The sequence below is a fragment of the Anomaloglossus baeobatrachus genome, chromosome 1 (assembly GCF_048569485.1).
Source record: "Anomaloglossus baeobatrachus isolate aAnoBae1 chromosome 1, aAnoBae1.hap1, whole genome shotgun sequence".
Classification (NCBI taxonomy): domain Eukaryota; kingdom Metazoa; phylum Chordata; class Amphibia; order Anura; family Aromobatidae; genus Anomaloglossus; species Anomaloglossus baeobatrachus.
The window spans coordinates 828,276,178-828,348,266 of NC_134353.1; the positions used below are offsets into that span (position 1 = coordinate 828,276,178).

The 72,089-nt window shown below is 46.9% G+C and overlaps 2 protein-coding genes across 2 annotated transcripts in view; one reads left to right on the forward strand and one right to left on the reverse strand.

Annotated features, from left to right (window-relative positions):
• Nucleotides 1–2,139: 2,139 nt before the first annotated feature.
• On the reverse strand, nt 2,140–41,299 carry POLR3G (RNA polymerase III subunit G). Its single transcript, XM_075341913.1, has 7 exons — nt 41,183–41,299; nt 38,943–39,072; nt 15,823–15,891; nt 15,381–15,431; nt 9,507–9,568; nt 4,179–4,304; nt 2,140–2,223 (listed from the first exon to the last, which is right to left on the reverse strand). Exons 1-7 carry the CDS (start codon nt 41,297–41,299, stop codon nt 2,140–2,142), a joined length of 639 nt encoding a protein of 212 aa, XP_075198028.1.
• Nucleotides 41,300–59,340: 18,041 nt separating this feature from the next.
• The window catches only part of MBLAC2 (metallo-beta-lactamase domain containing 2), an 18,144-nt gene continuing 5,395 nt past the window's right edge, over nt 59,341–72,089 (forward strand). The window contains exons 1-2 of the mRNA XM_075325108.1: nt 59,341–59,917; nt 71,031–72,089. The exon at nt 71,031–72,089 is cut by the window's right edge and continues 5,395 nt beyond it. Coding sequence (XP_075181223.1) covers nt 59,467–59,917; nt 71,031–71,416 — 837 coding nt within the window. The 5' untranslated portion in view covers nt 59,341–59,466 and the 3' untranslated portion in view covers nt 71,417–72,089. The remainder of the gene's footprint in view (nt 59,918–71,030) is intronic.

Sequence of the window (72,089 nt, forward strand, 5' to 3'; positions counted from 1 at the left end):
GTGCTCCCTCACCTGTCACCCCCGTGATCTGCTGTCCGCTCTCCCTCACCTCTCACCCCCGTGATCTGTGCTCTGCTCACCTGTCTCCTCCGTGATCTGCGCTCCCTCCCCCACCTCTCACCCTCCCCGATCTGCTGCCTCCTTCATCTCCTGTGATCCAGCTGCCTAGATCCATCCTGTAGGGTAACTATCCCCAATCTCACCTCCCACTCCCCTTCCCACCCATCCCCCCTCCCCCCATCCTCTGCCGCTCCTGCATCCACTGCGCCCTCTCCCATCCGCCCCCACCCTATCCCAGCCGCCGTCTCACAATCACAGATGCTCCCTTTATATGCCGCTGGCCCCCCATCTGCCGCCGCTCCATCTGCCGCTTTTTTTTTTTTCTATGCCATGGGGGTCTAGTTTCCAAAATGGGGTCACATGTGGGGGAGCTCCACTGTTTCGTCACCTCAGGGGGTCTCCAAACACAGCATGGAATACGCTAATTATCCCAGACAATTTTGCGTTTGAAACGTCAAATGATGCTCCTTGCCTTCCGAGCCCTGCTGTGCGCCCAAACATTTTATTTCCACCACATATGAGGTGTCTGTGTACTCAGGAGAAATTGCACAATACATTTTATGGTGCAATTTTTCCTGATACCCTTGTGAAAAAAAAGCTACCTGGTTGAAGTAACAATTTAAGGGTAAACAATTTTTTTTTTGTTTTCACGGCTCAACTCTATTAACTTTTGTGAAGCCCCCAGAGGCTCAAAGTGCTCAATAAACATCTAGATAAATTCCATGAGGGGTCTAGTTTCCAAAATGGGGTCACATGTGGGGGAGCTCCACTGTTTCGGCACCTCAGGGGCTCTCCAAATGCAACATGGTGCGGCTAACGATTCCAGCTAATTTTCTGTTCAAAAAAGTCAAATGGCGCTCCTTCCCTTCCGAGTCCTGCCGTGCGCCCAAACAGTGGTTTTTCGCCACATATGAGGTATCTGCGTGCTCAGTAGAAATTGCCCAACAAATTCTGGGGGTTCATTTTATCCTGCTACCCTTGTGAATATGCAATATTTGAGGCTAAATTAACATTTTTGTTGCAAAAAGTAAAATGTTCATTTTTTGCTTCCACATTGCTTTAGTTACTGTGAAGCACCTGAAGGGTTAATAACCTTCTTGAATGTGGTTTTGAGTAGCCTGAGGGGTGCCGCTTTTGGAATCGTGTCACTTTTGGGTGTTTTGTGTCATGTAGACCTTTCAAAATCGCTTCAAATGTGATGTGGTCCCTAAAAAAAGTGGCTTTGTGAGAAATTGCTGATAAACTTTGAACCCCTATAACTTCCTTAAATTTTTTTTTTTTTTCCCAAAATTGTTCTGATGTAAAGTAGACATGTGGGAAATGTTATTTATTAATTATTTTGTGTCATATGTCACGTTGGTTTTAGAGCATAAAAATTCAAAGTTTGAAAATTACAAAATTTTCAAAATTTTTGCGAAATTTCCGTTTTTTTCACAAAGAAACGCAAAAAATATCGGCTTACATTTACCACTAACATGAAGCCCAATATGTCACGAAAAAACAATCTCAGAATCACCGGGATCCGCTGAAGTGTTCCAGAGTTATAACCTCAAAGTGACACTGGTCAAAATTGCAAAAAATGGCCTGGTCTTTAGGGTCAAAATAGGCTTGGGGCTGAAGGGGTTAAGAACTGGGGTAGGTGAACTTTTGATCAGGGTCATTTGGATGTTTTTGGTTGTCATTATAATTTTAAAAGAAAAAAAAAAAAACAGTGGAAAAAAGATTTTGTGTTATTCATATTCTCTGAAAAAAGGCAAAAAATCTGCTAGGGTATGTAAACGTTTGAGCACAACTGTATATATTGGTCCATCCTTAGCAATTTCCACTAAATAGCCAGAACAGGAGATCCCACTTTATTGCCATTAACAGCACAATGATAAGTAACAGTTAATTATGGAGCAGCAGTCAACAGCAGTATGTAGATATGACTTTTGTGAATTCTTCTAAGATGCCTACATTTCTGCATTTGTGCAGTTTTTGTTATTAACTGCATTTTTATAATAAACAATGAAACAGAAAGTGTAATATTTTTCTGACAGCATAGAAAAGAAAATAACGGTGTATGCTTTTAAATCAGGTTTAATAAGTAGCTTCATCCATATTGTCATCACTGTTACCATAATCATCTCCATCTTCAAAATAGGAAGCAATATAATCATTTTCCTATGACAAATAAAAGTGGTGGATTAGAAGATATGTTTTTCATGTAAACAGAGTATACCAACAACATAAGGCTCGTCTGTCAAGATAACCTTTTGACAAAATCCAAAAAGTATCATAAAAAGGATTTAAAAGGATTGATTGCGAATATTTGTTTATAGCCTGTACTTAGAAAAGGCCCTTAAGACTAAGGGGGACTTTGCACGCTGCAACATCGCTAGCCGATGCTTGCGATGCCGAGCGCGATAGTCCCCGCCCCCGTCGCACATGCGATATCTTGTGATAGCTGCCGTAGCGAACATTATCGCTACGGCAGCTTCACACGCACTTACCTGCCCTGCGACGTCGCTCTGGCCGGCGACCCGCCTCCTTCCTAAGGGGGCGGGTCGTGCGGCGTCACAGCGACATCACACGGCAGGCGGCCAATAGAAGCGGAGGGGCGGAGATGAGCGGGACGTAAACATCTCGCCCACCTTCTTCCTTCCGCATAGCCAGTGGAGGCAGGTAAGGAGATGTTCCTCGCTCCTGCGGCTTCACACACAGCGATGTGTGCTGCCACAGGAACGAGGAACAACATCGTATCTCCTATTGGTGCGACATTATGAAAATGTCCGACGCTACACAGATCACCGATTTACGACGCTTTTGCGATCGTTTATCGGCGCATCTAGGCTTTACACGTTACAACGTCATTACTGGTGCTGGATGTGCATCACTTTCAATTTGACCCCGACAATATCGCAGTAGCGATGTCGCAGCGTGCAAAGTACCCCTAAGTGCACACATTACAGATTTTGTTGCAACCAAATCTGCATGTTCTGGCAGGGAAAACACTGCAAGGAAAAAATCCTGAATGTGCGCACAACAATTCTGTATTCTCATATCAACTTTGCTAGCATAAGGATTTCCTTGCAGATTTGTGAAAATCTGCAACTAAAAACGCAACGTGTGCACACTGCCTAATACCGCCTTTGATTTTATATTAAACTTGCCTGGTACTGCAAGCAAACTACATCCATATGGATAGGGTAGAGCTGCAGTATCAGGCATGGGGATATGTAAGGATGAGCTGCTTTGTCGGGGGGCTTTGATTACCACGAATCCTACATTGATAATTCATGGCAATTAATGCATATACAGTGACATTCCTTGATGCTTGTAGGCCCCAATGCACAATCTCTAAGGGTACTTTCATACTTGTGTTTTTTTCCTTCAGTTGCAATCCGCCGTTTTGGAAAACAGCGCAATCCGTTAACGGATTCCGCTGCTTTCCATAGACTTGTATGGACGACGCATTGCGACTGATGGTCCTGCGTTGCATCCACCGGCCGACGCGGTGTTGCATCCGCCGGACGGAAAGAACGCAGCATGTAGAGTTTTTCTGCGCTTCCCAGAGCGTCAAAAAAACGCAATGTGCTGGATTCCGTCGGTGTCCGTCATTTTTATAATGGAAGCCTATGGTGGCGGAATCCGTCAGAATCAGTCATTTGATGCATTCCTATGACGGATCCGTCTTTAACTGCGCATGCTCAGTTGAGTAAATTGCTGAAAAAAAGCTACAACGGATTCCATTGTTTTGCAGGATCCGTGTCATCAGTTGTGCCACTATATGCAACGCATCCGTTACATCCGTCACACAACGCAATGCGATGGATGTCGCACAACACAAGTGTGAAACTAGCCTAACAGGGCCCCATCTATCGTGGGTCTAGAATAGTTTTGCACTTCTTATATACTTATTGTATAGGTGAAAGGGACCTTTTTGGCTTCCCTTGGCTGAGGGGCCCAGGTGCAACTACAACCCATTGATCCACGATTGGTACGCCCCAGTATAATCCTAATAACCTCCATTAGGCAAAGTTATCTAAAATATCACAGGAAGGAATTAAAGTAAAAAGTATTGAAAGGTGAACAGAAGGGCATCATTATATATAATACAATACACAGAAAAAAGCTACCTCCTCATTTTCTTCCTCATCAACCTCTACTTCAGCCTCCTCTTCTTCATCATTCTCTCCTTTCTCTTTCTTTTTCTCTTCATTTTCTTCATCAGATTTTTCATCATCCCCCTTTTTCTCCAGTTCCTGTTATCAGTGAGATCACATACCATGACCATTAGGGGTTGTAATGTAAGAAAACAGGTCCATAACGCCCTCTAGTAGTGACTGGTGTATACACGCTCCAGTCATTGTGCCTGACAGTGTTTTGTGTGATGATATATTAGATGTATTCGTGGCAAAGATCTTCGGTACTTGTGAGAAGCAGAATAGGGGTGTAATGTGGGGTCATCAGCATGAGTGCGCACCCCTGAGCATTACCTAAGATATAAAGGATTATGTGTGCCTCTCAGTCTGGGTCCTATGCACAGGAACAATAAGGAACCACCAAGCTGCTTATAATTGGCTTGGGCTGTAGAAAAGTGGGGTATAGCCCTGAATTTTTAACTGATGTCCCACAATTGGGCAAAAAGGAACAAGCAATTGCCAAAAGGTCATAGAAAAAAAAATAGTCTCTGAGACGAACCAGTCAGTACATGAATGGATATTAGGCTGGAGTCACACTTGCGATTAACTCTCACGAGTGCAATGCGAGAAAATCTCGCATTTCACTCGGACCAATGTTAAGCAATGATGCAGCTCCCATCTGCTATATTTTTCTCAGTCCAAAATCGCAGCATGCTGCGTTTTGTAGAGTTTCACGTGCGAGTCACTCCAATGCAAGTCTATGGGTGCATGGAAAAAAACGGATGTCACATGGACGGCACACACACCATCCTAGTGACATGCGTTTTTCTAAATACATTTATCGCATGTTGCAGAAAACACTAGAAATGAGTGAGGTCTGTCGATGTTGGTCAATCTCTATCTCTGTCTGTCGGTCTCTCTCTGTCGGTCTATCCCCCCCCTCTCATACTCACCGATCACCAGCGTGGCGCTGCACAGCTGTCACAAAGCTCCGGCGGCTTTTCCTCTTTTGAAAAAGTCGGCCGCTCATTATTCCATCTAGTATTCACTGCTTTCCCCACCCACCGGCGCCTATGATTGGTTGCAGTCAGACACGGCCCCACATTGAGTGACAGCTGTCTCATTGCAACCAATCACAGATGCCGGTGGGCGGGTCTATATCGTGCAGTACAGTAAATAAATATTGAAAGAAAAAAAAAAAACTGCATGCTGTCCCCCCCAATTTTCATACCAGCCAGGGTAAAGCCATACGTCTGGAGGCTGGTATTGTCAGGATGGGAAGCGCCATGTTATGGGGAGCCCCCCATCCTAAAAATATCATCCAGCAGCCGCCCGGAATGGCCGCATCCATTAGATGTGACATTCCCGAGACTGTACCTGGCTCATCCCGAATTGCCCTGGTGTGGTGGCAATTGAGGTAATAAAGGAGTTAACGGCAGCAGCCCATAGCTGCCACTAAGTCCTAGGTTAATCATGGCAGGCGTCTCCCCGAGATACCTTCCATGATTAACCTGTAAGTTAAAGAAAATAAAGACATACACCCAAAAATCCTTTATTTGAAATAAATGACAAAAACCCCCCACCCTCTTTCACCACTTTATTAATCCCCAAATATCCCTCCAGGTCCGACGTAATCCACAGAGGTCCCACGACGCTTACAGCTCTGCTACATCAGAAGCTGACAGAGAGTGGTCACAGACTACGAGCGCTCTCTGTGAGCTCCCCGCAGCAACTGAAGTGAGTCGCGCTATCAGTGATGACGTCACTCAGGTTACCCGCGGCCACAGATCTCAGCTGGAGGACTTCAGCTGTGGCCGCAGGTAACCTCAGTGATAGCGCAGATCACTTAAGTCACTCATGGGATTTGCTGTCACCGGTGAGACCTTCACCGGTGACCGAAAATCAGGCCATGACACACAGACAGGGCCGCGGGATGACAATGAAGTTGGGTGAAGTTCATCTGACTTCATTCTGATCCCGTGGCTCTGTTTGTGTCTGCTGTCAGCGGCCATGTAGCAGAGCTGAATGGCAGATGACATAGCTGCCGAGCATAAAAACGGATCCCACACACGGATTGCACATTGACTACAATCATGAGAAAAATCACAGAATCGCATTGCAGTTGCATTGCACACGGATCAACACTCGGACAGAGCTCATGCTACTTTCTAGCATGAGAATCGGTCCGATTTTCCAATCGCAAGTGTGACTCCAGCCTTAGTGAGGATTTTGCAGAGGGAAATGACAAGGCGAGGCCAACTTTATTTTTTCTGGACAGCATCTCAAAAAAAAAAAAAAAATTAGGCTGCCCTGCATAATTACCATGTGAGCAAAAACACCTTGTTGAGACCATCAAAATTTACATTAAGCAAAAAGGCTAAGTTCTCTAAAAAATGTTGGATTTTTAAAAAAAATAAAAATTGCAATACTGGAAGGTGCAGCAGGAATAAAATGAGGACACACTAGTCACTTTTTACTTGGCAACAGGTCCTCTAATTTTGAGGCAACATATTGACACATTAAATCGACAGTTATTGTACACTCGTTCTATTCATTCAAATAGGACAAGTGCATATTTCCTAAAAGGTCTGTTAAGATGCAATGTCATTGGCGCTTCAGGTCTCCTGGTGTAGTTGTGCCAGTCAATCCCTTATAAAGAGCAATTGTCAACAATTTTTTTATGTTTAAGTTGACACACTAAATAACAGTAGCTGCAGTGTGGAATAAAATGTTTTTGTTTATTTTTTCTTTTAATTTAAATTTTGCCGCTTTGTAGTGGGGATATAAGCAATGATAGTTTTTGGCACCTAAGGAGTTAAATTTTGTCAAGTTCAAGTGGGTGTTATCAGATAGTTTTCATTGGGGGCATGTACTTCTTGCCCCTGTAGTTCAATGACCAATCATATTGGGGCAGCAACACACTGGAGGAAGAACACGCCCACACCATAGTTTAGAGCAGGTTTCTCAGGTGTGAGATGTAATCACACTTATGTCAAATGTGCTCAACTTGTAATTGCTCTACAGGGAGATCAGAATTGTACTTACATCTCAGATAGGAGTAACCTGATAGTTCTGGAGTTCTGGACTTCTCCTGCATGAGATTTAATGAAACCCTGATTAAATCTCACTCCAAAATGAGTACAAGATGAGCACAACAGAACGAAAGTGTGATTACTAACTCATTTCTAGACAGTGTGGGGGAAGGGGCAGTACAGCAGAGGTGACTGTGCTAGGAGAGGAGTAGTGCTGATATATGGCTATGATACCCCTCCCCCCAAAGTAACTCATGCAGGAGATTTGATGAGGAAATCAGGACTGTGTCATTATACATCTGACACCCTGAGAAACCTGCTCTAAGCTATGGTGAGGCGTCTTCTTTCTTTTGAGTGTGGCTGCCTGCTTAGGATTGGTCAACATAATATAGAAAAAGTGCACGCCCCCAGTGAAAGCCATCTGTTAACACCCACTTGGACTTAAATTAACTCACTTGGTGCCAAATACTTTCATTGTTAATATGTGCGCTACGGAGAGGCAAACTAAAAAAAAATTCAAGCAAGATTGCCTTGAATATTTACTATGCTTGTTAGTAAAAGATGCATATAAATGTCCTTTTTTTGCAATAAATAATCACGCAATAATGCTGTTCATCATGTCTGTACCATTTGAGATTTTGTGCTATTATTCTTTATTTCTTGTTATCTGTGTTAGTATTACAGTGTAAATCTGAAGAAGGTCTAATGACCGAAACGTCATTTACAAACAGTACTTTGCTTGTTAAATATTTTAAGGTTATTTCACTGTCTGTGAACTACAGTAAGACACATTATTGCACAAAAGTGATTCTATGACTTTGCATAAAACTCCACATTAACACACTATAAAAAAAAATATAAATTAATAAATTTAACAAATTATGTGGCATCTGATATTTTCCCCATATGTTTATGTGATGCCCCTGAACTAGTTAGGGTGTCACAGGGTACTGCACTCGTTTATCTGTTGGTGCAGGACTCAACCCCCCATGGTTCTGGGATCCTGACCTTTGGTGTTGCTCCATCAGCATACAAATCCTAGTCACCTTACACCACACCCTGTCAGGCACACCAGTGGGTGGTCTAGCTGGAATAGGGCCACCTGCCTAGGGGTCAGACAGACTGGTGGGAGGGACTTAGTCAGTTGAGTGGTAGACCTCAGAGAGTGAGGAGCTAGGGGGGAGTTGGAGCTCCCTGGGAGACATTGGCTAGGTCACAGACGGTGGTCTGGGACCGGAGGAGTCGGAGACCCGGTCGCAGGGTATTGGAGAAAGGTGCCAGACTTAGTTTTGGAGAACTGTCGGCACCAGAGTATCTAGTAACCGAACCGGTATAGAGCACGGCGGGGTACTGGACCCTAGATCAGGGAGTAGCTTCACGCAACCTGATAATTAACCTGTGGAGGATAGTATCTCCATGAACTGTCCCCAAGGGCTCAGAGATCGAAGGCACCAAAACAACAAGGGGGATAGGGCTTTCCAACCCATGCAGCCCACTGAAATCTCGAGTGTCAGCCATCGAGAGCACAGCTCCTCTACGTAAGTGTAGGGAGCGAGACCCTGAAAGCTTCAAGCCGAGGGGGTCACTGGAAAACATCTAACAATAGTGCAAGGAGGCAGGTCAAAACCACCAGCAACATCAAAGGGAGCGGATTCCCGGACGAGCTCCCCCAGAGAGGCAGCGGCCACCAGAGACTTTGTTTACCTTTGTGTCAGAGTCTGCTTTGCTTTCGCGTCACTACCAGCACTGCCTGAGTGAGTATGCTGTCCTCCCCTGCTTCCAATCTGCACCACACTCCCCTACACTCCCTTCATCCAGAGTCCTGGGGCCTACCCTACCCGTGGAGCGAACTTCATCTAGCTAGCTGCCCCACTCCATGTTCCCCGGATACTCCCACTGGCAGTGGCCGTACTCCCCTTACCGCGAACCACGACCACGGGTGGTGTCACGAACTCTTATACCCTGTAAATATCCCCTTTTCATTTGAAGTGACCGTAAGCCTCCGAGTCTGGAGACCCTCGAGCCACAGCAGACCCCAGATCCGAGCGGTTCGACCGCTGCAGGGGCGGCATATTTACACTGAAATCTAAAGTGATGGCTATGTTGTGTGATATTACAATACAAGTCTTTCTCCATGTCATTCGATGTTCTTCCTTTAATACAATCCATGTGATAAATAAGTTATGGAACCATATGATAAATGTATGCAGTCATCAATACACCGGACAAGGCATTATAACATGACATTACATAAATGCATTGTTCACATGTACAAACATATATAGCTCACCTCAATTTTCTTCAGAACATCTACATTGGTGCCAGGTTTAGCTGCTTTGGCTTTTTTTTCACCTGGCAATAAGTGATTTATCAACAATTAGTTAAACAGCGTCAGAAAGTGAGGAGTCTTTCTGCCACCACTATGGTGGAAGCATAGCTGAAAGGTCAGAGCAAGTTTTGATTCTCCTTAAAGGAGTTGTCCACTACTAGAACAACAATTTTCCAATCAATCACATGATCCCTGCTGCCAGTCAGTGGCCTATTCACTCTTCCCACCTTTGGACGTAACGCATACATCTGGAGAAAGAGAGAGAGCAGCAGAAATCACTTCCTCCAGATTTAAGAGATTTGTCTAGAGGCGGGGAGAGTGAATCGGCTGATGATTGGCCCCAGGGCTCACGTGTCCTCACACTGGTGCGTGATCATGGAAGAATAAGTGCCAACACCACTGGAACGGCACCAGCATCGGAGGGGAGTGTAATGTTTACCATTTTAAAAAAAGGAAACATACGAATTGTGAAAGGGTTGTCAGAGTAGTGGCCCCTTTAACCTCAAGTGAGTGGTGGCTTCCTATTGCTGACCTTTGATGTATTCTTTGGATCTGGAAAAGATAGGGAAAGGTTTAGTGACTTTTTCCTCTAGGACAGGGGTGGGGAACCTGCGGCTCGCGATGACCTTTTCTGCGGCCCCTGGGCAGATGTCCAGGGACCGCAGGCCTCGAGCGGCAGTCGCATCTTGCTGGCTGCTGGCCCTTTAAACCCTCCTGCAATACACGGTCTCCAACCTGGATGGAGCCCATACATTATAGGCTTAACCATGCATACACTGGCGGATTATGCCTCATGCAGACCAATGCCAGTGTGAGAACTTACTTTGTGGGCGGCGTAAGCCTGCAATGTGCTCTCGTCCCACCGAAGAATGGCGGCTGCACCAGCACCCCCAGGTTTGTTTGTGCCACCAGGCCCGCGTGTGCTCCTCCAGTCTCCCCCCCTGGGCTGTGTGCCCCCCCCCAGTACTGTATATAAACACCAGCGATGTTTCTGCCCCTCAATTACATCTGTGCCTTCCAGTGATTTATATACCCCCAGTGATGTCTGTGTCCCCTAGTGATGTTAAGCGCCCCAGCGATGTATATGCCCTCAATGTCTACTGTGATGTTTATGAACCCCAGCCTTCCCAGTCATGTCTATGCTCCCCAGCGATGTATATTCCTCCCAGGCCTCCCCGTGATGTATATGTGACGCCCCTGAACTAGTCAGGGTGTCACGGTACTGCACCCCCTTTATCTTTGGGTGCAGGACTCAACCCTCATGGTTCTGGGATCCTAACTTTTGGTATTGCCCCATCAGCATTCAAATTCTAGTCACAGCTCACACCAAACCCTGTCAGGCACACCAGTGGGTGGTCTAGCTGGAAAAGGACCACTCACCTAGGGGTCAGGAAAACTGGTGGGAGGGAGGAAGTCAGAGAGAGGAAGTGGAGAGCAAAGCTTAGAGAGAATAGCAGTAGCTCCGAAAGAGTGAGGTGCTGGGAGTTGGAGCTCCCTGGGGACTTTTGTCTAGATCGCAAACGGTGGTCTGGGACCAGAGGAGTCGGAGACCCGGTCGCAGGGTATTGGAGAAAGGTGCCAGGCTTAGTTTTGGGGAACAGCGGGCGCCGGAGTACCTAGTAACCGAACCGGACCAAACATGGCGAGGTACTGAACCCTAGATCAGGGAGTAGCTTCACGCAACCTGATAATTAACCTGTGGAGTATAGTTTCTTTATGGACTTTCCCCAAGAGCTCAGGGATCGAAGGCATCAACACAACGAAGGGGATAGGACTTTCCAGCTTATGCGGCCTACTGAAATCCCAAGTGCCAGCCATCGAGAGCACAGCTTCACTACTTAACCGTGGGGAGCGGGACCCCGACAGCTTCAAGCATAGGGGTCACAACGGACACTAAAATACAGTGCATGGAGGCAAGGTACAGACTATCAGCAATACCAAAGGGAGCGGACTCCCGGACGAGCTCCCCTGAAGTGGCAGCGGCACCCAGAGACTTGGTTTACCTTTGTGTCAGAGTCAGCTTTGCGGTCGCAGCACTGCCAACACTGCCTGAGTGAGTACGCTGTCCTCCCCTGCTTCCAATCTGCACCACGCTCCCCACCATCTCCATCATCCAAAGTCCTGGGGCCTCCCCTACCCGTGAAGGGAATGTCATCTTGATGCCCCACTCCATCTCCCCCGGGTACTCGCAGCAGCGGTACTCCGCTTACCGCGAACCACGGGTGGCGCCACAAACTCTTATCCCCTGTAAATACCCCCTTTTCATTTGAAGTGGCCGTGAGCCCCCGGGTCTGGAGACCCTCGAGCCACAACAGCAACCCCAGGATCTGAGTGGGTCGACCGCTGTAGGGGCGGCACATATATGCCCTCAGTGTCGCCTGTGATGTATATGCCCTCAGCGTCTCATTTGTAATGTATATACAGCAGTCCCAGCTGACACAAAAATGAAAAAGTAGTTGTGAGAAGCAGCGAGATAAATATCACCTAATATCACAGCTGCACCAAGGGGCAAGTGGCCCCTGGCAGAAAAAAAAAGGTTCCCCACCCCTGTTCTAGGAGAGGGCTTGTTATAGAAGGCATCCTTATGTACTTTTTTGTCTCACACGATGACTTTTTTTTGCGATTGGATGTAAAAAGCACAAATTTTGGCTTAAATAAAAAAATTTCAACTCCACACAAATTAAAGCAGGCCAACAACTTTAAACTTAATGCTGGTTTCAGACAACTGTTACGTGGTCTTGTATTAGTGGCACTGTTTTCTAAAAGTGTAATGCCCTGAACAAAACCTTATCAATATAAAAATATTGCTTCTATTTTGAGGCCATCAATGTTACTAGAAGAGATTTATGAAAAATGTATGCAAAACTCATTATTGCTTGATCTGATTTTTTTCATACTAGGATTTTTTCTGCATTCATTGAAAGGAAGGTCTGAAAATTTAATAAAAATGTCTTCAAATAATTTGCTACCATAGAAAACATTGTAAAATGAACACACACACACACACACACACACACACACTTTCCATAATACAGAAAACTCTTGTTGTATGTAATATTGGACTAAAATTTGCAACTTTTGTATTCCTTTATATAGACAACTAGCTGTACTACCCGGCTTCGCCCGGGTTAATAACTGCTGTTAACAAAATAGAATGTATTAACAAAAATGTAGTCTGCACACAAAAAACACAAAACAAATAGATAGAAATGTAGTTATAATGTCTGTCTCTTTCCCTGTCTGCATTGTGACACGCCAACATTCCATATAAGGGCGTGGCTGCGCATTCTTCTGAAGTTCTGGCTGCACTGTGGCTCCCAGCTCCATTCGCTTTAATGGAGGCAGGTTTTTTGGCGAATAACTAAAGTGCGGGGTTAAAATTTCCCCTCAAAACATAGCCTATGATGCTTTCGGGGTCCACACGTGTGAGTGTGCAAAATTTTGTGGCTGTAGCTGCGACGGTGCAGATGCCAATCCCGGACACACACACACACACACACACACACACACACACACACACACACACACCTTTATATTTTAGATTTTCAAACTTGCCGTCATAAGATTTTATCAGGAGGGCAACAATCTCAAATATTTTAATTTTAAAAATGTGCACAAACATGGTCTTCTGCTAATTGCTCACATGCTAGTGGAGCACATCCATGTTTTTTTTTTCTGTATGCTTTGAAAGATTTAATAAAAATTCAGTTAAAAAAAAAAAAAAAAATGTGCACAAAATATAGGACACATCTATATTTGCTCATAGACTAGATGAGAAATTATTTAGCAGGTGAAATAAGTATTGAACACATCATCAATGCTATAAATAAAAACATTTCTAGAGGTGTTATTGACATGAATTTCTCTAGAGATGTGGGTAACAATCCAACAAATCAAACCATAGGTGTCCATAAATTAACGTTGTTATGTGTAGTAATGAGAAATGACACATGAAAAAAGTTTTATACACATGAATAATGACAGGAAAAAAGAGCCATGGAAAGTTTTGATACAAGCAGCAATCAGTAATTAGAAAGCAATCCTGCTAATTAATGAAAAATATCAGCTGGCTTGCATGAAAAAATAAAAAAAAAAAAAAAAAAAGTGTCATAACCAAGGTGCAACACAAGAAACATCTCATGATAGGTGAAATCAATGAGCTGTCTCAAGACCTTCACAACCTTATTGTTGCAAAACATACTGATTGTATTGGTACAGAAAAATGTCTAAACTACTAAAGGTTCCTGTAATCACTGTTGGGGCCATAATCCAGAAGTGGAAAGGACATAATTTTACCGTAAACCGAACACGACCAAGTGCTCCATGCAAGATTTTAGACAGAGGTGTAAAAAGAATTATCAGAAGAGTTGTCCAAGAGCCAAGGATGACCTGTGATGAGCACCAGAAAGTCCTGGAAACAGCAGGTACAATTGTTTCAAAGAAAACAATAAGTAATGCACTCAGCATCTATGGCCTGTATGCACACTCACTACACAAGACTCCACTGCATATTCAAGCGCATTTACAATTTGCTCAACAACATTTGGACAAGCCTGTGAAATACTGGAAGGATATAACCTGGTCACATTAGACCAAAATATAAGTCTTTGGATGCCATAATACATACCATGTTTAGAGGCCAAAAGACATTGCATATCACCCCAAAACACCATACCAACAGTGAAGTTTGGGAACATCATGGTGTGGGACTGTTTTTCAGCATGTGGCACTGGAAAAATTAAATTTAACTGATGGAAGGATGAAAGGACATATGTACAGGGACAGGGACTCCAGGGCACTCCAGGTTAAGAGGCACTTTTGAAAAAATGTGAAGATTTTTTAGCTTGTGCCAAAATTTGAACTCTATGGGGCCAATTCATCAAAGTTTAGAAAAGTGGCAACATTTTGGTAAAACAAGTATTTGTGCAAAATTGTTGCGATTTGTGACATTTTCACGCCAGTTTGATTCAGCACCTCCAAATGGGCATAGCTGTGAGGAGCTGGGGTGTGCCGGGGCATGGCCATATCTGCCCACCAAATTCTTCAAGAGTGACAGCCATTCGTATCCCAGAAATACCTAGACTGGATAAACACTTCTGGCATGATGAAATCCACTCAGAGAAGGTGCCAAATTCACAAAGTGGTGTATTCGTCTTCATGAATTCAGCACCTTCTACTCCAACAAAACTGGTGTAGCCCGAGCGTGCGCTATATCAGCAATCTTATTTAGGAGTCAGATGCTCCTGATTCACTAAGACACACAAGCCTCTTAATGTAGCATATGACGAGTGGTGTGTGCCTCGTCACAAACCTTACTTCTGTCCCTGCCTGGAGTAATGCCACGGCTTGTCATGAATTAGATCATTGGCTCCCAAACTCCAGTCCTCACGACCCCCAACAGTTCATGTTTTCAGGATTTCCTTAATATACCACATGTGATGCCTTGATGACTCCATCACCTGTGCAGTAGTAAGGAAATCCTGAAAACATGACTTGTTGGGGGCCATGAGGACTGGAGTTTGGGAAACACTGAATTAAATGATCTGTGACTTCGCACCCCTATCCTGTCTCAGTTTCGCTTATTTTGGAAGAAAAGGAAAATTTTCTAAATTTTCAAAGAATTCTGGCCAAACTGCTTTGATGAATAGGGGCTAAATAAACGTTTTCACAAAAGCTTTGATGAATGCTCCCTCACGTTCATTCCGATTGACTGCCAAAGATGTACCAAAGTGATCAGGCATGCATCACTTAAAAAAGGGGAACAAAAAAACAAACAAAAAAAAAAAAACGCCCCAGATTTTTTTTCTTTTTAAAACCAGACCATAGTTTTTATACCTTTCTTTTTTTTCTTGACAGCTTTCATTTCTACTGGGATTAGTCGCCAATCTGTGTTTGGAAAAAAGTAAGAAAATAAAGAAAGTCAGACTCTTTGGAAACATTGGATTTGCAATAGTCACACTGGCCCGGATTATATTAAGTTTACTAATATACGGTCTATAATAAGTATTGGGTGTCTCGGTCCCAGACTGAGGGTTTCATGTAGAGGTTTGTTTTTTTTTAAACCCATTCACACGCTGTATAAAGAAAATCCATGTGTTTTATGCAGTGTACACAACAAATATCTAAATTTTCATTATAATTTCTGTATAGAAGCCACACCATCAATGTCTTGTGGATTATATCTGCACAATGGGAATCGGGCTCCGGCAAAATAATGGTTCTTGCTACATCTTCTCTAGAAAAAGCGATTGTATGTGTCATGTATACGCATTATTACCTGGTGTCCACCCAGCACTACGTTTCTTCTCGGCTTCGCGCAGATATTTTGCGCTGTATTTTTCAATGCCTGAAACATATGTCAAAAGGGTTAGTAAAAAGTCTTAGATAATATTCAGAAGATTCCAGCGATTTTGGGAAAGAAAGATCAGAAACAATATTTTGTTCAGATGCTCCCGCTTTTGTATTCAATCCTACAATATCACACACACGATGCAAGCACAGTCTATCACAAAAGTGAGTACACCCCTCACATTTTTGTAATATTTTATTATTTCTTTTCATGGGACAACGTTGAAGATCTGACACTTTGATACAATTCAAAGTAGTCAGTGTACGGCTTGTAGAACAGTGTAAATTTGGTGCCCTCTAAAAAACTCAACACAGTCATTAATGTCAAAACCGCTGGCAACAAAAGTGAGTACACCTCTTAGTGAAAATGACCAAATTGTGCCCAAAAAAAGTGTCAATATTTTGTGTGGCCACCATTATTTTCAAAAACTGCCTTAACTTTCTAAGGTATGGAGTTGACTAGAGCTTTACAGGAGCCACTAGAATCCTCTGACGTCCTCCATGATGACATCATGGAGCTGGTGGATGTTAGAGATCTTGCGCTCCTCCAACGTCTGTCTGAGGAGGCCCCATAGATGCTCAATAGGGTTTATATCTGGAGATATGATTGGCAGTCTAGCACCTTTATCCTTATTTTCTTTAGCAAGGCATTGGTTGACTTGGAGGTTTAGGATCGTTATGTTGGAATACCGGCCCGCGGCCCAGTTTCTGAGAGGATCATGCTGTGCTTCAGTATGTCACAGTACATGTTGGCATTCATGGTTCCCTCAATGATCTGTAGTTCCTCACAGCCAACAGCACTCATGAAGCCCTAAATTATGACACTCCCATCACCATGCTGGACTGTAGACAAGACACATTTTTCTGTCCTCCTCACCTGGTTGCCACCACACACTCATGACACCATCTGAACCAAATAAGTTTCTTTTTCTCATTAGACCACAGGACAGGGTTCCAGTAAGCCATTTCCTTAGTCTGCTTGTCTTCAGCAAACTCTTTGTTGGCTTACTTTCCTAGCGCATCATTTTTAGAAGAGGCTTCCTTCTGAGGGGACAGCCATGCAGACCAATTTGATGCAGTGTGGGCCCTATGGCCTGAGCACTGACAGGTTGAACCCTACCTGTATAACCTCTCCAGCAATGCTGGTAGCACTCATATCTCTCTAGAAAACATAACCTCTGGATATGACATGAGCAAGTACGCTTAACTTCTTTGGTCAACCATGGCGACGCCTACTCTGAGTGGAACCTGTCTTTTTAAACCACTGTATGGTCTTGGCCACCGTGCTGCAGCTCAGTTTCAGAGTGATGGGAATCTTCTTCTAGCCCAGGCCATCTTTATGTAGTGCAACAATTGTTTTGTCAGATTCTCAGAGTGATAACACCAAATGTAACACACCTGCTCCTGCACATGACACTGGGGAGGGAAAATGGATAATTGGGCACAATTTGGCCATTTTCATTTAGGGGTGTACTCATTTTTGTTGCCATCGGCTTTGACAGTAATGGTTGTTTGTTTAGTTAATTAGAGGGCACCTAATTTACACTAATAATACAAGCTGTACACTGACTACTTACATTTTCATCTCATGAAAAGACATAACATTTACAAAAATGTAAGGCGTGTACTTACTTTTGTGATATTTTGTAGAACCTGGCATCACTCAAGGGCTTATTTTGACCAGTAATATGCTACATACAATGTACTCTAAACAGGCTTTTCTAAAATTCTTATAGTGTATCATCTTCTATTAATCTTGAATGCCCATAGCAATCCTTAGAACTGAAGTGTGCTCCCCATCCTTTATTTGTCCTTTTGTATGTAACTAAAGAATGTATGTCTGGAACACCAATGGTGTGAACATGGTGCAAGACTCAAAAACAACTATAAAATAGGATAAAAAGAGTTGCACACAAGTCACAATGTATATGGGAATGATGAAAAGCAAAACTGCTATGGGAATACTAGACTGAAAAGTACAATGAACTATTTAAAAAAGTGAAAAACATGAAAATGGATTATGCATAACTGCTATGAATAATTATTATAATAGGAATATAAGAGATGTTTAGCCATTGTATTGATCAATGCAAAAGAGCCCCAAAACCAACGTTTCACTTCACATATATAGCTTGGTCCTTTGCTTCCCATACAGAGCAAGTATTTTAACTGCAGGTGAGGTTACATGTAGGCTAGGGACCCCAAAAATAGAGATTACCTTGGCGTTGGTTTTGGAGCTCTTTTGCATTGATCAATACAATGGCTAAACATCTCTTATATTCCTATTATTCATAGCAGTAATGCACATTCCATTTTCATGTTTTTCACTTTTTTAAATAGTTCATTGTACTTTTCAGTCTAGTATTCCCATAGCAGTTTTGCTTTTCATCATTCCCATATACATTGTAACTTGTGTGCAACTCTATCCTATTATATAGATTGGTCATGTGACCGCTCTTGCCGTGATTTTGCTGCTTCCTGTGATGATACGTCAACAGGGGCTGGACCTTGTAGACGGGCATCACAGCTGACGTCATGTTGCCACCCTGCAGCCGACCAGGTACAGTTCGTTGAGCCCCCGTCCCCTCTCATCCTTCCTTGCACCCTCCCCACATTCCGTATTCTCCCTCGCTCCCTGTGCAATGCTATCTGTGCCCTGTATGTGTCCGGGTCCTGGACAAACAAGGTTGCCCTCTCTGTCTAGGATACAGTCAGCGCTGTTTGTCACAGCTCATTGTGATTATGGGGCCCGGGTAACTGTGTCCCCATCCCCCTCGTGCGCTCTCTCTCCTCACACTGTGATGAATACAGCCTCCAGTGCTCCTGGTTTTTGAATACAGCCAAGAGCAGAGAGCAGGGCCGTCACGTGACACCAGCAAAAAACAGCACTGAGCTCTACATCACCTAGCTGTAAGCAGGCTACACTCATCCCAGCATGGAGGAGAAGATAAAGCATGGGTGAGAGAGGGGGGGGCAGAGATGAGAGTGCAGGGGGAGAGAAGACAGTACACAGGTGAGAGACAGAGTGGGTGGGATGGCAGAAAAGAGTGCAGGGGGTGAAAGAGTGCACGGGTGAGAGAGCGGGAGAGGGGGCGTCAAAGAAGAGAGTGCATGGGGAGAGAACAGAGTGCACAGGTGAGATACAGAGTGGGGGGAGGTGGGTCCTGGGGGGCAGAGGAGACACAGAGTTCATGAGTGGGGATTATCTATATTATATAACTCTAGGTGTGTGTGGGTGAGTATATGTGTATATATCCTATAGACTCACATTGGGGGCTATAATATCTTTCCAGGGATCTCTTTTGCCCGGTCTGTCTCTTTGCCCGGTCTGTCTCTTACTGTTTGTCTGTCTCTTTCGGTCCCTCTCTATCCGTCTCACCACCGACATCTTATTACCTCACACATAAGCTTCTTATACTAACAGTTGATTTTGTTCCTATAGCAACCACTAACAGTTGCTATTAATACCTTGTAGCTCCCACATATATTATATTTTCCTGTGCCAAACTTCAGTCAGAGCTGGCATCACCCAGCCTCACTGTCCAGACCCGCCTTCTGCACACATTCCCTGTCAGCATTCTGCCCCAGCACCTGACAGATTACATGCTATATTATATTATATTATATTAATATTATATATATATATATATATATATATATATATATATATATAATATTCACTAATATTATATATATAATATTAGTGAATAGCATGTAATCTGTCAGGTGCTGGGGCAGAATGCTGACAGGGAATGTGTGCAGAAGGCGGGTCTGGACAGTGAGGCTGGGTGGTGCCAGCTCTGACTGAAGTTTGGCACAGGAAAAGGTCTTATTTGGTTGAGCTGCAGGTAAGCAAAGAGCTGCAGAGAATAAAGTGAAAATTCAAGAGGAACAAAAGTTAGAAAACATAAAACATCCCTACATTATTATTTTTTTATGACAATACAGAACAGATTAGCGTACATTTTTTTTTAGAGTTTGTCGGACAACTCCTTTAAACAAATTTGCTTCCTTCTCTACTGGAATTGATCAGTCATTATCAAAATTCTCAATTCTGGGGTAAAATCTGTATTCAGTGATGACTTTCCCATTACTGAGATAGGAGATGGCGGCTGATACTGAGAAGATTCTACAAGGATATGAGGAACTAGAGGCAGAGGGAGGAGCTAGAGAGAGGAGAGAGAGGCAGAGCTCCACCCCTCCTCTTCTATCTACATAGTATCTCATCAGACAGAAAAAGAACAAATCTGTACAACGACTTAGATGCAAAACACTTGAATTTTATTGATATAAAAAGATGATAACAGGTAGACAATATGTAAAAAGTAGAGACAGATGGTATATGCCAACAGGTGGCGCTCTCACCACATACAAGGTAGATAGGAGCACATATTGAATAGATAGATATAAATGTGCACAGCCAGGGCCCACTCATATATCATGTAGCCCAAAGCTGAACATATTACAAACAAACCAGCAGTGCTCTTTGCAGCCGATCCAGAACATAATAAAGACAGTGTATATAATAAATAGAAGTATATTCCTGAATCAACTGCTGTACTCAAATCATACCTGTGAGTGTGGTGGGAGCCCAGAACCCCGACCTATAGGTTTCGATGTCAATCCTTCTTCCGGGGGTGGTCTCTGAATAAAACAATGGCCCTTTTAAATGGAGACTGCCCAATCACATCCATTAAAATCTCCACCACTCCTATCCTAGGATGCATGGAAATTCCCCCTGATGAAATGCAACAGGCATCCTAATTGGAGAATATTAGCCAAGTGCCGTTCCCATCCACGCGTCATATCAAAAAACCGCTATACCGGAAGTGGAAGTGACGCACCCATCACGTCACTCCCACCAGGACGTTCCTATCCACGCGTCATCTCAAAGACGCTACACCGGAAGTGGAAGTGACGCAATCAATCACGTCACTCCCACCAGGACGTCCCCATCAGATGACTCATAGGGGGGTGTGTGTATACACGTAAGAAGACGAGGTATGTGTTTGCTATTGTCACGTGCCCTGCTCAATTACATCATACCGGAAGTGAAGTAGTGTAGGTATCATGTCGCCACCATGGAAACGCACATCACTGTAACCATACTTTATTGCGGATACGAGGGATTGATCAGATTACAAACAGACGTCCGGGGTGGTAACATCGGTCGACTCCTCGCACAACGTGAAATGGAGTGGATATGGACCTTGAAAACTCTACAGCCCAATGGGCTGAATGAGTGTTTAAGTTTTGTGTCCTTCCTATAAAAATATTCTTGACTATGGCCGTCCTCTTTGACCCCCATTAGCGGGAGTGTGGTACATCCTGTATTTATGTAATATATTTTTTTGTCCCATGAAGTTTGCTATGCACCATATTGGTCTTGATTTTAATTGCTTTTATTTTTTCTTTAGTCCTATCACCCATGTCGCATCCTGATCCCGTTGCTACTCCTGTATGGCACTGGAGAGGTCTACTTCCCCCTTTTGGAGCCTGTTGGAAGACTACATGGAGCCTATTTACTACACATGAATATAATCTGTTATGTATTAGGTGGAATATCATGTACACTTTTTATACATTGGTCGGACAGAAAGTGTGTATTACTACATGTGGGATGTCCTTTATGGGCCTTTCTATATGAGATATAGGGCTGTTGGATATACCCCTCCTTTCCCTGTGACAACCTCCTTGGTACCGGTGCGCGCGGGTGTTCGCCCTGTTCGGCCGCTGGCGCGTCCCTTTGGGCTACTCTCGTGGCAACGTTGTTCCCATGATTGTGGCCTGGACGTGCCCGCTGCGGCTTGGCGCCTTCTGGGCGTTCACTGGCGCGCCGTAGTGGTAAACCATGAGTGGATTGCTTTGTATATTATGTTCCTTGAGGTATTGTTCCTCTCTAGTGTTCCCCCTGGTGGAAATATATTTATCCCTACTCACGTGTTTTGAGCGATAACATTGAATATATACTGGGTATATTGGGACGTTTATATGGCAGCCGTGGCGGATTTGCATATGCTGGCACTGATGCCACGGCTCCTGGAGATATTGGTTTATATGTGTTTGATAGCCGCTCCACCTGGAGTGATGTGTTTATACGCTTCCATGGTAGCTACACGATATTCACTACATTCTATTTCTGATGCGGCGTCAGTGAATGGGGCGTGCTAGTAAAGTAATTATATATATCGCGCCTCTTAGAGGCATGGCGGTAATGCTAACATTGCGGCTACATAGGGGATGCTTACCCGGTTGCTATGATATGTTTGTAAACACAGGCATCTATGCCAAGGCTGCTGTAGATACCGCCCCATTCGGGTCTGATAGCCGCACCCCCTTGAATGACGTGATGTGCGTTTCCATGGTGGCGACATGATACCTACACTACTTCACTTCCGGTATGATGTAATTGAGCAGGGCACGTGACAATAGCAAACACATACCTCGTCTTCTTACGTGTATACACACACCCCCCTATGAGTCATCTGATGGGGACGTCCTGGTGGGAGTGACGTGATGGTTGCGTCACTTCCACTTCCGGTGTAGCGTCTTTGAGATGACGCGTGGATAGGAACGTCCTGGTGGGAGTGACGTGATGGGTGCGTCACTTCCACTTCCGGTATAGCGTTTTTTGATATGACGCGTGGATGGGAACGGCACTTGGCTAATATTCTCCAATTAGGATGCCTGTTGCATTTCATCAGGGGGAATTTCCATGCATCCTAGGATAGGAGTGGTGGAGATTTTAATGGATGTGATTGGGCAGTCTCCATTTAAAAGGGCCATTGTTTTATTCAGAGACCACCCCCGGAAGAAGGATGGACATCGAAACCTATAGGTCGGGGTTCTGGGCTCCCACCACACTCACAGGTATGATTTGAGTACAGCAGTTGATTCAGGAATATACTTCTATTTATTATATACACTGTCTTTATTATGTTCTGGATCGGATGCAAAGAGCACTGCTGGTTTGTTTGTAATATGTTCAGCTTTGGGCTACATGATATATGAGTGGGCCCTGGCTGTGCACATTTATATCTATCTATTCAATATGTGTTCCTATCTACCTTGTATGTGGTGAGAGCGCCACCTGTTGGCATATACCATCTGTCTCTACTTTTTACATATTGTCTACCTGTTATCTTTTTATATCAATAAAATTCAAGTGTTTTGCATCTAAGTCGTTGTACAGATTTGTTCTTTTTCTGTCTATTAAATATTCTGTATATGGCTGTATCCATATTTGAAACATGGCACCGGATTGGCCGTGTCCTTTGGTATTGTGTATTTATAGTATCTCATCAGTAACAGCTCTCATCTCCTATTTCAGTAATGGGAAAGTCTTCACTGAATACAGATTTTACCTCAGAATTGAGAATTTTTACAATGGCTGATCAATTCTGGCAGAGAAAGAAGCAGATGTGTCTGATAAGATATATTACAAAGTTGCTTATTTTCATGTGTACTACTTATTTATGAAATAAAAATTAAAATGGTGGTTATACTTGAAGTTCAAATGAGCATTACTACATTAACCAGCCAGCCACAAAACTAGGGAAAAAAACCCAAAACACTCCCATAATAGCTTAGGCTTTCCACTGTGTGAGACATATAATGACAGACAGTCCTGCTCTCCTCACTGATCTCACTGCTGAGCTTTGTGATTGTAAAAAGGGAGTAGAGCTGAGATGAGTGAGATGGGAAATTATATATGCAAATAGCCACTTCAAAGAGAAAGTGAGTAGTGACTCTAGTGCAACCTTTTGAGGTAGCAATAACGACCCTTTAACGAGCTTTGCCACATGACTTAAGATCAGAAACTAAAATAGAAGCTCCACTTCCAGACTTTATTCAAAGTTTTTGCCTCTCATTAGTGCAAAGCAGGAGAACTGGTTGGCTGGATAACAGGCCTTTCCGAGGTGGTTTACAGGATTTTTTCCTTGTAGAGTCTACTTACACCACATGGACGTTGTGACATGGGCAATTTAGTGGCTTCTCATTTAGCAGTATCAAAAAAGTAAAGCCCAACTGGAATAGGCAAGATAATTATATGAAAAGTATGCCTAGCGCAGAAAGCAAGTGGATCAACACCTTAATCCCAAATGGCTTGAATTGTAAAATCAAACTTTTGACATTTGGATAAAGTGGTTTTGCATATGAAGCATCTGTGCGGAACATTTTTATGGTCACTATATATTTATACTATTCAGCACAGATTATATATTATGCAATATAGAACATGCAATGGTCGGAACAGTGACACGGTTTTAATTTACAATTGTAGAACTGATGGAACTACAAGTTACAGATCAGTGTTTTATAACCCCCCAATACAGGCTTCTACTTAAACAGCAACTCTGTGGACGCCCCTCATTCTGGACACAAGAAGACTGCTCTTCCGAAACGCGTTTGAAAGAAATATGTCCACATATATATCTGTACTTCGCTTGACCTCAGAAAAGATTCTGCACTTTCAATTTTGCAGCAATGCTACAGGAGCCAGACTTTCTCAGAGCACAGGACAAATAGAGTCAGTGGGAAAAATTGGAGCAGAATCAGCTATAGGTAGACCATGAATCAGGACATTGGAAAGAAGAAAGATGAGAATTTATATCAGTATTTATATGAGTGAGGATTGTGACGCCCTGGACTAGCCAGGTAGCCACAAACATAACACCACACACACCCCCTCCCCTGGATAGTTCACAGCAGTCAAACAAAAACCCTTGTTGCCTCCCTCCAGGGTCTGATGTCCACACCAGGTGGGGCGGAGTCAGGCGGTTGGCCCCACCCACCGAGGAGTTCACAGGCCTGGAGGCGGGAAAAGTGACAGAGTTTGGAGGTGAAAGTGAGAGGACAGAAACTGTCGGTGTCTGGGTAGGGGCCCAGACACAAACAGCAAGGTTGGCAGATGGTGGTGGCCATCAGCAGGAGTTAGTGGACCTCTGCAGAACCGTAGGACCGGGGTCGGGCGGTGGCTCGCCAGTACCGAATCGGGGAGTGGAGTGAAGCTAAGCACACAGGCAGGGCCATCGGACCCCGACCAGGCTTGGAGCCGCCGACAACGGTCAAATCAAGAGTGTGACCGGAACCCCAGGGGTTTCCCAACAACCAAGACCCGACAGAAGGCAACAGTCCACACTGTGAGGATATACAGCCACCGCCATAGGCTAGAGATCCAAGGGCCAGCGCCTGCAGGCAAAACGTCTCCTTCGGTACCTATACGCCGGGGAGTGGACTACCGGTGGGCAACCACAGGAGTCAGAACATTCTAACAGGTGCAGGGAAAGACAGCCACCATCAGCCGTCTGGGGAGAGCACAAAAAAAAAACAAACAAAAAAAACAAAAACACTACAGCCGGGTGCGGGACCCTTCCATCCAGCCATTTGGTTTACCAGAGACTCTGTCATTGACTGCCTGAGTGAGTACACCAGTGCCATCCGGCACCGCGCCGCGCTGCCCCTGCAACCTTGCACCCCAGCCATCCAGCCTCCCCGTTACACCACCGGGCCTCGGGATCACCAACCCCTACCCACGGAGGGGACAACATCCTAGCTGCTCCCTACCATCGCTCCCGGGATCCCCGTCACCAGCAGCGGTGGTGCCCTTTATCACCACGACCCGTGGGTGGCGTCACAAACTATCTCCCAAAACAAACCACTCCCTTTTCACTCGTGGACGAGGAGCGCTGCTCGAGTCCCCGGGTCCGGCCCACCGCTCGAGCCACCGAGCAGCAGCAGAAGCTCCGGACCCAAGCGTGGCGAGCGCGTCCCCCTCCGCCCGCGACAGGATTAGTTGACTATTCCTGGATTAGAGTAGAAAACGTTTTGCTAGATATCAGTGTGACAGAGGTCGGCTATAATGAAGGGTGTATTATGTCCAACTTGAACTCTTAGTGCAAATGCAGATTTATGTGCCCTTTCTATAGTCGGCCTTCCTAGTGCCCTTCTTTTTACAATCTAGCCAATATTTTTGCTTAGAAAAAAAAAGTCACAAAAAGTGTGTTGTCTATTAGTTATGAGCAGGGGCGTAACGATCGCGGTCGCCACTGCGACCGAGCCCGGGGCTTCAAAGGACCCGTCCTGGACCTCAGCACTTTGTTTAGTTGGATGTCAAACCGAGTACCACATCCAGCTGAAATGTATTGCAGCACTGAGCCCGCTCTGGACCCTGTGCTGCAAACTGCGGCCGAACATAGTCACTGCAGTCAACTCTGGGGTAACACATGTCCTGGCTACTTAAAAAAATGCATATTCACTTCTCTCTCTGCCCATAATCCCGCCCACCTCTTTCCACTAAAGCTGATGCTGAGAAGTGGGCGGGATTATGGACGTGGAGAGCTGTCAGCCGGCATGTAGCAGAGCTGAATTGCCAGGGGAACGCACTGTCAAAAAGGCATCCAAAACGCATGCAAAATGCATGGAAAAAGCATCCAAAATGCATGCATTTTATTTTATAAATGCAGTGTCCAGTCTGCCAGAGGGTGTGTTCTTTTCCGCACTGCAGAGAACGCAACGTGCGCACATAGCCTAATAGCAGCACAGTGATCACCCGGCCCCCGGCTTTGTGTATCTGCTGGGCGATTGTCTGCTGCTATTAAAGAGAGTGAATTCACTACTCTCCTGCCTACCTGGAAGTCAGTGGATCCCTGACTGACAGTCTCTCCTCCAGCATACAGCATAGATGCTGTATGTTCCATGTAAATTCCGCCCTCCCCGTCCATCAGAAGAGGGGACAAAGCTGATCATTGCCTCTTCAGCAAATCCAGCCCCGCACACACGAGTAAGCCAATCCACCAGCAAAAAGCTGACTGTGTGCTGTCTGTGCTGTAGAAATATGAGAGACTTCTGAAGAAATTGTATCCCTCTCCCCTGCACTGTCATTGCTCAGTAGTAGGAGGGGGAGGCTCCAGAGGACACAATGTGAGCTGAAGTGAGTACTTGAGCTCCCTGAATGATGTCTCTTGCCTCACTACCCTCTTCTATCCTCTATTTGCCCATCACAGCTGCACTCACTTGCCCCCTCCCTCACAGTTGCACTCTTGCCCCAATCCCCACTCCCCTCTTCTCTCCTTCACCTATCCTATTTGCCCCTCACAGATGCACTCTCCTGCCCCTCCCCCACTGCCCTGTAGCTGAACATGCCTCATTGGTGTCCTGTGATGGGGGCACAGCCTCTTCATCTTCAAGGTTTGCTGTCAGACATCCAACTTTCTTATTTCTTTGTATATACATAGTATGTTTAAAAATGCAGACATATACAGTATATAACAAATATACAACAAATATAGTGTGTATGTCTGCATTTGTGTGAAGAAGTGACTGTGTACATGCAACATTTTAGTAATAAAATTAAGACATTAAAAAGCATAAATAATACTAAAAGCACCAAAAAAAAAAAAAAAAAAAAAAAAACCCATTTAAAAATGGAAAAACTTGTGTACCATTAAAAAAACTACCATTTTTATATGCAAAATGAATAAATCTATAATGTTAATTTTAGCACAAATACTTACTGAAAAAAGGTGACTGGGGCAATATACAAGGATGGGAACATAAATGAGGATGGGGGACAAAGATATAAGCATGAGATGGGAAAACTGGATGCTGAGGGAATAAGGCTCTTCCCCTCGGGACCCAGCTTCTGCATGCTTTGCTATACATTTGTCCCTGAACCCCACTTTCCCATGCTCTACTAAACATCTTTCCCTCAACACCCAGCTTCCCCATGTTCTGATACCAAGGGCAAGCAGAGTGCTGAGGTAAAGATGTACAGCAGAGCATCAGAAAGCTGGATGCAGAGGTAAAGATTCATAGCAGAACATCGGAAAGCTGGGTGCTGAGGGAAAAAGGGATATCAGAGCATGGGAAAACTGAGTGCTGAGGAAAATATGTATAGAAGACCATGGGAGGGCAGAGTGCTGAGGGAAAGATCTGAGTGTCAGCATAATTATCCTCTACTCCGAGCTGGGGGGAGGTGAGAGGAGACGGGTGGTGGTGGGGGGGGGGGGGGGGTAGTGGGCGCAGGTCCTAATTTTGCACCTGGGCCCATTGAACTCTAGTTACGCCACTAGTTATGAGCAAGCATGTAAATGCTCGATACTCGAATTGACCAGGTCGGATGCTTGGACAGACTATTCGAGTAACGAGTACGATGACGTCAATGGGAACGTTAGAGTATTATGCCATTTTTAAAAGGACAAAAAACTGAAGATAAATTGAATTTTTTTGAAAATAAAAAAAGTGTGAAAGAAACAATTCTTTCCTGTATAATAACAACATGTAATACAAAATAGAAATGAGAGAGAGAAAAAAAAACAAAAACACCTCCACCCCTTAAGCTATGTTCATACGTAGCGTCTTTGCACTTTGTTGCTTTCAATGTTGAAAAAATGCTTCAAAATAGCTGAGAAAAATGTTAGAGTTGACACGCTGCTTCTTCAAAAAAAGCAGCAGTTTTCCATTTCAGTCAGTCAAAAAAAAAAAAAAAAAATTAATTGTGTGCATTACATTTATGGAATCTCTTAGCTTTTGCTGCTACAGTAAACATTTTAATTTGCTTCAAAATCATAAAAAAAACAAAAAAAAAAACAAAAAACGCAGCACAAAAAAAACCCAACATATGAACATAGCCTTAATAGCTGGGCCACCGCTCACTGCAGTAGATGACATAGTAGAGGGGGAAATAAAGCTACAATGGCTGGTAGTGACTGGTGAATGTAATTTTAAAATTTTTACCACCTCATCTGTGCACATTGTGTGTGGCATGGTCATACACATAGTGATTAACTTATGAAGAAGGGACTTTGAACCCCACAAAGTCTATGCGGACAATGCAAGAACAGCTAAAAATTAGAAGGAGGGGGGACTCCGATGCACCTTGTATTAGAAATGAAGAAGGGCTTCATACACATTTTGTTAAAATTGTTAAGTAGCGGTACTCCTAGACTAGTAAAGCCTATGCACTATGTCCAAAGGCTGCCAAAAATTAGAATGAGGCACTCCAATACACTCTAAGACATGTAAAGAAAGGCGTCTGAAAACTATTTTTCCCATTATTAAGAAATGGGACTCCTAGACTAGTAATGCCTATGCACTATGTGCAACAGATGCTAATGATTAGAAGGAAGGATTGCATTATATCCTGGAAGAGACGTAGAGGAGGGCCTCAAAATATAATTTTTATAATCCCTGCCTACATGCCTTTAATCCAAAGCTATCCCTCCTCCACCAGATATCTCTACAGTGAATGCAGTTAACAGCAGTATTAATAGAGAATAGAATAGATGTAACCATGACAAGGGACTTTTGGTTTTAGATTGCAGCAACAAGGACTGAAAGGCAATATTCCCTGTCTATATGCCTCTATTACAAACAAATCCCTCCTCTAGCAGCTCTGCACTATTTCTGGGGTAGAGAAAGCAAAGACTCGTATCACCAGGTCTTAAGCCTCTTTCACACATCCGTGTTTCAGGTACGTGTGACATCAGTTTTTTTTCACGGATGGTACACGTACCCATGTTATTCGATGGGCTAACAAACATTTCCGTGTTTTCACATGGACTGTGTGGCCCTGCACAGACACATGAAGACACGTCCTTTTTTTCTCCGGCAGCACGAGTGTCATACAGATGTGATCTGTAAACAAGTGTCTGAAATAAAAATATTATTCATACTCACATGTCTCCGGCGCTGCTGTCACTTGTTCATTGGGAACTCCGATGAACCCGTGAGGTCACTGCCACGGCCACACACACACTGCTGAGGACACCCCTGTGGTGACCTGGGCTGACCTTATGAGGTCCAGGTCTCTGCAGGGAAGCACACACAGCAGTGTGTGTATGCCTGCAGGGGCTGCTCAATGGTGAAAGTTCGGTTCTCTATTGAATGTGCCAGCGAGTACGAGATCAACAAGGACGTCCTGATTGGATTACACCGCAGCAGGATTAGGGCTTTGGCAGGGAAATAAATTGGAAAAGAGGGTGTCTTTTGTCTTTATTTTTATTTTAATAATTTTCTTTTATTATGTCTTTTCAGGTTTGCTTTTTGGGAACGTCGTGGGACCTCGCTATGGATTACGGCGGACCTTTTGTATTTTTTTTTTTTTAAAACAAATAAATTGGTAAACGAGGGCTGTAGTCGGTGGAGATTTGTTCAAATAAACTTTTTTTTATTCTCCTTTTAACTAGTGGATTAGTAATGGCAGTGTCTGCTAGACACCACCCATTACTAATTCCAGGGCTTGATGCCAGCTGGAGCTGGTATCAACCCCACAAATATTACCCCATTTGCAACCACTTCAGGGCAACGGGAAAAGCCGAGTCTAGCACCATAACTGGCACATCTAATGGATGCGCCACTTCTGGGGCGGCTGTGGGCTGCTATTGTTAGGCTGGAAAGGGCCAAATAACCATGGCCCTTCCCATCCTAATAATATCAGCCCAATCCAAATCCACAAGCATTTACTCTCCCCAGGATGACACAGGGGTAGAAAAGTCCCTGCTAATCAATGACTTGTTCATCTTGGAACATTTAAAAAAAAGGGGGACTCCAACACCAGAGTCTCCCTTTTTTCCAAAAATTGGGCCACAGACACCACTAAGTGGCATCAGTTGTCCCCCAGTTGCAAACTTGACATGTTGATTTGCATGAAGCACAATCCAAATCCACAAGCATTTACTCTCCCGAGGATGACACAGGGGTTGAAATGTCCTTGCGGATTCATGACTTGTTCATCTTGATTAACGTTAGTCTGTCCACATTGTCACTGGACAGACGCATGCGCTTATCTGTCAGCACACACCCAGCAGCACTGAAGACACGTTCAGAGACAATGCTGGCTGCGGGACACGACAGGATCTCAAAGGGCGTAAGTGGCAAGCTCAGGCCATTTTTCAAGATTTGAAGCCCAAAATGAGCAAGGCTCCAGTTGCACAGTCATAGCATAGTTACAACTGGGAGATTCACTTTGTGCACCACTGGTGTTTGGTGAATAAGCCGAGCTAAGATTGCATAACAACTTCTTTTGATACTCCTGCATATGTGCATCCCTTTCTACGGCTGGAATTATTTCGCCAAATTTGGACTTGTACCGGGGATCTAATAGTATGGTGGTCATCACTTCTACTTTTGACAATTCGAGGGTCATGTTGTAGGTAGTGCAGCAAGAAGGCGCTCATGTGTCTTGCACACCCATGCGGACCAAGTCCTTCCTGTGTTTGTGGCGGCGAGGTGATAACCGTGCTTCCTTCCTCTGAGATCTCCCCCCAACCTCGAACAACAGATATTTGACCAAGGTCTCCCTCATCTGCTGAGTATTCCATGCCCATCGCCAGTTCGTCCTCAATTTCTTCCTGGGCTCCTACACCTTCCTCACCAGTTTGGCTGCTACCATGCGCCCTTATTAATCCCTCTCCCCCACCGTCCCATGCGTGCCGCCTTGGTGATGCTGAAATCTGGACCATGTAGATCTTGGTATCCCTTCTGCATATGAATCCTCCTGTACTTCCTCCCCTTGCTCCAGCATGTAAATGACTGGAATTGTCATGCTGATAATGGCATTGTCAGCGCTAAACATATTCGTCGCCATGTCGAAACTGTGCAGAAGGGTGCATAGGTCCTTGATCTGAGACCACTCAAGCAGCGTGATCTGCCCCACCTCTGCATCTCGTTGGTCCAGGCTATACGTCATAAACGTATTGCACCAGGGCTCGGCGGTGCTGCCACAGCCGCTGCAACATGTGGAGAGTCGAATTCCAGCATGTCACCACATCGCATTTCAGGCGGTGAACCAGCAGGCCGAATGACTTCTGGAGCGATGCAAGTGGCTCAGCTGCGGCGGTTGAACGTCGGAAGTGAGCAGAGAGTAACCGTGCCCTGTGCAGAAGCCCATCTAGGCCGGGATAGTCGGTTAAAAATTGCTGGACAACAAGGTTCAACACGTGAGCCATACGAGGCACGTGTGTCACCTTGCCCCGGCGAAGGACCGCACCCAGGTTTGCAGCATTGTCGCACACGGCCTTCCCTGGCTGCAGGATAAGTGGAGACAACCATTTACTAAACTCGGTCTCCAAAGCTGACCACAACTCCTCAGCTGTGTGACTCTTATTTCCCAGACATTTAAATGTAAAGACCGCCTGATGCCGTTGAGCTCTACTGCCATCATAGTAAGGAGGTGTGCGGGATTCCTTGTGCGCAGTTACAAAGCGGGTGGCCTTACCAGACAGGCTTTGGGCGGAGGTGGAGGACCCAGATGAGGTGGAGGAGGCAAAAGCAGTGGAGGGACTTCGACATACAGAGGATTGACGCACAACTTGTGGGGACGGCAAGACTTGTACAGCAGACCCTTCTCCATCTCTCACCATAGTTACCCAGTGCCCAGTCAGCGACATGTAACGCCCCTGTCCATGCTTACTGGTTCAAGTATCGGTGGTGAAATGCACCCGTTCACACACAGAGTTTCTCAAGGAAGCGGTGATGTTGTGTGCGACATGCTGGTGTAGCGCAGGCATGCCTTTCTTGGAGAAATAGTGGCCACTGGGCATCTGGTACTGGGGCACAGCGACGGACATAAGGTCTCGAAAATCCTCTGTCCACCAGGCGGAAAGGCAGCATTTCTGTAGCCAACAGCTTGCAGAGGGTAAAAGTCAACCTCTTAGCTTTGTCATGGCTAGGAGGAAATGGTCTTTTATTTGTCCACATCTGAGGGACAGAGATCTGGCTACTGTGCGGACACGGCATTGAGTAGGGTGTCCCTGGAAAACTGCTGGTCTGTGAGGAAAGTGCAGGCGGAGACATGATGTTGCCTTCATCCAAAGTTGGTGCTCTTGATGTGTGAGAGCTTTACACCAGCACCTGTTTCTCCTTCCAAAATAACTGACGAGCTGCCAATCAAACTGCCTGTTGCGGTTAAAGAGGTGGAAGGTCTGCATCGCAAAGCATGTGTGACAGCAGTCCCCACAGTCATAGAGGATGAAGAGCGCGCGGATGCACTTGAAGGGGCAGATGGTGGTTTGCCCGCTCCACTAGGCCGCATTGTAGCACAGTGAGCTTCCCACTGGGACTTAGGCTGGTTATTCATGTGACGTTTCATGGACGAAGTAGTCAAACTAGTGAGTTTTTGGCCTCTACTTACAGATTTGCGACAAATCTCACAGATCACAGGGGTTGGGTGATCCTTTGTGATGTCAAAAAAGGACCAGGCTAGGTAACTATTAGAGCCCATGCGACCTGCAGTGCCACCCCGACTTGTGCTCAGAGGCAGAGTTGTGGCTGAGGATGCAGTTGTTGACATGCTTCCAATACTCGGTCTTTGTCCAGGAAGGCGCAAGGTAACATCGTCGTCAGTCGCATCCTCCTCCACCGCCTCTGCTGACCTCCTCAAGTGCCTGACTGTGGGTTGACAGTAAATGGGATCTACAACCTCATCATCAACCTGTGTGTTTGCACTCCCCTCGCCCTCAGACCTAACCTCTTCCTGCCCTGACTGAATAGTTAAGTTGTCATTCCAATCAGGTATCTGAGTCTCATCATCATCATCAGTATGTTCCTCATTATCTCCACCAAGAGGTGTTACAGTTTGGGAATGAGGATCTACATTATGCTCAGAAACTTGGTTATCAGGGCCTGAATCTGACTCACAAAGCTTCTGGGCATCACTGCAGATCATTTGCTGGTCTGTACTCACTGTAGCTTGGGAGCAGACCTCTGATTCCCAGGCTATAGTGTGACTGAACAGCTCTGCAGACCCATCACCCATCTCTGTTACAACATACTCTGCAGGGAGGGTGGAGACTTGAGTGCTGGTAGAAAGCAAGTGTGATTGGGGTGACAACTCAGAGGACTGTTTTTTGCATGTTGAAGTTGAGGTGGAGGAGAGGCAACCTGTTGGAGCACTTGAGATCCATTCAAGCATGTTCTTTTTTTGTGCATCATCTACCTTTGTTAGAGTTGTTCGGTTCCGTAAAAAAGGGATCATATCAGATTGTCCACGGAAAGTAGTAGACATGTTACTTTTGCTTGAAGATGGCCTTTCTTCAGCAGATGTTACTGTAGCTCTACCACCTACCCCACGGACACAAACATTTTTTCCCTTTCCAACACGCCTTTCCCCTTTCCACCAGCATCTGTCCTTTTGCCACTCATTTTGTTTGTAATCAGATTGGACACTTAAAATGTCGTAGCAAAAATGGAGAGGTGGTGTACAATGCAGAGGTAGTCTAGCTTTATTGACAGCTGAAGAACCAACACTGAATATCCCTGACAATGAAACTATGGCCCTAAAACTGGCAGCACTTTTGGCAATTAAAATTGCATAGCAAAAATGGGCAGGTGTGTAGAATGCACAGGTGCTGTAGGTAGCTGGACAGCAAAGGAAGCCTCACTTTCTATCCCTCTTAATGAAACAATGCACCAAGGAATTGCCTGAGCTGATGTAGCCAGATGCTGTTGTATAAACCCCTGCACAGCGTTGGCACAGACCTTCAGACCTGCCTTGCAACAATGGCTATGAACGGCTGTAATGCAGCCCTGATAAGTCACCCACCCGCAGCAGAGAGATAATGGCGGCAATGGGGAAAATGGCCGTGTCTTATAAGGCAAGGACATGTAACATGCACAGCCTATGACACATGCCCTTGCTTGTCTGGCAAAAATCCGTGTGTGTGTGTGTCTGATTTGCTGACAGCCTGGCCCGCCCCGCTGTACGCGCGGTGGGGGAATTAGTGATCGGCATTCTTTCAGCATTCAGCAGCAGCACTGATCTAAACCCCGTGTCCCCCCCGCACACTATACGATGAATTTTGATACTATCATGATTCACAGTGACTCACACTATTACAGTGAGAAGCCAGCTAGTAACTAGCCACGCTTTTTGGTGATCGAACCGTACTCGAACTGCCGAACTTTTAGCAAATGGTTCGAGTTCATCGAACGACTCGAACATGAAATTGGCGAACCGTTCGACTCGAACATCGCTCATCTCTACTCTTCACTATCCCAAGGACAAGGAAGGAAGAAAACGACCAAATGTCCAGCAATGATTAATATGATGAATATGAAGTAGGATATTAATGGGTTAATGGTTTAGAAAAACGTGATCAAAGACACATAATTAAGTTATTCAAGGAATTATTCCCATAAATCAAAATGCTGCTGACTGCTCATTATTAGGCATGTGTTAACTGTATTAGCTATATAACAGCCAATCATACAGAAATGGCAGTTAATAAAGCGCCACATCAAAAACAACCTTTTCAAGGATAATATCCAATTGCCTAAGTAGAAATTATTATACAAGTGCCGGTATAGTCAAATATAGGGCCACGTGGGAAGATAAGCACGATCTGTTGCATGAAACATATAGACGAAATCATCATAAGACATAAGAAGCAAGGAACAAGGAGGGTGTGAAATGTACCAGGGGGGTACCAAACAATGGCACAAATGACCCACTCCATAGGTTACCAGATATAAGCCAATACTATATAGCACTCAGACAATGCTTACACTTACCACGTGTATGTCAAGGATTACAACCAGCCGGAATTTCCGCCTACCCGACGGCAACCGCCTTCGTCAGGGGGGGGTGGAGTTATGCTATGTAACAGGCTCTAGAAAAGAGGCGCGTGCCAATCGCAATCCGGTATCACCGCGCGTGACGCACGCGTCAAGGGCGGGTGACATCAGACCACAGCACGCGATCCGGCAACACACGCCCATGGAGACACAGCTACCCGGAGGACGCCGCGTGCAAGGAGGCATGCATGTGTACCGGTGATCCGCATAGAGATAATGGCTGAATAGGTAAATTCAATATGGAATTAATGTACATAGGAGGACTCTGCAGAAATATATGAGCAATTGTGCACATATAAAAACCGATCCAGTTTTGAATAAAATTCTTCCTGACTCAAAATTACCTTTTGCGAGCAAAGAACCTTTATGACACTTTAGTTCATAGTCACCATCAACGTGACACTCAACGTACTCTTACCAGTTCCAATGGGATGGCCTCCAAACGGAGATGTGTGCCATATGGCAAATGTGTTGCCTGCCCCAATATCGATGAGTGATACATTCACGGACTCGACAGGACTTAAGAGCTATCGTATAAAAAAAAAATTATAACTTGTAGTACGAAAGCTGTTATATACCATGCTATGTGACCATGTTCCAAAATTTACATCGGTCTTACTACATGCCAACTTAAAGTTCGAGTCCGTGAACATGTATTGGGCATTGTGGCAGCATCTGGACAAGTAGACACATCCTCTCTGAAGACACTCCCTAAACACTTTCGTGAACACCATAACTGTGATGCTTCTTTGCTCAGAGTGAAAGGTATCGATGCCATTAATGTTTCTATTAGGGGTGGACCTGTCAGCAAGCGACTGGCACAAATGGAAACGCGATGGATTTGGACACTTTCTACCCTACATCCATCAGGCCTGAATGAAAATATTAGTTTTGTTCCATTTTTATAATTATTTCCTCTGCATCATATGATCTCCATTGTATGTGTTTTATTCTTGTCTCACGTCTATTGTATTGATTTTAATTTCACTCCCCTTTTCATTGCTATGTATAGGCTCGTTGACCATTTTCTTCCACCATGGGCGCGTTTTGGAAATTGTTGCCTGGATATCAGGATTCCTTTGGGCCAAGATTAACCATTCTTGTTAAGATTATGCACTTACCATTCTGGACTTCTCCAACCTGTACAATTTTTCTCCCACAACCCCCCCCCCTTTTTCTCCCCCCCTCCCACCTCCCTCCCTTGACACGCGATTGATGTACCATTGCCACATATCATAAATTATGTTTTTTGATTGCAGTTGCTTTATATGTTGACCCTTATTTGTATGGTTACCTCTCCCATGGCTCCCTTGTGTGTGGTGACTGTAGTGGTGACCACAGTGTAGTGAATCTTAAACCAATATATATGTCTTTATAGGTAGATTCTGCCATAGGTTTGTGGTCACCGCTTCAGTCATGCCACAAACGTTGATATGGGCGTATCCCCTCCCTTTTTATTCTTGTTATATTATGTTGGCTATATACATGTATCCCTCTCTACCTTTCCTGCCCCTTTCTTCTCCCCCCCCCCCTTTCCCCCCACCTTCCCCTCCCCCTTCATATGTATTATATATTTTGATCACTATAAGCTGGCTGTATGTGGTGACTGCTATTATTAACCTATGACATTGTTATGTATTTTCCTGTAAATTTGATATACTTTCATATACGTGAATAGATTTTATTATGGTCATGGATGCCTTTGTCCAAATGACTATATATAGGTATATATTCATGTATTTTTGCCATACATACATGTCAGTGATTATGATATACTGAGGCTTTATCACAACTATTTGCAGTTTTGGAATTACAACTATATGTATATGATCATAGATATTTCATTCATCTTCTCTCATTTGATTGCTATATCCAGCTGCATTCAAGTCTTTTAGTATAATCATATCTGTGACCCATTACATATATGACCAGTATGACCAGTATGTTGATAATAAAAATGTTTATATGTGGTTTTTATATGTGCACAATTGCTCATATATTTCTGCAGAGTCCTCCTATGTACATTAATTCCATATTGAATTTACCTATTCAGCCATTATCTCCATGCGGATCACCGGTACGCATGCATGCCTCCTTGCGCGCGGCGTCCTCCGGGTAACTGTCTCCAAGGGCGTGTGTTGCCAGATCACGTGCTGTGGTCTGACGTCACCCGCCCTTGACGCGGAGTCCGGCAGGCGTCGCGGGTTGCCGTGGCGATGCATGCGTCACGCGCGGTGATACCGGATTGCGATTGGCACGCGCCTCCTTTATTAGAGCCTGTTACATAGCATAACTCCCCCCCCCCCCCCCCCCGATGAAGGCGGTTGCCGAAACGGCCGTCGGGTAGGCAGAAATTCCGGCTGGTTATAATCCTTGACATAAACGTGGTAAGTGTAAGCATTGTCTGAGTGCTATATAGTATTGGCTTATATCTGGTAACATATGGAGTGGGTCATTTGTGCCATTGTTTGGTACCCCCTGGTACATTTCACACCCTCCTTGTTCCTTCTTATGTCTTATGATGATTTCGTCTATATGTTTCACGCAACAGATCCTGCTTATCTTCCCACGTCGCCCTATATTTGACTATACCGGCACCTGTATAATAATTTTTACTTAGGCAATTGGATATTATCCTTGAAAAGGTTGTTTTTGATGTGGCGCTTTATTAACTACCATTTCTGTATGATTGGCTGTTATATAGCTAATACAGTTAACACATGCCTAATAATGAGCAGTCAGCAGCGTTTTGATTTATGGGAATAATTCCTTGAATAACTTAATTATGTGTCTTTGATCACATTTTTCTATACAATTAACCCATTAATATCCTATTTCATATTCATCATATTAATCATTGCTGATTGCCATTATACATATGGTGCCTGTATTAGTCTGAGGATCTATATGGGTAATTGTCACACTGCTCGTCTTTCCTGGTTGTTGTGCTTCTTTTAAAATAATTTTTATCTGTATATCCACCTTTTGCACTGATCAATAATAAAAAAAATCTGTTTTCACATCAATTGGACGTTTGGTTGTTTTCTTCCTTCCTTGTCCTTCACGCTACTCTTCTGCGACTTGTCCACTATTAATATGTAGTCATGGTTGCTGTCAGTTATAAACTTAGACGTTTGATATAATCTATCATTTGGCCGACATGCAACCTTTTGTCCTGTATATTTCCTTTGTTTGTAACCTATCTTCACTATCCCAGACAATGCCCTGATGTAAGGGCTACAGCCAAGACATTGTCTGTAGCGGTGCTGAGAGTAGACTGGGGTTCATTCTTTCCTGTAAGATTCCGAAGGAGATGGCAGCTTTACAGTACCTCTGTGGAAGCTTTTATGAAGAGCATATATTTATTTATTTTAAAAAAAAAGGGCAGGAAAACCCCCCACAAATTATATAATATATATTACCCCAAGTTTATGTTGGGGTGTAACGCATTGATTTCTGTACAATGTACCATACCTTGCATATCATTGTCTTTTCCCATATAGTATGGCAAATATCTCATGTTTCCTCGTATTTCTTGTTTTAATGCCAATAAGTAGGTCTGTTCTTCCCCTTCTAGTAAAGAAGACGGTTTGAAATCTATATGCTAGAAATGACACAAACATCAGTATAACAGAGCACTCATAAATACGGTATACAGAGCGTACTATACCTCGTAATTCATTTTATTTATTAAAGCGCCAACATATTCTGCAGCACTTTACAATTAAAGGGAACTAGCAGTTCTGGGTGCATATCCAGAACCCTACAGTAACTTTCCCAGGCTATAGTAGCATATATAAACAGTACTTTAGAAAAGGTATTTCTAAAGATAGTTTATAAGATGCTAATTAGGGAATTGACTAGTCGCAGAGGCATTAGTTCCTTAGCTCGTTGACCCACTTAACATGGTATCAAGCACCTGTGGGTGTGATAACATGCTTTACAACAGCCAGTGTCATGACAGCGCAATACAAAGCCGCGCATGCGTGCTGCTTTGTACCCATCAGCGGTTGTATGTGTCCTGGCTTCAAAGATGCTCACTGCCCATGATCAGAGCTAGCAACAAAAGTGAGTACACCCCTAAGTGAAAATGGTAAAATTGTGCTCAATCAGCCATTTCCCCTCCACAGTGTCATGTGACTCATCAGCGTTACAAGTTCTCCGGTGTGAATGGGGAGCAGGTATGTTACATTTGGTGTTATCACTCACACACTCTCATACTGGTCACTGCAAGTTCAACATGGCTCCTTCATGGCAAAGAGGATCTGAGGATCTGAAGAAAAGAATTGTTGCTCTACATAAAGATGGCCTAGTCTATAAGAAGATTACCAACACCCTGAAACTGAGCTGCAGCACGATGGCCAAAAACATATAGTGGTTTAACAATACAGGTTCCACACAGAACAGGCCTCGCCACGGTCAACCAAAGCAGATGAGTGCACGTGCTCAGCATCATATCAGAGGTCATCTAGTGCTGACAGTATGGCTGCAGAGGTTAGTGGGATGGGGCGTCAGCCTGTTAGTGATCAGCCCATATGCCGCATACTGCAACACTATGTTCTACATGGCTGTCATCCCAGAAGGAAACCTCCTCTAAAGATGATCTAGACGAAAGGCTGCAAACAGTTTGCTGAAGACAAGCAGACTAAGGACATGTATTACTAGAACTATGTCCTGTGGTCTGATGAGATCAAGATAAATGTTTTTGGTTCAGAAAGTATCAAGCGTGTGTAGTGATAACCAGGTAAGGATTACAAAGATTATTGTGTCTTGCATACAGTCAAGCATAGTGGTGGGAGTGTCGTGGTTTGGGGCTTCATGAGTGCCGCCGGCTGGGAGGAGCTACAGTTCATTGAGGGAACCATGAATACCAACATGTACTGTGACATACTGAAGAAAAGCATGATCCCCTCCTTTCTGGCCACTGGGCAGTACTCCAACATGATAATGACCCAAACACACCTCCAAGACACCAACTGCCTTGCTAAAAAAAAACTGAGGGCAAATGTACTCGACTAACCAAGCATTTCCAGACCTAAACCTTATTGAGCATTCTCAAATGGAAGGTGAAGGTCCATACAGTCTCTAACATCCACCATCTCTGTGATGTTGTCATGGAGGATGGAAGAGGATTCCAGTGGCTCCTGTGAAGCTCTAGTGATCTCCAAGCCCTAAAGAGTTAAGGCACTGCTTGAAAATAATCGAGGCCACAGAAAATATTGACACTGGGCACATTTTGGCCATTTTAACTTACGGGTGGACTCACTTTAGTTGCCAGTGGTTTAGACATTAATGGCTGTGTGTTGAGTTAGAGGGCATACCAAATTTACACCGTTATACAAGCTGTACTACTTTACATTGTATCAAAGTGTCATATCTGCAGTGTTGTCCCATGAAAAGATATAAAATATTACAAAAATGTTAGGGGTGTACTCACTTTTGTGATCTACTGTGTATAGTATAGTATGTGTTTATGGTACATATTGCGATAACTCAGAAATCAATATTATTAGAATCATGAAGAACCGTGTGATGAACAAGTGTAGATTCATAAGGACGCATCATTTCCTACCATTCACCCATCATTATAGGCAACAACAACGACTCTTCCAATATAGAAATGGGCAGAACTCTACCCTCATCCGTCATTGGATTGTATTCCTTTCCTTCAGATTTGACTGGCAGATGAGAATGTCCATAGCATCATCACTTACGGGGTACAGGGGCAAGGGCTGTGCTTGAGTCTCTGGAAGAGCGTCACCCCTGGAAAAGCCAATTGCCTGTAGGTCAAATGTAAAGTTTGCCCCTCGGCCTCTTCCTTTACCAGCCATGCCTGAGTATATGTATTAAAAAAAAAAAAAAAAAAATCACAAGTACAATCAATGTTGATGATAATTATCGGACAACATTTACAAAATACTGTCATTATTCTATTATTACTACATTAGACGTGTATAAACAAACAAAAAATAATGATAGAGCCGGAAGAATCACATCCAGCTGTGGTATCTTTACTAACATCACGTCTAGAGACCCAATGGCTGGAGCTCACAGTCCCCAGTCCGTATTTGTGTAGACCATCCTCGCATCTATATACATGCTCTAATGTCATTTTTATTGAAATCTGCCACACAGTTTTGACAAAACTACAACAAAAACAAATGCATATTTACACTTTTTATTGTTCATTTTATTTATTTTAATATATCCTCAGTCAGGATGTATTATGTAATCTGGATTATTGATGTAATTTTCAAAAAAATAATAATAAAAAAAAAAAAATATATATATATATATATATATATATATATATATATATATATATATATATATATATATATATATATATATATATATATATATATATATATATATATATATATATATATATATATATATATATATATATATATATATATATATATATATATATATATATATATATATATATATATATATATATATATATTCATTTGCATAACAGTGTTTTGTTTTTTTTGGGAGGGGTTTGTCGTAATTTGGCACCAAACAAAAATTCCACCTGAGGCCAGAATCACACTTGCTAGTGCCTCGCGCGAGTCTCTCATGGTAGAACCCGGCTTGGCCGCACACTCCCCTTACAGGAGCGGGTCGATTGCATGTATCTCTATGCAGCTCAGACGCTCCTGTATGCATAGTGTGCGGCCATGCCGGGTTATACCATGAGAGACTCGCGCAAGTTACACGCAAGGCACTAGCAAGTGTGATTCTGGCCTAACTTGGATAAGGATCGGCTGGACCAAATGGTTGTTCAACCAACAGACATTTAGGCCGATTTCAGACGTTCGTGATTAATCAGGTACAAGTCACACACATGGTTATGGTCATACGTGTGAAATCTATATTTGCATATGTGTCACACATACCGGAGAAAACACGGGTCTTTTACATAACAATATTTTCTATATTTACCTGTATCCAGTGCTGTTTTCTTCGGATCTGCTGCCTCCCGCTCCTGACCCCCGTTCATTATATTCATTCACCGCACTGAGGAGCTGGAAGCCGGAGCATTTTAGGGACAGCATTGGTGAGAGTGCCGCCGAGGACAGCATCACGGGGACAGGTGAGTATTCACAAAGCAGTGTGTGTGTGCAGTGACGTCCAGGAGGTCATTGAAGTTTCCAGTGAACTCTGATGACACCTCCGCGCTACAGCGTGTGTCAGGACAGTGACTTCACAGGTTCATTAGAGTTCATTGGGAACTGTGATGAGTCCTCGATGCTGTCCCCGCAATGCTTCGGCTTCCAGGTACACACACACACACACACACACACACACACGTGGAACCCCGCTACCTTCAGGTCGTCTCCGGGACTTCACGTGATGGCAATCTTCTGGCCGCCGGTAGGTCAGGTTAACTTCAATGGGAATCGTGATGCCACTCTCGGTAATTGCGGTCAGGAGGTGACCGCCACTGCAGTTCAGGGATCGCCTGGGGCTGATGGTAGATGCAGTCAGTTGTTGTGGCCTCCCGAGAGTGAGGCTGGCCCCAGGGCCCAGTGTAAGGCTGGAAACACATCTATGCAAGTAAAATCGGTCCGAGTTGGCTGAAAAAAAACTCTGCTGATTTTAGTTCACGTTACGTCAGAGTGCAATGCAACTGCACTCCGATCCTGGGATTTTTCTCATGATGGCAGTGCAATGCGTGTGTGATCCTTTTTTTTTCTCAGCAGCTGTCATCTGCCATTCAGCTCTGCTACATGGCCGCTGACAGCAGCCACAAACAGCCATGTAGCAGAGCTAAATGGCAGATGACAGCAGACACAGACAGAACCGCACGATCAGAATGAACTTCACCCTACTTCATTGGCATGCCGCGGCTCTGTTTGTGTCATGTCCTGATTAGCGGTCACCCGTGAAGGACTCACCGGTGACCGCTAATCTCCTGAGTGACTGAATTGAGCAGCGTGATTAGCGCTGCTGTCACTCAGGTTACCCGCGTCCAGCTGGATCCTCCCCCCGTGACCGCAACTCACCTGTGACTTCATCGCTGTCACTCGGGTGACTTGCTGTCACTGTTGGAGGATCCAGCGGTGGCTGCGAGTTACCTGACTGACATCAGCTGATCGTGCTTCTCACCTCAGTTGCTGCGTGGAGCTGACAGGAGCGGCAGGTGTTCTTCTGCCGCTCCTGTCACCTTCATGTAGCAGAGCTGGAAGCGACGCGGGACCTCCGTGGATTACATCGGACAAGGATGGGTTTTTTGCGTACTTAATAAAGTGGTGAACGAGGGTCTTTGTTATTGTTTATTATTTCAAAAATAGGATTTTTTTACGGTGTGTGTTTATTAACTTTAATTTACAGGTTAATCATTGGGGGTGTCTCATAGACGACTGTGTGACGCCCTGGGCAAGCCAGGGGTCACAGGTCATTGCACCAACACACCCTACACCCCAGTTAGGAACACCAAAGCTAAACCAAAATCCTTGTTGCCTTCCTCCAGAGGCTGATGTTCACACCAGGGGGTAGGCCGGGCGGTTGGCTCCGCCCACCGAGGAGTTCACGGCTCTGGAGGCGGGAAGAACCAAGTAGTTCAGTTTAGGAGGAGGAAGTGAAAGGAGTAAACAGCTAAGATGAGCTAAGGAAGTGAAAGTGGAGTGAAGTAGAAGGAGGAGTAAGGGAAGGTGAAAGGTGACTGAAAGAAAGCCTGAAGTGAGTCCAGCTGTGTGCAGGACAGGGTCAGCAAGGTCAGCAACGGCGGTGACTGTCCAGAGGAGTGACTGTTCGGGAGTTCCTGGAAGGACCGCGGACGGGTGGTGACCCGGCGGTCTGGAGCAGCGTGCAAAGGACAGTCAGCACCAGGGCAGGGGCCTCAGCAAGGCTAGGAGTCGCCATAATTTGCCGAATCCGTCAGTGAAGGGGACGTAGCTCCCTCAACAACCAAGTCCCGATTGAAGGCAACAGTCCAACCATTAAGGAGGAACACCGCCACCGCCAGGGCACCAGTTCCTCAGGGCCAGCGTCTGCGGGCAAAGGAGAGCTCCTCCGGTCCAGCTTGAAGCCGGGGAGCGGGTTACCGGTGGGGACCCATCGCTACCAAACACAGAAACACTAGGTGCAGGTCAAAGGGACATCACCGTTACCTACTGGGAGAGCAAGTGCAGCCGTCCGTGGGAACCGTCTTTCCAGCCGTGTGGTTTACCGTAAAACTGTGTCAACGTCTCAGGCTGAGTGAGTACCACAGTGCCGCAAGGCACAGCGCTGCCCCCGCGTCCCTGCGCCCACCAGGCCCTGCATCCCCCATCTCATCACCGGGCCCCGGGATCACCAACCCCTACCCATGGAGGGGCAACACAACACCTGGCTGCTCCGCATCACCATCCCTGGGATCCCCATATTGAGCAGCGGTGGTGAAATCACCACAACCGTGGGTGGCGTCACGGACAATAAACAATCCCCACACCCAACAAACCCCTTTCACTCACGGGCGAGGAGTGCCGCTCGAGAACCCCCGGGATCCGGCCTACAGCTCGAGCCACCACTGAGCAGCAGCCGCCGGACCCGAGCAGAAGGGGGTGAGCGTAGTGTGCTGACACCCTCCTCCCCGCCCGCGACAACTGCAATGATTAATCTAGGATTTAGTGGCAGCTATGGGCTGCCATTAACTCCTTATTACCCCGATTGCCAATGCCCAATGCACCAGGGCAAATCGGGAAGAGCTGGGTACAGTCCCAGAACAGTTGCATCTAATAGAAGCGGCCATTCTGGACGGCTCCCCATAACGTGGAGTTCCCCATCCTGAGAGTACCAGCCTTCAGCCGTATGGCTTTATCTGGCTGGTATTAGAATTGGGGGGGACCGCACGCCGTTTTTTTAAATTATTTATTTATTTTACTGCACAGTATAGACACGCCCACCGGCAGCTGTGATTGGTTGCAGTGAGACATCTGTCACTCAGCGTGGGGGCGTGTCTGACTGCAACCAATCATAGGTGCCGTGGGCGGGGAAAGCAGGGAATACGAGATTGAATAATGAGCGGCCGGCTTTTTCAAAAGAGGAGAAGCCGCCGGAGCAGTGTGAATGCCGTGCAGCGCCGCGCTGGTGATCGGTGAGTATGAGAGAGGTGGGGGGGGCGGAGAGGGATATTTCGACATGGACAGAGAGAGAGGGACAGAGAGAGAATAGAGACCGAGAGGGAGAGACCAACTGACAGAGAATAGAGATTGACAGACATTGTGAGACATCACTCAATTCCAGTGTTTTAGGAAACATGCAAGAAATTTACAAAATCGGATGTCACTAGGATGGTGTGAGTGCCGTCCCGTGACATGCGATTTTTTACACGCTCCCATAGACTTGCATTGGAGAGACTCGCAGTAGAAACTCGCAAAAAAGCAGCATGCTGCGATTTTTTTTCTCAGTCCGATCTGGACTGAGGGGAAAAAAAAAAAAGAAAAAAAAAAAAAAAAAAAAATCGCAAATGCGAGCTGAATCATTCACTAACATGTGTCCAATTCCAATGCGAGATTTTCTCGCATTGCTCTACTGCGAGAAACTTGCAAGTGCGAAGCCGGCCTAAGTGTGTAGTACCACGGGTCGCAGAAGAACTCACACACAGGCAGCAATGTCTTTCAGGGTTTTTACTCACTTTCAGATGGTAGCTGTGAGTCAACCCGGGCGATGCTATGATGAACCAGGTGGAACCAGGTATCCCTTCGGCTGATATAGGGGTGACTGCTGACTCGCCTTCCTAGCCCTTCTTGTTTTGAGGTGACCCCAACTTGGAGTTCTTCGGGACCACCCAGGGAAGTCGCTGCTGCCTTTCTCCCCTTTCTGACCCGTTTGCTGACAGCGTGGACAAAGGATAAGATGACTCCAGGCTCGATCCTCCTTATGGGCCCCCTCGTTGCTGTTGATGCTGCGGGTTCTGTGTGGTTTGGTGAGGTACATGCACCACCCTCACCAGCAGGTTTAGCAGGCCAAGTAGATGGGTTCCTGCTCTGGGGACCTATTTCCCCGTGCGGGCTTGGTCTACCGGTGTAGTCCCCTTACTCAGCCACCTCTTGCTACTGCCTAGGTGGTTTTCAGGCGGCACCCTGGGTAGCCACTCTCCCCCGCCAGCAGCCACTACAGGTGCAGGGTCTGACAGGGTCCTGCTCCTCCGCTCTACCCTCCAGACGCGGCTCCTCCGCTCCTTCTCCTTTGGCTGCCACTGCACAACTCCCTGTCTCCAGTCCCACCACCCACCACTAGCTGGGATGCGAGGGCTCCACCCCCTCCCTGAGTCTGCCCAGGGGTCCCCTCTAAGCTGTGTGTGTGTTCCTGGTTACTTCGTGTCTGTGTGTCCACACCCTAGTCAGCCTTCGGGATTACCTGTTTTGTACTTACCCAGCCTGAGTGCAGTACTCAGTGGTGCCTGACCAGGTCAGGGGCGCCACATATACACTGAGCACATATACACTCATATGTATACACACATAGCAGACATACATGGATACACCGATCACATACATGTATACATTAAACACAGACACACACACACACACACTGTACATATGTACAGTATATATATATATATATATATATACACACACACACACACACACACACACACACACACACACACACGTGACGCTCTGGACTAGCCAGGTAGTCACAGATAGCGCCCTGCACAACACCAGTCCCACATTAGGTAACATCAGCCAAACACAAACCCTAGTCACCTCCCTCAGTGCTTAACAGACACACCAGGGAGCGGAGCCAGGCGGTTGGCATATCCACCGAGGCGTTCAGAGGGTCTGAGGCAGGAAACCGTTAGTCAGTCAGGAATGAGATTACTGACAGGTGTGAGGGTTGTAGCCCGCACACCTTGGCTAGGAGGCATATGTGGTGCCCTGGACTAGCCAGGTCGTCACAGGTACTACAACCCAACACCCCCACACCGAGATAGGCACATCAGTCAGACACAAATCCTTGTTGCCTCCCTCCAGGGGCTGATGTCCACACCAGGTGGGGTGGAGCCAGGCGGTAGGCCCCACCCACTGAGGAGTTCACAGTCCTGTAGGCGGGAAAAGGAAGTCAGTCAGAAGTGAGTAGGAGTCAGGAAAGGAGTGAAGTAGTAGTGGAGGAGCAAACTGACTGTGTCCGGGTACGTGGCCCGGGCACCGAGAGCAAGGTTGGCAGACAGTGGTGGCCGTCTGCAGGAGATGCCGATCAACGCGGAAGCGCAGGACCGGGGACGAGCGGTGGCCCGCCGGTACCGAACCGGGGAGCGAAGTGAAGCCAGCAGAAACCGGCAGGGCCTGCAGACCCCGACCAGGCTTGGAGTTGCCGTTAAACAGGTCAAATCCATTAGTGACCGGAACCCCAGGGGTTTCCAAACAGCCAAGACCCGATTGAAGGCAACCGTCCAACCAGCACAAGGAAAATACAGCTACCGCCACAGCTAGAGTTCCCAGGGCCAGAGCCTGTGGGCAAAAGGGCTCCTCCGGCGCATATCCACGCTGGGGAGCGGGTTACTGGTGGGAAGCCATCGGGACTGAAGATACACAAAGGTGCAGGGAAAGGCAGCCACCACCAACCGTCCGGGAGAAACCACAGCAGCCGGCTGCGGGACCCGTCCATCCAGCCGTTTGTTTTACCAGAGACTTGCATCCGTTGTGGCTGAGTGAGTACTACCATGCCGTCCGGCACCGCGCTGCGCAGTTCAAGCGCCCCCTGCACTTTGCCCAGCCCTGCTTCCCCGTCACCTCAACCGGGCCCCGGGACCACCAACCCCCCTACCCACGGAGGGGGAAAACATCTCAGCTGCTCCCTAAAAACGCTCCCGGGATCCCCGTTGTGAAGATGTAATTTACCCTCTTCACTGTATATGCTGTACAGATTCCTATTTCAAGCTGGGTTCATTGTCTTATTTGAACTACTTCTGTGTACATTTCTATTGTTGTAGGTAATCACCCCCCTAAAATGCAAGGTTATATCCTCTTGAGGCACTTCCATCCCTGGGAGTAGGGGGAGGTGGGCCTAGAGTCCAACTAGTGTAAACTCTGCTTACCTGGGAGATTCAGGCAGAGTGAGCTGAAACTTGAAGGGAGCAGGAGCTCCAGCCTGTGTGGCTGTGGACACGGACGGAGCTAGGCCTGTGTGGCGGCCCGTGGGATTGTGTGGAACTCTTTGGACTACTGGAAGGACGATTGCTTTGTAATCCGGTCCGAGGATTGTCGGGAAGGGCCCCCGAATCTGTTTTACGTGGACTTATCGTGTGCTGTTCTTGCATTCCTGTTAATAAACCTGTTGGATCGTCCCTCGGCCTTGTCCATCCTTTGCTCTGTTGTACACCCCCGTCACAAACTGGTTGGCAGCGGCGGGTTCAGAGCAGAAGAAATGGAGGACAACAGCCAATCGACGTCTGAAACCAGAACCTCAGGATACAGGAACTGGACTGTGGCGAGTCTACAAACAAAGGCCCGTGAATTAGGTGTCGGCTACAAAGGACTCTCTAAGGAGCAACTAATTGAGGCATTGGAACACGCTTGCCTGCAAGATGGCACCGAGGAACAATTTCCACAGCAAGGGGAGCAAAGACGGGAGCCGGAGGTGAATACCCAAAAAAGTCAATGGGTTGTGTGGTACAAGGAAAAGATGGCACTGCTTGGAGATGAGGCCACCATAGAAGATAAGAGGGAGGCCATGCGTGGAGCTGAAGAGAAGGAGCGCAGGATGGAGGAGATGGCATTGCTGGATAAGCAGCTCGCTGTGGAAGCCGCGAGAGGTTCCATACAGACTGTAACCCCAGCACCCATCATGAGGGAACTTCCTAGAGTGTCCCGCAAAGACTTCAAGCAGTTTAATGAGGCTGCTGGTGACATTGAGGGCTTCTTCCAGGACTTTGAGCATCAGTGTCGATTAATGGAAGTCCCAGAAAGGGAGCGCGTCCGGCATCTGGTTGGGCTCTTAGAGGGTGGAGCTGCTGCAGCCTATAGAGCTATGGACCATCGGTGGAACTGTGAGTATGCGGATATTAAACAGACTATTCTAGAACATTATGCTGTAACGCCAGACACTTACAGGACTCAGTTCCGTACTCTAGCATGTGATGAGGAAGTGTCCTTCAAGATGTATGCCCACAAACTCAAACATCTGTTGCATCGTTGGTTGGAGGCAGAGGAGGCCTTAACCTTGGAGACCGTCCTCCAGGTCCTCCTAAAAGAGCAGTTTTACTTCAAGTGCCCCGCTGAGATCCGGGAATGGGTGCGTGAGAGAAAACCAGCGACAGTGGAGGAAGCTGCTGCTCTAGCTGATGAGGTGCTCACCATCAAGCCTCAGTGGAGGGTTCTGTTGGAGGATGGAGAGACGCCTAACAGCTCCACAACACCGGATGCCCCCAGTTATTCTGTCCCCATTGTTCCCCGTTCCTCTAAGCCACCACATGTTGATACCCGTGTTAATGTGCCTCCAGTTGCTTCTACTGCACTTTCTGGAATACGCCGGGGAGAGGAAGTAACAGAGCGCAGGTGTTATGTTTGTAGGCATCCCGGGCATTTGCAGGCCTCATGCCCAGCCAGGCCATGGAGGAATCATCCTCAAACCCCTACAGCACCTTCAGGTGGGAGCCGGCCTCCAAGTTCCCCTACCCCTTACCCAAGAGGACGCCTTGGATGGAGGGAGACCCAGCTCAGATGCTATCAATGTGGACAGCCAGGGCATCGGCAAGTCTCCTGCCCAGCTGTTCAAATGAGGACTGATCCTGCGCCCAATCGGATTGTTAATTATTTACAGCCCAGCGCCATGGAGGAAGATGTGGCACCGCTATGTGAGGACTGGCCTAGTGACTCAGCCCATGTTGCACCACCAGGAGTTTACGGGGTGCGACCTGCAGTTATGACGACTTCTGCTCATCGAGGTAAGCACTTGCAGGAGGTTGTGCTGGATGGACAGAGACTTGTTGGATTTTGTGACTCGGGTGCTTTCCTCACACTGGCTGATCCCCGAGTGGTTCGGCCTGAGGCAATCCATAGAGGACCTGGGATTGTCATTGAACTGGCTGGTGGACAATGGAGGACTATTCCCACAGCCACTGTGGATCTGAGCTTTGGTTTTGGGGTCAGGCGATGTGTGGTTGGGGTGATGGGTGGTCTGCCTGCAGCTGTTCTCCTGGGCAATGATGTGGGAGAGCTACGATGCCAATTCATGGCTGCATGAAGCCACATGTAAGTAACGCTCTGCCTGTGTGTACTTAACCAGTGACCTGTAGAGGTCCCTAGTACGTACACAAGTTGGGAGGGGGAGGGATTGTGAAGATGTAATTTACCCTCTCACTGTATATGCTGTACAGATTCCTATTTCAAGCTGGGTTCATTGTCTTATTTGAACTACTTCTGTGTACATTTCTATTGTTGTAGGTAATCACCCCCCTAAAATGCAAGGTTATATCCTCTTGAGGCACTTCCATCCCTGGGAGTAGGGGGAGGTGGGCCTAGAGTCCAACTAGTGTAAACTCTGCTTACCTGGGAGATTCAGGCAGAGTGAGCTGAAACTTGAAGGGAGCAGGAGCTCCAGCCTGTGTGGCTGTGGACACGGACGGAGCTAGGCCTGTGTGGCGGCCCGTGGGATTGTGTGGAACTCTTTGGACTACTGGAAGGACGATTGCTTTGTAATCCGGTCCGAGGATTGTCGGGAAGGGCCCCCGAATCTGTTTTACGTGGACTTATCGTGTGCTGTTCTTGCATTCCTATTAATAAACCTGTTGGATCGTCCCTCGGCCTTGTCCATCCTTTGCTCTGTTGTACACCCCCGTCACACCCGTCAACAGCAGCGGTGGTGCCAAACCTCACCACAACCTGTGGGTGGCGTCACGGACCAAATCCCCAAACCAAACTACTCCCCTTTCACTCACGGGCGAGGAGCGCCCCTCGAGTCCCAGGATCCGGCCCAACGCTCGAGCCACCAAGCAGCAGCAGCACCGGACCCGAGCGTGGTGAGCGCAGTGCCCTCCCCGCCCGCGACACATACGGTGGCCTAGCCTGCAGTAGTCAGAAAGACGGCTCGGTGGAACCGTGGTGGAGCGGGACAGGGTAGTGGCCCGCCGGGAAACCGACTGGAAACCGGAGAACACAGGGGGGTACTCAGACTCTGAAATGAGGTCCAGAAGCCACTGAACTGAGTTAATTCACTGATTGAGGTCTGGACTATAGGTCCTTTCCCACCCAATTCCCGACTGAAGACAACAGCCCACTGAGGGGGATAGAAAGCCACCGCACGGGCAAAGAGATCCCACGGGCCAGCGTCTGCGGGCAAACGGGCTTTCCCGACATACCTACAGCTGAGGAGCGGACTCCCGTCGCTGAAGCGCAGTCAGTCTACACATACACTACATGGTGCAGGTGAAAGGCAAAGACCACCAACCAGGTGGGTGACCAGACGCAGCCGGCTGCGGGCACCGACCACCATCAACTTTGTTTTCCAGAGACTTGTGTGTCAATAACAGTGACTACCACAGTGCCATCCAGCCGCGCACCGCCCTGCAACGCCCAGCTACTGCCATCATCCCTGCCCACGGAGGGGTTAACATCTTGCTGCATAACCATCTCCCCCGGGTGCTCCGTAACTGCAGCGGTGGTGTCTACACCTTCACCACATCCCCTGGGTGGCGTCACGAACTCAAACACGGCTCCGACTATACACCTACCTACCACTTCCCCCCTATGTAGTGCCAGCATCCGTTTAGAGCGAAGTGACCCCGGGTCCGGAGGCGCTCGCGCCACCCCCCAACGAGTCCGGATCCGAGCGGCTCGGCTGCAGCCGAGAGCGGGGCGGTACACACACACACACACACACACACACACACATATACACACACATGTATATACACACAGCTGGATACTCCTCTGTCCCCGCGATGCTCCGGTTTCCAGCTCCTTGGTGGAGTGAATATTTCAGTGAATATAATGAGCTGCGGTGAGGAGCGGGAGACAGTAGAGCTGAAGAAAAAAAGCGCTGGATACAGGTAAATATAGAATATCTTTTTATTATAAAAGACCTGTGCATTCTCCGGTACGTGTGACACGGATCACATCAGTGTGCGATCCGTGTGACACTCGTGCTGCCGGAGAAAAAAACTGACATGTCTGCGTGCGGGGTCATGAGAGGTCACTCAGTCTGTGTGAAAACACGGACATGTGTGTAACTTTATAGATCAACATGGGTACGTGTGGCATCCGTGTTAAAAACGGATGTCACACATACCTGAAACACGGACGTCTGAAACCAGCCTTAAAACAGATTCCCCCAAGCATGCATGTGTTTTCAATGGGGAGAAAGCCACTGCCAAAAACCTCAAGAGACAGATCATCTCATAGAAAAAAAAACAAGTGTTAAAAGTTACGCTCCAGCAATGAGTTTTTGACTGTGCAAAAAACATCCTAGGCTATGTCCGCACGCTGTGTATTTGATTGCCGAAATGTCTGCATCAAATCTGTATCTCCTGGCAGAAAAAAAAGGTTTTGATGCGTTTTTTTCCATGTGTTTTCTATGCATTCTGCAGTGGGAAAACACGGAAAGAATTGACGTGCTGCAGATTTATTTCTGCACCAAATCTGCAAGGGAAAACGCAACATGTGCACAAAACGTCAGGATTCTCATGGACTTTGCTGGTGTAAGGATTTGCTTGCAGTTTTGTAACAAAACAGCATAAAAAAAAAAAAATAAATAAACCCAAAAAACAGAACACACTGTGCACGTGGTCTAAGGCTATGTGCGCACTTTGTGTCGTCCTAAAACGCATCCTATGGCAGAAATTGCTTTTGACCACAAAATAGTGGTAAAAACACAAGCGCTTTTTACATGCTTTTCCATTGCATTTAGACAGATGCGTTTTGAACATTTAGACACTGCAAAATAAAGTTTAAACAGTCAAAACACAATTAAAAAAAAAAAAAAGGAAAAAAAAAAAAGGAACACAATTATTGAAATCATAACGAAAACAGTTATATTTAATATAATTATAGCGGTTTTATACTATTTATCACTAAAATAGCAATAAAGTAATATTTTTCATTAATTTAATTGTCGGACTATGTGTGTGTAAAGAGACATATCATTTCAGTATTTTGATGTCAGAAACGTAGGTATTCCAAAACGCATGTTTTCTGCACCTAAAACGCATGTAAAATGCTGGAATTTTTATGTTTGTTGCTTTTTACAACTTCTCATTGACTTCAATGTTATCAAAACGCAGCCCAAATGGCAAAAACAATTGACATGCTGCTTCTTTAAACGCAGAGTTTTTGCCCAAAATTATGCAAATTAAACCCTGCGTTTGGAAATGCAAAAGTGCGGACACCCATTTTCCATAGACTTTGCAGGAAAATCAAAGCATCATGCATTTTTGAAAACGCTGCAGTTCAAAACGGACCTAAAAAGCAGCTGAAACGCAGGTGAAAATGGAAAGTGCGGACACAGCCTTACAGTTTCAAACTGGATGGGATTTACAGAAACCACCTGCCCACTTTGCTTTCTCTGCACAAAAAAATGCAACGTGGACACATAGACTTATATTATCAGCAGATCCTTATACACAAATCGCAAAGTGAACATTGCTTGTGCCATATAAGATCGTACAGGTATACACACTGGTATATACATGGATTATATAAAAAAAAAAAACAAAGTCCAGCTGTGCTTATGTATCATTATCTTTCACCATATGTCACATCTGGCCTACATCTACAACTCATCCTCTATGCTTCATATGAAATATTAGTATATGACTGTTTACCAGCAGACTCCGATGATTCTTAGATCACTCCACAATCAGGTCTTCAGCCGCCCAGCTCCCTGAGCAGAGTGTACCACAGGACATCACCTGTTCAATTGCAGGTGAGTTAATCAAGAAATACCTTCTTAAAGGAACAAGACAGCAGATTAAGGGTATGTTCATGTAGCACCCACGGGGCAAGGGGTTAGGCTGCTTTCACACATCCGGTTTTTGCTGAGCAGGACAATACGGCGCTTTGCAGAAAAAACACAACCATTTTTTTTTTGCCGCCACTTGCGTTTTTTTCCGCATAGACTTGCATTAGCGCCGTATTGTGCCGCATGGCCTTGCGTTGCGTCCATTTTTTGCCAGATGCGGCATACCTAGCCCATGCAGCGGCCGGATGGAACGTTGCCTGGCATGTTTTTTTGTGCGGCGAAAAAAACGCATCGCGCCGGATCCGGCGTGAAGCAGCGCGATTCACAATGCAAGCCTATGGACGCTGGATGCGGCGTCCTGCGGCAAAAACCACATCCGGCCGCCGGATGCGGTTTTTTGCACGGCACATGCTCAGTATCAAGCCGCATCCGTCAAAAAACGAACGGGCTGCATTGAAAAACGTATGCAACGGATCCGTTTTTTTTGCCGCATCCGTTGCATACGTTTTTGAGCTGGATTGAGCCGCACTGCAAAAAACGGATGTGTGAAAGCAGCCTTACTCGTTGCAGGGCCTGGTGATGTCGGGTGTGGGGATGTCATGGGTGGCCTTGCCCGGCTTCGTGGCCCCAAGGTGTACAATAAAAGAAAGGGAGGATGATGGTGGTTGAAATGATGATGGGGATAGTTTGTCTCGTGACGCCACCTGCGGCTGTTGGCGCCGAAGCGTGGGGCGCCGGCAAGGACAGGCGGACACAGTCTCTGCGGTTTCAGGTTTCTTTTACTCACAGTTCTAGATTGCCCGGGAGATACCAGTCACCGCCATGATGGGCCACTGTAGATCCATTGGAGGTCAGAACCAGTACAGTTGACGGTGGGCCCTTCCTCCTTGCGCCTTTAGAGATGGATCCCCATGGCATGAAGCTACTTGGGGACCCTGGTTCTTGAAAAGTTAACTCCTGTCCCGTATGCAGGTGCCGTGGGTCCGTGGTGGGGTCTGACTTAGATCACAACTCAGGAGTCTATGTAGCACTATGCTCCAAGAGCTGCGGTGGCCAGAGGGACCTACAATCCCCCTGTCCTGCAGATTCTGGTGAATCAAGTTGAAGTTGAAGTCTGTTCTACTCTAGGATTCTGCACCCTGCACCGTGCCGGTCCCGAGGGAGCAATTAATCTCTACCCTCAGCGACTGTATTGACATCTACGTCCCACCAGATCCACCGGTAAACCCGTCTGCTCTTCTCCTCTCCTGCTGGAGAACCTCTAACTGTTGTGTTGCTCCTAATTCCCCCTGGTGACTGCTCCTCCCCGAGTTACCTGTCACTAGTGGGTGGCAGCCCCCCACGTTTGGTGACTACCTTAAGACCCAATCCTAACCCGGTCCCCATTGGGGAGGGCAACCTATTGATGTGTATTAGTTTCTGTTTAGTGGAACCGTTACCGACCTCGTCCTGGAGCCAGGATGAGTACCGCACCTTAAGTGAGGTGCAGTACCCTGTGGCGACTGAAGCTGAGAGGCGTCACATTCACATGTAGCAGATTTGTTGCGTGTTTTTCTCCAGCAAAATCCATAAGCGTTGTTAGTAGAGTTTGTCGCAGATTTCACTTTCTGTGTTGAATCTGACACGCCCAGCTCCAGAGCCGGGGGTACTCGTTACCGGGCCGGACTAGTCCGGTGATGTCGCAGTGGCGTGGCCTGGTTCCGTGACCCTGGCGGTGTCTTTCAATAATTAAGGGATGATGATTATAATGATGAGAGTTGTAGTTAAAAGTAAAGGTTCGTGACGCCACCTGTGGTACTGCAGCTATGTGGTCCGCCGCTGTGCTGTGTATTCCCCGGGGCAGATGATGATGGCGCAGCTGAGGTGATACCGCTCCCCACAGGTGGAGCAGGACTGCGGGGCAACCATTGTAGAGTCTATTTTTGGGCCAGTGGTGGGCTTCAGGGTGCAGGGCAGGATCATGAAGAAACAGTAATTCAGAATTTTTTTCTCCATTCACCGTGTCATACAAGTGATGACAGTTTTATTCTTCGAGTCAGTAAGATTACAGCGATACCTCATTTATATAGTTTTTTTTTATTTTTGCCGCTTTTACAATGTAAAAACAATTTTTTAGAGAAAAAATAGTTTTTGCATTACTGTGTTCTGAGAGCTATAGCTTTTTTATTTTTTCGCTGATGGAGCTATGTTGCAGCTTAATTTTTATGGGATAAGATGATGTTTTCAGTGGTATAATTTTTATTTATATAGGAGTCTTTTATCGCACTTTTTTTGCCAGCTGTTTGATGAAAATGTATAGTAATTCCTATGTTTTTTATTAATTATTTTTTACCGTGTACACTAAAATGGGTAAACTACTATAACAGTTTAATAGATCGAGTTGTTATGGCAATACCAAATATGTGTACTTTTTTTGTTTATTTTTTTACATAAATATACATATTTATTGGAATTTTCATTGGAATGTTGTGGGACCTCGCTATGGATTATATCAGACATTCTTTTTAATAAAAATTTGTGATAAAGTGGTGAACAAGCATTGTATTCGGGGGTGTTTGCCCAAATAAAATGTATTTTTATTAATAATAATAATAATAATAATAATATAATATTTATCCTTTTAAACTACGGGATTAGTAATGGGAGTGACTGCTAGAGACACCCATCCATTACTAATACCAGGGCTTGATTCCAGCTGGCACCAACCCTATATATTACCCAGTTTGCCACCATTGCAGGGTAATGGGATGAGCCGATGCGAAGCGCCATGATAGGCGTATCTAATGCATACATTTGTCATGAAGAAGAGGCCGGTGGGCTTTGAAACATGTAGACAATAAAGTCATTTTTCATCTCTATCCGGACTCATCATCCTTACGGCAGCACAGGAGAAGTTAACCCTTTCTGTTTTGAGCCACATGTAAATGAAAAAAACCCAAACATATTAGGTATCTTCTTGTATAAAAAAGTTTGATCTATGAAAATATAACATTATTTATATTATACGCTAAATGCAGAAAAGTAAATAAAACATTGAAATGGCAGAAATGAAATTTTTTGGTTGCAGCTCTTCGTCCCAAAAATATTATATAAAACAATCAAAATGTCATATATGCCCCAAAATGGAATCAATAAAAATGTCAGCTCTGAGCGCAAGAAAAAAGCTCTCCCTCGACTGCGGATGTGAAAATCAAATTAAGTGTCTCAGAAAATGACTATTTTTAACCATGAGAATATAAAATAACAGTATGTTTGATATGGCCCTAATCGTACTCGGCTGTCAGCTCATTTTTGCTGCAGAATAAACGCTGCAAAAAAAAGAAACCGAATAAACAAATAATGGAATTACGTTTTTTTTCACTGTTTTACCCCATCTGGAATTGTTGGTCTATTTTTCAGTCTATTAAATGGTAAAAAGATTGGAAGAGAACATAAAACAGCAGAATTGCTTTATTCTTCCATTGATCAATAACAGTTGGTGAATGACTCATCTGTTCTCCGAGATGATTCTATCCAATATATGACTGGTCCTGTAATAAACGAACCTCAGACAGCTACAGCAGGGAAAAGAAAGAACGCAAATATGAAAGACCAGAACTGGGGCCTGTACTGGAGGGGTTAATAAGGATCGGATTCAGCAGTGTGACCAGTATCAGCAGTGTAACTAGTCAATATGACCAGAATCAGCAGTGTGACCAGTATCAGCAGTGTGACTAGTCAGTATGACAATAATCAGCAGTGTGACCAGAATCAGCACTATGACTAGTCAGTATTAGCAGTGTGACTAATCAGTATGACCAGAATCAGAAGTGTGGCCAGTAGCAGCAGTGACCAGTATCAGCAGTGACCAGTATCAGCAGTGTGACGAGTATCAGCAGTGCTCAGTATCAGCAGTGTGACCAGTATCAGCAGTGACCTGTATCAGCAGTGACCTGTATTAGCAGTGACCTGTATCAGCAGTGACCAGTATCAGCAGTGACCAGTATCAGCAGTGTGACCAGTATCAGCAGTGACCTGTATCAGCAGTGACCTGTATTAGCAGGGACCTGTATCAGCAGTGACCTGTATCAGCAGTGACCAGTATCAGCAGTGTGACCAGTATCAGCAGTGTGACCAGTATCAGCAGTGACCAGTATCAGCAGTGACCAGTATCAGCAGTGACCAGTATCAGCAGTGTGACCTGTATCAGCAGTGACCTGTATCAGCAGTGACCTGTATCAGCAGTGACCAGTATCAGCAGTGTGACCAGTATCAGCAGTGTGACCAGTATCAGCAGTGTGACCAGTATCAGCAGTGGCCAGTATCAGCAGTGACCAGTATCAGCAGTGACCAGTATCAGCAGTGTGACCAGTATCAGCAGTGGCCAGTATCAGCAGTGACCAGTATCAGCAGTGACCAGTATCAGCAGTGTGACCAGTATCAGCAGTGACCTGTATCAGCAGTGACCAGAATCAGCAGTGTGACCAGTATCAGCAGTGCTCAGTATCAGCAGTGTGACCAGTATCAGCAGTGACCTGTATCAGCAGTGACCAGAATCAGCAGTGTGACCAGTATCAGCAGTGCTCAGTATCAGCAGTGTGACCAGTATCAGCAGTGACCAGTAGCAGCAGTGACCAGTAGCAGCAGTGACCTGTATCAGCAGTGACCTGTATCAGCAGTGTCCAGTATCAGCAGTGACCTGTATCAGCAGTGACCTGTATCAGCAGTGACCTGTATCAGCAGTGACCTGTATCAGCAGTGACCAGTATCAGCAGTGACCTGTATCAGCAGTGACCTGTATCAGCAGTGACCTGTATCAGCAGTGACCTGTATCAGCACTGCACCGTGTGGCAGCTCCGTCATCACTGTCATGTTTTTCTACTGCTCTCAGGACTCACTGCTCCACACCGAACATGCTTTCCTCAGTGCTTCATTCTCATTGGTACGCTCATCGGTGACGACACTCAGGACTCGTCTCCTATTGGTGGAGGCGCATTCCGAAACTCCACTTGGATGACAGTTCTGTGGGCGCTGCCCGGGGTTCTGAGTGGCTGCAACAGGCTCCGTGCCCGGTGTGTGCAGCTCTGTGCCCGGTGTGTGCAGCTCTGTGCCCGGGAACAGTCCCGCCATGGCCGCACTGGAGTGGTACGCGCACAAGGCCCTGGGGGACGGCGTGTTCTGGATACAAGAGCGGTTTTATGAGTCTGGAAACAGGGCGAATATCTGGCTGCTGCGCGGCTCCCACCAGGACCTGGTCATAGACACCGGACTCGGGCTGCGCAGCCTCCCGGACTACCTGAGCGCTGCTGGGCTGCTCCCGCACGGCAAGGACGGGGGATCCGGGCGCCGGCCGCTCATGGCAGTGGCTACGCACGTTCACTTCGATCACGCCGGTGGTCTGCACCAATTCGAGCAGGTGGCGGTGCACCGGCAGGAGGCGGAGGCGCTGATCCGGGGAGATAACTTCGAGACCGTGACCTGGCTGTCTGACAGCGAAGTGGTGAAGCCCCCGACCCCCGGCTGGAGCGCCAGTCAGTTCAGGGTGCAGCCGGTGACCCCCACCCACATCCTGGAAGATGGTAAACACCAGGGACGGACGGGCGGATGACTGACGGACACTCACTTGCTCGTCAACTAATTTTTTTTCCGGCAGAGAAGTAGCAGCATGATGAGCCATGATGAGCTCTGTTTGTCTCCCACCCTCCCCTCCCGGCTCTCTGTGTCCCGTCCCCCCTGGGCTCTCTGTGTCCAGCCCCCCCCCCCCGGCTCTCTGTGCCCCCCCCTCTGTGCTCTGTGTCCCGTCCCCCCCCCCGGGCTCTCTTTGTCCCCCCCCCCCCGGGCTCTCTTTGTCCCCCCCCCCCCGGGCTCTCTTTGTCCCCCCCCCGGGCTCTCTGTGTCCCCCCCCCCCCCCGGGCTCTCTGTGTCCCCCCCCCGGGCTCTCTGTGTCCCCCCCCCCGGGCTCTCTGTGTCCCCCCCCCCGGGCTCTCTGTGTCCCCCCCCCGGGCTCTCTGTGTCCCCCCCCGGGCTCTCTGTGTCCCGTCCCCCCCCCCCGGGCTCTCTGTGTCCCGTTCCCCCCCCCCCCCGGGCTCTCTGTGTCCCCCCCCCCCCGGGCTCTCTGTGTCCCGTCCCCCCCCCCCCGGGCTCTCTGTGTCCCGTCCCCCCCCCCCCGGGCTCTCTGTGTCCCGTCCCCCCCCCCCCCCGGGCTCTCTGTGTCCCGTCCCCCCCCGGGCTCTCTGTGTCCCGTCCCCCCCCCCCCGGGCTCTCTGTGTCCCGTCCCCCCCCCCCCCCGGGCTCTCTGTGTCCCGTCCCCCCCCCCCCCCCCCCGGGCTCTCTGTGTCCCGTCCCCCCCCCCGGGCTCTCTGTGTCCCGTCCCCCCCCCCCCCGGGCTCTCTGTGTCCCGTCCCCCCCCCCCCCCCCCCGGGCTCTCTGTGTCCCGTCCCCCCCCCCCGGGCTCTCTGTGTCCTGTCCCCCCCCCCGGGCTCTCTGTGTCCCGTCCCCCCCCCGCGGGCTCTCTGTGTCCTGTCCCCCCCCGCGGGCTCTCTGTGTCCTGTCCCCCCCCCCGCGGGCTCTCTGTGTCCTGTCCCCCCCCCCCCCCGCGGGCTCTCTGTGTCCCGTCCCCCCCCCCCCCCCGCGGGCTCTCTGTGTCCCGTCCCCCCCCCCCGCGGGCTCTCTGTGTCCCGTCCCCCCCCCCCCGCGGGCTCTCTGTGTCCCGTCCCCCCCCCCCGCGGGCTCTCTGTGTCCCGTCCCCCCCCCCCGCGGGCTCTCTGTGTCCCGTCCCCCCCCCCCCCCCGCGGGCTCTCTGTGTCCCGTCCCCCCCCCCCGCGGGCTCTCTGTGTCCCGTCCCCCCCCCCCCCCGCGGGCTCTCTGTGTCCCGTCCCCTCCCCCCGGGCTCTCTGTGTCCCGTCCCCTCCCCCCGGGCTCTCTGTGTCCCGTCCCCTCCCCCCGGGCTCTCTGTGTCCCGTCCCCTCCCCTCCCCCCGGGCTCTCTGTGTCCCGTCCCCTCCCCTCCCCCCGGGCTCTCTGTGTCCCGTCCCCTCCCCCCGGGCTCTCTGTGTCCCGTCCCCTCCCCCCGGGCTCTCTGTGTCCCGTCCCCCCCCCCCCCGGGCTCTCTGTGTCCCGTCCCCCCCCCCGGGCTCTCTGTGTCCCGTCCCCCCCCCCCCGGGCTCTCTGTGTCCCGTCCCCCCCCCCCGGGCTCTCTGTGTCCCGTCCCCCCCCCCCCCACCCCCAGGGCTCTCTGTGCTCTGTGTCCCCCCCCGGGGGGCTCTCTGTGCTCTGTGTCCCCCCCCAGGCTCTCTGTGTCCCGCTCCCCCCCGGGCTCTCTGTGTCCTGTCCCCCCCCCCCCCCCCCCCGGCTCTCTGTGTCCTGTCCCCCCCCCCCCCGGGCTCTCTGTGTCCTGTCCCCCCCCCCCCGGGCTCTCTGTGTCCCGTCCCCCCCCCGGTCTCTCTGTGTCCCGCCCCCCCCCCGGGCTCTCTGTGTCCCGTCCCCCCCCCCCGGGCTCTCTGTGTCCCGTTCCCCCCCCCCCCGGGCTCTCTATGTGTCCCGTCCCCCCCCCCCCCGGGCTCTCTGTGTCCCGTCCCCCCCCCCCCGGGCTCTCTGCGTGTCGTCCCGTCCCCCCCCCCGGGCTCTCTGCGTGTCGTCCCGTCCCCCCCCCCCCGGGCTCTCTGCGTGTCGTCCCGTCCCCCACCCCCCCGGGCTCTCTGCGTGTCGTCCCGTCCCCCACCCCCCCGGGCTCTCTGCGTGTCGTCCCGTCCCCCCCCCCCCCGGGCTCTCTGCGTGTCGTCCCGTCCCCCCCCCCCCCGGGCTCTCTACGTGTCGTCCCCCCACCCCCCCGGGCTCTCTACGTGTCGTCCCCCCACCCCCCCCCCCGGGCTCTCTGCGTGTCGTCCCCCCACCCCCCCGGGCTCTCTGCGTGTCGTCCCCCCAAACCTCCCCCCCGCAGGCTCTCTGTGTCCCCCCGGGCCCTCTGTCATACTTCCCCTGGGTTCCCTGTGTAACCCAAACACCCCCCCTTTCCCCCGGCTCTCTGTGTAACAACCCTCCCTTCCCCCCCCCTGGGCTCTCTGTCCCCACCCCCCCCTCAGGTTCTCTCTTTATGCCCCCCCGGGGCCCTCTCTTGTCCCCTCACCCCCCCCTTGGTCTCTCTCACCCCCCTTGGGGTCTCTCTTTCTTTCCCCCCGCGGGCTGCCCCCCCTCCCGTGGGTTGCCCCCACCCTCCCGCGGGCTGTCTCTCCCCCTCCCCCCCGGCGGGCTGTCCCTCCCCCCCCTGCAGGCTGTCCCTCTCCCCCCTTCCCGCGGGCTGTCTCTCTTCCCCACCCCCTCTTTCTCTTTCCCCCTGGGCCCTCCCCCCCTCCCCCCCTCCCCACCCCCTCGTCAGCTCTCTCTCCCCCCCCCCCCCCCCGTCGGCTCTCTCTCTTCCCCCTGTGCGCTCACATACTCGCGGCCAGGTGACCGCCGTTCTTGAGTCTGACACTGGCGAATCCTCGCAGCGCACAGTATGTATTATGCGCTGTCACAGAGTGATACATGGAGGGACTGCAGACTTGTAGATTTAGACCAAACAAATTCTTTAAGTCCTTGGCCCCGATTCCTCTGCACATCTGCTTCCTATTGATCTGAATGGGAGGTGGATGTGCAGTCCCCGGCTGCAGCCACTATCAGAAGATGGAGCAGCTCCGGAACTGAGCATTTCCAGCTGTTTGCTGCCACCACCGGGACCGAGAGCAGCTGATCGGCGGAGGTGTGGGGTGTCTGACCCTGGCTGATCAGACATTGATGACCTATCTTAAGGATAATTATTGTGAATTAATGTAAAAATAGTGGCCAACCCCTTTAAAGGATTTGTCCGGTCTAAATTCACAAGGCTCCAGTCCTTCTATGTATCACTCTGTGACTGCAGACTTGTGAATCCTCACATCACACACACTGCGCTGGGAAGATTCGCTGGTGTCAGACCCGAGAACGGAGGTCACCTGTCCGCAAGTATGTGATGTACAGTTGAAACCAGACGTTTCCATACACTATCTATTATCTAAAAAGACACGTGCAGGATTTTCTCACTATCTGACATTAAATCAAAATAAACCTTTCCCATTTTAGGTCAATTAGGAACCAAAATTATTTATATTTGCCAAATGCCAGAATAATGAGAGAATGTTTTAAGGCATTTTTATTATTTTCTACAGTGTCAAAAGTTTACATACATTTCGTTAGGATTAGGTACCATTCCCTTTATGACTTGAGTCAGATGTTTTGGATATCCTTCCACAAGCTTCTCACAATAGTTGGTAGGAATTAGAGCCCATTCCTCCTGATAGAACTGGTGTAACTCTTTGTAGGTCGCCTTGCTCACAAGCATTCTCTTGAGCTTTTCCCATAAATTTTCAATAGGATTTACATCAGGGTTTTGTGATGGACACTACAAAAAAATTGACTTTGTTATCCTTAAGCCACTTTTTAGCCAGTTTGCAGTATGCTGTGTCATTGTTCATTTGGAATACCCATTTCCGCCCAAGCTTTAAGTTCCTGGCTGATGTCTTGAGATGTTGCTTCAGTATTGCCACATAATCTTCATTTCTCATGATTCCATCTGTTTTGTGAAGTGCATCAGTCCCTCCTGCAGCAAAACAACCCCACAACATGATGCTGCCACTGGGTTTCACAGTTGGGATGTTGTTCTTAGGCTTCAAGGCTTCTCCCTTTTTCCTCCAAACGTAATGATGGTCATTTTGGCAAAACAGTTCAATTTTAGTTTTGTCAGACCACAGGACATGTCTCCAAAAATTAAGGTCTGTGTTCCTGTGTGCATTTGAAAACTTAATCTGGCTTTTTTACGTTTCATTTGGAGTAATGGCTTTTTTCTGGCAGAGTAGCTTTTCAGCCCATGATGATACAGTACTCATTTCACTGTGGATAATGACACAATCTTACCAGCTTCCGCCAGCATCTTCACAAGGTCTTTTGTTTTTCTTCTTGGGTTGATATGGACGTGTCTGACCAAAGCACATTCTTCTCTGGTACACAGAACCCATCTTCCTGAGCGGTATGATGGCTGGACAATCCCATCCTTTTTGTATTTGCATATAATTGTTTGTACAGATGAATGAGGCACCTTCAGGAATCTGGAAATTGCAGCCGAGAATGAACCAGAATTGTGCAAGTCGACAATTCTCTTCCTGAGATTTTGGCTGATTTCTTTTGACTTTGCCATGATGATACACAAAGAAGCAGTGTGTTTCAGGTGTGCATTAAAATACATCCACAGGTGTGTCTCTGATTAACTCAGGTGTTGCAATCAGAAGCTTCCAAAGACATGACATCATCATATGGTCTGTCCCATATTGTTTAAAGGGAACCTGTCATCAGAAATTTAGCTATAAAGCTAAAAGTTTCCCCCTCTGCAGCTCCTGGGCTGCATTCTAGGAAGCTTCCTATAGTTTTTGTGGCCCCTTTTATTCCAAAATAAATACTTTACAAACTTGTACCTTTTCGTATGCAAATTTTTTAAATCTTCCATGGGGGCGGGCTGCCTGATGTATGTTGCTGTCCTCCTGCCGATTTACGCCGCCCCCGAACGCTGAATTTCAAACCTCAGGACGCCGCCCCTGGGCGCCCGTGGTCCCGCGCATGCGCTGTGCTACTGTAGCGGTGCCGTGCACTGTGTGCACGTGTGACCGCTAGTGACACTTTGCGCGGGCACAAGGTTATGGGCGGCGCTGTGAGTGTCATCAGCAAGTGCCGTCCATAACCTCGTGACCGCACTTTCCCCTCTTCCTCCAGCGTTCTGCGCAAACGCTCAATGGCCAGATGACCGGACGTCACCTCCTTCCCATCCTGCTCAGCAGCAGGAAATAGATGGGAGGAGCGGACGGAGCAGTCGGTGCCCACGCAAAAGCGTCACCAGCGGTCACACGTGCACGCAGTGCACAGCACCGCTACAGTAGCACAGCGCATGCGCGGGACCACGGGCGCCCAGGGGCGGCGTCCTGAGGTTTGAAATTCAGCGTTCGGGGGCGGCGTAAATCGGCAGGAGGACAGTAACGTACATCAGGCAGCCCGCCCCCATGGAAGATTTAAGAAATTTGCATACGAATAGGTACAAGTTTGTAAAGTATTTATTTTGGAATAAAAGGGGCCACAAAAACTATAGGAAGCTTCCTAGAATGCAGCCCAGGAGCTGCAGAGGGGGGAACTTTTAGGTTTATAGCTAAATTTCTGATGACAGGTTCACTTTAAAGGCATAATACTCTGTGTATGTAAATGTTTGACTTTGCAGAAAATAATAAAAATGCAAAAAAATATTCTTCCTCTCATTATTTTGGCATTTGGCAAATATAAATAATTTTTGTAATTATCTATTTTAACTATCTAGCAATCTATGTATCTAGCTAGCGATATAGGACAATAACTGATCCGATAAATGGAATCATAGACTATATACCGTATTTTTCAGACTACAAGACGGACTTTTTTCCCCCCTAATGTTGTGGGAAAGTGGGGGGTGCGTCTTATAGTCTAAATGTAGGGCATGGCTGCGGGGAATGAGGGTGCGAGATGTTCCTCGCTCCTGCGGCTTCATACACAGCGATATGTACTGCCGCAGGAACAAGGAACAACATCGTACCTGTCGCTGCAGCGAAATTATGAAAATGACCGACACTACACAGATCACCAATTTTACGACGCTTTTGCGATCGTTTATCAGTGCATCTAGGCTTTACACGTTGCGACGTCATTACTGGCGCCGGATGTGCGTCACTTTCGATTTGACCCCGACGACATTGCAGTAGCAATGTCGCAACGTGCAAAGTACCCCTAAGTGGCCAGCATGTAATCCTACATCTCCCTACACTCCTGTATGGCCGGATACATCTCCCCTTAATACTGTATTTGGACTATAAGACGCACCCTGGTTTTAGGCTGTGTCTGCACTTTGCGTTTTCAGCTGCTTTTCAGCAGCGTTTTGAACTGCAGCGTTTTCATGCCAAAATCCATGGGTTTTTATTTTCCAGCCAAGCCTATGAGATATATGGATTTCTTGTCCGCACTTTGCTGTTCAAAACACTGCGGTTTAATTTGCATAAATTTGGACAAAAACTCTGCGTTCAAAGAAGCAGCATGTCAATTGTTTTTGCCATTTGGGGTGCGTTTTCCTAACATTGAAGTCAATGAGAAGTTGTAAAAATCAAGAAACATCAAAATTCCAGCGTTTTACCTGCTTTTTAGCTGCAGAAAACATGCGTTTTGGACTACATAAACGCATGCTTTTCTGATCTCAAAATAATGGAATAATATGTCCCTTTACACACACACATAGTCCAACAATTAAATTAATGAAAAATATTAATTTATTGCTATTTTAGCGATAAATAGTATAAACCACTATAATTATATGAAATATAACTATTTTCGTTATGATTTCAATAATTTTGTGTTCTTTTTTTTTTTCATTGTGTTTCACTGTTTAAACTTAATTTGCAGTGTCTTTATGTTCAAAACGCATCTGTCTAAACGCAATGGAAAAGCATGTAAAAAGCGCTAAAAATGCAGCAAAAATGCATATTTACCGCGATTCTGTGCTCAAAAGCAACTTTGGCAAAAAACATTTCTGCCAAAGGATGCGTTTAGAACTGCAACTAGGATGACGCAAAGTGCAGACATAGCCTTAGAGAGCGAAAATAGGAAAATAAAATTTTAAGCAAAAAATGTGGTCATAACGCACTGTTATGGGAGTAATGTCCCCAAATTCTCTACTAAGGTACCCCATCCTGGTAATGATCCTCCTGCTGTGTGTGTATGTGTATGTGTGTGTGTGTGTGTGTGTGTTATATAATATATATATATGTCCCTCATCCTGATATAGCCCCCATCTTGCTATGTACTGCCATCCTGGTATGTGCTCCCATCCTGCTTTATACCCCATCCTCGCATATGGCCGCATCATGCTATATACCCCATGCTGGTGTATAGCCGCATCCTGTGGCACACAAAAAAAAAAAAACGTTTAATCTCACCTTTCCTCGCTCCACGCAGCATCGCTCCTCCTCCCATCTGTGTCAGCAGCAGCGTCGCTGACCTGTGTGGAGCCGGCCACGATCCCTGCAGCATCGCAATGTCACAGCGATGACGTCAGACAGACAAGAGGACGAGCGATGCTGCAGGGATCGTTGTCGGTGAGTATACTGATTCACTGCACCCCGCGCTGATGATGGTGCGCGGGGGGCAGTGAATACAGCTGCACATGATCACTCCAGGCTGTAGTTACCAGAGGTGATCATGCTAGCTAGCTGTTTAGTATGTGCGCATCCCCCGCCCATCATCCCGCCCACCTGTCAGCGCTGGCTTCAGCGCTGAGAAATGATGGGCGGGAAAATGCAGCGCATATGAAATGAGCAGGCCCACGTGGTCACGACAGACTCATGCCCCCAATGACCCGTGCCACTGCAACACCCTCATTCCCCGCAGCCATGCCCTTTATTCAGACTATAAGACGCACCCCCCACTTTCCCCCAACATTTGAGGGAAAAAAAGTGCATCTTATAGTTTGAAAAATACGGTATATCAGTTGCCACTAGTTTGGGAAGTTGAGACCACCCCATTAAGTGAAAGGACAAGCTGTAACGTGGTGGATTGCGGTAAGTTTATACATTTTAGTCATCCATATAACTTGTACGGATCAGTTTGTGAGAAATAAGACAAGATGTTCCAGCTGAGTGTAACCTAAACCGTTCTCATTGATCTTTTGAGGAAAGCACATACAGATCCTGTAGATATTACAGTCTCCACTGTGACTGCACGGCGGAAGCATTTACTTGTTATCATCGATTTACCATAATACAAATAGAGGTGGTCACCCCTTTTAGCGGCCCGCTCAGAAAGCAGCTCTTAAGTGCATGGCAGACACGTAAAAGTAATGCGCCGTGTGCTCTCACATCTCTGGGAGTAGCGGCTTATTTCTCATATAATTTTGTTCACACTGACATAATCATGGAAAAGTAATCATACATTATGTATGTGATGATATGCGGAGCTGTGCATATTAGATCATGGCCCATAATTATTTGCAAGTTTTGGAAGGATGATCTCAGGGTTTCCTGGAAGTAGTGCTTGTAGCTCCTTCACCGGGGACCACTTATCGGTCACTGTACAGCCCGGCAGGAATACCCCCGTGTGTCATTAAAGTTTAGGAAAATATAATTACACATCTACTACAGTTATGTTGGGGAAATACGGCATAGAGAAACATTTGTTCTAATGGGTTACTGTGAATATTATTAGTTTAGTTTGGCGCAGCCACAGAGTGCTAGAGGCAGATGTCTGCTCTATATACACTGCCTTGAAAAAGGATTCATACACCATGAATTTTCACATTACACCCAGAAACTTAAATGAATTTTATTTGGATTTTATGTGATATACCAACACAAAGAAGCAAGTGTTTCTTAGGCATAAAGGAAATGGTAATTGGTTTTCTAGATATTTTAGAAATATAAATCTGAAAATGGTGGCGTTCATTTGTATTCAGCCCCTCTAAGTCAATACTATGTAGGACCACTAGTCCCTGCAATTATTGCTGCAAGTTTGGGATACGTCTCTTCCAGCTTTGTACATCTAGAGACTGAAATTTTTGCCCATTCTTCTTTGCAGAATATCTCTAGTTCAATGACATTGGATGGAGGCATCTGTGAACAGCAATGTTCAATTATTAACAAAGATTCTCAATGGGATTTAGATCTGGACTGGTTTATTGACGCACATGAATATGCTTTGATCTGTACCATTACATTGTCGCACTGGTAAGATGATGACACCACCATGTGTGTCGGTGGGGATGGTGTTTTCAGGGTGATGTTTGGCATTAGTTTTCTGCACATAGCGTTATGCATTTAGCCCAAAAAGTTCTACTTTGGTCTAATCTGACCTCAGCACCTTCTTCCACATGATAGCTGTGTCCCCTACATGGCCATAGGTGGAAGAAGGTGCCCTGGTCAACCTCTGGTTAGCCCCTAAGGGACTCATTCGTGTCTTTGTATCAAAACTACATTTCAGTCAGCAGAGGAAGATATGACTTGTTCATGTACTTATCTCTGCGAATAACACATGGCATTAAAAGTAACCTGAGAGGAGATCAATGCTGGCCAAGCTACGAGCAGGATTATCTGGCTGCGCTCTTGTAGCCATGTATGTATTACTTTGATACTTCATTGTTGCACCTAAGGCCCGTGTCACACGTCAGTGAAAAACACAGACGTTCTTCACTGACGTGTAAAACATGCACATGTCCCTCCGTGTTCCATGATTAGGTTGTCTATGTGCAATCCAGGCTCCGTTCTCCGTGGTCCGTGATTGCACTTAGCAATCAACTCACCTGTGCCCGCACCCGCTCTCCTGCTGAAGAGTCCCGCGGTGCAGCATCCGGCCGGCGCTGACCCCCGCAGCAGCTGCTTCCGGGTCGGCTGTGTTGTGCATTCATGAATATGCACGACAGTAATGAGCCGGCTCAGAAGCAGCAGGCAGCACAGGCTGCACAGAGCGTCGCTGGAGAAGGGGAGTATAAAATTATTTTTATTTTATATGCACGTTTTTTTTCTGGCACGTGTTTCACGGATCTCACCATAGTGTGGTCTGTGGGACATCAGTGATGCCAGAAAAAAACGGACATGTCTCCGTGCGGCAATCACGGACCTGCAGGTTGGTTCCTGCGTTATTTTTATCATTATCTATGTCAAAAACCGCAGGTACCTGTGGAAAACAAGTGACATGCTCATTCTTTTTGCTGCAAAAATTCTGCAGCAAAACCTAGAGGTAAAAAAACGCAGTGTGCGCACAGCATTTTTTTTCCCCCCATAGGTTTTGCTGGGGAAGAACTGCAGCAAGGTTAGGAATAAAAAACGCACCTTTTCTGCCACGAAAATTGCGGCAAATACCGCAGTGTGCACACAGGGCCTTAGGAAGAAATGCAGCGATAATTATCTGCACATCTGGATTACATTTATCTAACACCATAACTGAGGCAAAACTGCAAGTGAAGGCGGCCTCACACATCCTTGTATGTCGGACCCCGGTCGTGGACCTCCTGTCGTGAATTCCGCAGCCTGATATATGCCTATGAGGCCGGTGAGGATGGGTCAGGAGACTCGCACTGGTTCTTCCATCACTGTCCGTATTTGGCCTAAGTAATACAATTTTAGTTCAATCTGAGGAAACAGGACATTTAGATTTCAATATGTTTTCAATGTGAATTTTATGTGTTTTCACCTCATAAATGTTCACAAAAATGATATAAAAACACGCAGTGTTTTTCATCTAAACACAACATGGCACTTTGCTCCTACAGCTTCCAGCTGGGATGTAGTTATATAATCTTGTCCTCCTCATCATACGATGTTAGGGGCGGATCCTCATCTTGGGTATTTATTTTCTACATTTCTTATGCTGATTCCTGCTGCTGAGAATGGAGATGAGGCCACATGATCAGCAATTTTCTAAATATCCTTAGACATGTATAGAAAGCTGCTCCTATCTCTCCATGTACGGTGGCCCAATACATGGAGGTCTCAGGGACTGGATAAATCTCATGACGATAAATAATAACCCAACAGTAGTGACCAGCTTCAGATGTAGCTTTGTACAGTAATGATTTATAGTCTGGCAGATTGGACGCCGAGCTCTTACCTCCACGTGTTTTATTTTTCAGGAGACATCATCAGCCTTGGTGACAGACAGCTGACAGTGATGCATATGCCGGGACACTCACGTGGCAGTATCTGCTTACATGATCGGGATCGTAAGATCCTGTTCACTGGTGACGTGGCCTACGATGGATCCATGATAGACTGGCTTCCTTACAGTAACATCCCGGAGTACATCAGATCCTGTGAATGTCTCAAAGATTTGGTGGACAGAGGTCAGGTAGACAAAGTGCTCCCTGGGCATTACAACACATTTGGGGCAGAGAGACTTCATCGTTTAGCCTCCAATTATATATCAAATGCTGGAGTTTGCCACAAAGTGTCGACCTATGCGGTGCGCTCTTTTGCTGGATTGGCCCTACGTGTATCTAACTCCAGGAGGACAACTTAGAGCTTCAGCAATGCCAGGAATAAATGGACGTCTATGCAAACATCCGAAACCAAACAAGATACCCCGGCTTTCAATATGTCGATGCCTTTATTACTTCCCACATTAGCTTCTATTATTATCCAGGTGGGAAGTACATATTCTATTACTGAATGTGGGTTTAGATTGCAAAATGGATTTATGGCCAAAATCAGATGAAAATATTTATTTTTGGAAATTTTGTGCAGGTTCAATCGATTGAACACTAAGGGTCAGTTTACATGTAACAGAATAGCTGGGGAATTTCTGGCTGCTTTTTCTTACAGAAAATAAGGTTCAGAATGCGATGGATGCAATTTTAATAAGTCTCATCATAGGATGCAAACATTTTCAGTGACGAAAAGGACCCATTTTGGGAAATTCTAAATTCACAGCAGATGAAATAATGTTACTGATATGTCAGACTGGCTCCGTTATTGCACCGAGTGTTACAGAGGAAACTTGGCCGAGGATGATACAACTAGACTAGTCCTAGAGGCAGGTCCCCAGCGGCTTCTCTCCGCACTGCTCTACATGACAGACAGGGCTCTTCCTCTGTGTGTAGGGAGACCTCAGTCTGAGGGATCGGGAGGGGAGGAGCCGCTGGGAACCTGCTTTGTACTACTCATTCTAGCATAGTCCGCAGCCAGGTTTTCAA

What these genes read in the sequence shown, in the direction of transcription:
- POLR3G (XM_075341913.1), bottom strand. Translation starts at nt 41,299, where the DNA reads ATGGCTGGTAAAGGAAGAGGCCGAGGGGCAAACTTTACATTTGACCTA. An exon ending in TGTCAAGAAAAAAAAGAAAG is followed by an intron (nt 9,569 to 15,380) that starts GTATAAAAACTA and finishes ACTTATTGCCAG; the next exon opens with GTGAAAAAAAAGCCAAAGCA. An exon ending in ATGTTCTGAAGAAAATTGAG is followed by an intron (nt 4,305 to 9,506) that starts GTGAGCTATATA and finishes CACTGATAACAG; the next exon opens with GAACTGGAGAAAAAGGGGGA.